The sequence below is a fragment of the Panthera onca genome, chromosome D3, assembly GCF_046562875.1.
Source record: "Panthera onca isolate mPanOnc1 chromosome D3, mPanOnc1 haplotype 2, whole genome shotgun sequence".
NCBI lineage: Eukaryota > Metazoa > Chordata > Mammalia > Carnivora > Felidae > Panthera > Panthera onca.
This window is the reverse complement of record NC_138350.1, coordinates 73,919,512-73,991,600: the sequence shown is the minus strand read 5'-3', so window position 1 is coordinate 73,991,600 and position 72,089 is coordinate 73,919,512. Positions and strand designations below refer to the sequence as shown.

Below are 72,089 nucleotides of genomic sequence, written 5' to 3'. Positions count from 1 at the left end.
TAAACAACAAGAAAGAAAAATAGATAAATTGAACTTTGTCAAAACTGCAATTTTTTTTTTTTTGCTTCAAAAGACACGAGTCAAGGAAGTGAAGAGATAACACACAGAATAAGGGGAAATATTTGCAAATCATGTGACTTCTAAGGGACCTGGGCCCAGAATATATAAACACTCAATGGTAAAAAGAAAACCTGATTTTAAAAAATAGGCCCAGGGTTTAGATTGATATTTCTCCAGAGGAGATACACAAATGGCTAATAAGCATATGAAAAGATGCTCCACATCTTTAGTCACCTGATTAAGAAAATGCATTTCAAAACCACAATGAGATACCACTTCAACCCTACTAGAATTTCTGCCACCAGAAAGACAGATGATTAGTGTTGGTGAGCATGTAGAGAAATTGGTACCCGGGGTGCCTGGGTGGCTCAGTCGGTTGAGCATCCGACTTCGCTCAGGTCATGACCTCACAGCTTTTGAGTTCGAGCCCCGCGTCAGGCTCTGTGCTGACAGCTCGGAGCCTGGAGCCTGCTTCAGATCCTGTGCCTCCCTCTCTCTCTGCCCCAACCCACTCGCATTCTGTCTCTGTCTCTCTCAAAAATAAATAAACATAAAAAAATGTTTTTAAAGAAATTGGTACCCTCATACAGTGCTGGTGGGAATGCAAAATGGAGCAGCCACTTTGGAAAATAACCTGGCAGTTTCTTGAAATGTTAAACATAGAATTACCACATGCCCCAGCAATTCCACTCCTAAGTATAAACCCAAGAGAACTGAAAACATATGTCCACACAAAAACCTGTACATGAATACTCACAGTAACATTATTCATAATAGCGAAAATTGGAAACAACCCAAATGTTCACCAATTGTGAGTGGATAAACAAAATGCTATACGTCTCTACAATGTAATATTACTTAACAATAAAAAGGAAGGAAAAACTGATACCTGCTACAAGGTGGATGGACCCTGAATGCATCATGCTAAGTGAAGGAAGCTGTCACATATTGAATGATTTGATTTCACGTATTTGGAATATTCAGACTAAATGAATCCATAGAAACAGAAAGAACATTAATGGTTTCCAGGAACTGGTGAGAAAGGATTTGGGGGAGAGACTGCTAAAGGGGCACGGGGTGCTGAACACATTTGGAAATTAGACAGTGATGATAAGTGCACAACTTATTAAAGATACTAAAAAGCAGTGAATGACAGACTTTAAAAGGGTAAATTTTATGGCATGTGAGTTACATTTCAGAAAAGCTGTTTTTTTAAAGACCCTCTTGAAATAAACAGTTCTTTCTGTATCATACATCATTGAGGGTGGTGGGTCCACAGTTTTACGCAGATAGCAGCTTTTTACAACATTGCCTCATAGGACAATAAATTGGTTAATGCAGGGCAGAGGGAAGGTGTTTAATCAGTCAAGCATGATGCATGGCATTAAAATCATCAACTCATGGACCAAATGTTCATCTTCTAATTGGTTGTCATTGCCCTGTAGAGACATCATCTTTATTTGAAAGTCTACAGAAAGCCTCTATTCTTAACATCTGTAGGACACTAGTGAATGCCTCTGGTACTGCGATTTCCAAGTAGCCCCCAGAGAAGCCAAATCAGATAAAGATCAACTACAATTAGACTGTACTGGATATAATTTACCCCCCTCTCAGCTTTAGTTCTCGTTACATCATTTTACCATGCAGAGAATTATACATGCAACCGCTGAATTAAAAAGTGAGACATACATTAAATCAGAGCAATACTTAAATAGTTTTAGGAAAAACTTTTGTAATTATAATCAGCCTTTGAAGAAAATGGCTATTTTTATTTTAGACACCAAATTAGACATTTCACAAAATATTTATGTTAAATATTTATGTTATAAATTTTCATAAAGAAAATGAAATTTCATCCAATCCTATCATTCTAATATTCTGTCATTTTATATATATTGTATCAAGAAGCTGCTCTATACTAGCCATGTGGAGTACACAGATGTATCTGGATATATGGCCTCTTTATTCAGATAACATAATACATATTTCCAAAAACATATTTCCAAAACATAGTTAAGACTACCTCATGTAAAACCATAGGACATTGTGTAACTAGATGAAATGACCAATTTTATCCAAACTTCTTTGCAAACATTAGCCAGTAATAGGTAATGGAATAAATCAAGTCCTTCATTATCCGTGAAGACATCATTCTTTGAATAAGTCTCTAGAATATGAAATTAGTGGGTGACTTTTCACTCACCAAAGTAGGTATGTGAGTGTAAAGAAAGCCAGGGGCACTCTTAGGTCATCTGTATGAGTCAGGAATGCAGATGGATAGTAAAATTGGTTGGGTTATTAACACAATGCACCTGCCTTTCTGCTTAATAACCTGTTGTTTGATCTCATGATGGCCTAATGATGACTATAGCCCCCAAAAAACCAACCATGTTTTCTAAGGCTCAACTGTGGAAATGGGAAGCATTAGGAAACATTGCTCAAAGAGAAGTGCCCAATAATGAGGAAGCCTACATTTTTCCCAGAAGCAACATGTTAAATCTCCCACTTCCTACTGATGATTACAGCTCAAATGTTTCCTTGAGGTAATTCCTTGAAAGTGTGCATATGTGGCCATTCTCCATGGCTAACACGTACACATGATTGGAACGGGAAGCATACGGAACAGATCTGAGGTCATTAGAAGCTAAAAATACTGAACCCTCATACTTGCCCTGGAGCAAGTGTTCTCTAGAAGTGTCAAAGGGATTATAATAACATGAACCAAACAGCCAGTTCTACTCATTAGTATCGTGTGCTTTATAGATACCAAGAAACAGAATGATTCCTTCATGCGCCAGGCTTTCATAAAGGAAGGGGCTTCATTTATTTGGTCTTTTGTTTATTCCACAACCATTTATCAAGTTTCTTCTGTGTGCCAGAATCTGTGCTAAGCAGTGGGGATGTAAAGGTGGAAGAGACAATTCTAGCCTCAGGAGGATGAGAGGTGAGCAAGGAAGACAGACATGGTACATTGTCATAAGGGCTCTAATAAAGATATGTTTAAGTGGTTCGGAGGACACAGTGTCTTACACTACTGGAGGTTAGGGCTGTTTTCCCAGAAGATAGTGCTCTGATGCAGTGTTGAAGGAGAATCTGGAGATTGCCAGGCTGAACAATGACAGGAGGGCACTCTACGAACAGGAAACTGCATGTACACGTACAAAAAGCAGTAGGCAAGAAAGGGCACGAATAGAAGCCAAAGGTGGCCCAGGGGAAATAATGCAGATTACAATGGGGAAGGCAAATGAGAGTCAGATTGAAAAGTGCCTTGACTTTGCCCAAAGAATTGAAACTTTGCTTTGAAATCAATGGAATACTATTCCAGGACTTTTGAGAGGGGAATGACATGATGAGGGATTTTCCTTTTCATTTAGCGTCATTTTGTTTTTAAAGTCAACCCAGATGACATGTGGTGTGAGTGAGGATAACAACAGAGGTGGGTGAAAAACGATGATAAGAGACATAATGAAGAGGGTTCTGGATATCAGGGGAAAGGCGGTAAGAACAATAATGAGGTCATGGGAAAAGGAAATAATTGGATATTTCAATAATTGGATATGTGCAAGAGATATTTAGAAGTAGGATCAACAAGGCCATAGAAGTAAAGGAGAGGGAGGAAACAAGTATAATTCCCATAGTTTCCCTAATGAAGAGGGTGAATAAAGGAAAATGTTTTGGGGAGAAAATAAGTTCTGTTTGATACATTTGAAGTATATGATAAGCAGTCAGAAACATGATTCTAGACTTATGAAAGGTATCTCACTAGAAATACGCATTTGACATGTGTTGGCATATTTAAGGTATTGGAGTAATTGAAGAATCCCAGGGACTGTTACAAATAGACAAGTACTGGGGAATATCAATGTGTAAGGAGAAGACAGGGAGAGAGGAGCCAGTGAAGGAGGTTGAATAGATACGGTCAGAGAGTTTCAACAGAAGCAGGAAAGAGCATTGAATAGAGGCAAGAGAGAGTAGTGCCCCCAAAGCCAAGAGACTAGAGTGACAAGTAATTGTCACCTACTCTTTTAAAACATAGGACACTAAGCCAGATAAGGAGCTAAAAAGATAAGGGAAAGATTTTGTTTGGTTTGTCATATGGAGTGAATTTCAAGTTTATACGCTAGGAGGAAGAGGCCAATGGAAATGGGGGAGGTTGACAACACTACACAGTTGAGAAGAAAGGGTACACAAATCACATGTCCTTGGAAAGCACTACAAAGTAGTCAATATAATGGGTACTCTATGAATTGCAGGTGAAGTAGAAGATTACAGTGTCCTGCAGTGGTCAGAAAAGGTTTAAGGAAAGACATGAAGCAGGGATGACCCTACTTAGAATGGACTCTGTCACCTCTCCAAATTAAGAGGCTTTGGAGGTAATCATGCTTTGTCGCCCATGGATTGGTCCTCCCTTCTTATTTACTATTATATTTACATGATAACAGTATTGCCTATGATGAAGGCTTATTGTTAAGATGAAATGATTGAAACCAAGTAGAAGTGTACCAGTTAGAATTTAAAGCCTGCTGTTTTTATTGCTGAGCCTCTCATCAACGTCCGTTTTGTAAACCAGTCAAGTTCACAGCAAGACTACCATCTACCTTACATCCTCTGTGAGAATTTCTATGATGTATTGTATGCGCTAGGAAATGCAGAGATGCTCTCCTCAAGCTATTTTAAGAATTGTTCTTATAACATGGTTCATCAGGTATTAAACTAGGTAGAATAAATATAAGGAATTTTTCTTGCATGGAGTTTCTCCTCCACTGGCTGTCAGCTTGGTGAGGAACATCATAAATCACCCTGACAGCTATAGTGGCTGGGCCAGAGTTGTTCTGCCAAAATGGAGAGTTAGAAATTTGTTTATAATTCACAAAAAAATTATCTCATTTCTACTCCTTATGGTAATTGTACCCAGATTTACTAATGACACATACATCCAAGGAATGGGGAAGTAAGGAAGAAGGAGGTTATATTGGCAAGGATATATAATCCTTTTCTAAATGTTGATGGGGCTAGGTAAGTTAATAGAATAGGAGGTGCCAATAAGATAAAAAAATAGCCCCCACTAAATAGTATTCATACTATAATTATTGATGGTAACTGACATTATGATACAGTTTTGATATTACATTATAGAACACTGTTGTACATGACAACTCTTACAATTCTCCTATCAAATGTATATTAGGTATTTTTGCCCTGTGACACAAAAAGAGATACTGAGAATAGCTAAATTCCCATAGCCAAGCAGTGGGCCTGGGCTTGGACCCTGGCCTTCTCTACCTTTTGGACCATGTCACAGCTATTGCTTCCTTGATCCGTGTGAAAAAACAAAAAAACAAAAAAACAAAAAACTTTTTTCTCTCATAGTTGCTGCCAGAGCATGTATGTTGTAGTTCTTACTGTGTCAAATACTAATAATAGCTTACAGTGACTGAGAACTTAAGATGTACCAGGCTCTGCTCTAAGCTCTTTATGTTAAATCCGTGTGGTAAAAACTATTAAAATCCCCATATTAGGGATGATAAATCTAGGCATTGAGAGGCTAAAGAACTTTCCAAAGGTCACATACCTAGTAAGTGGTGGGGGAAATGGATGCTAGGCTCTGTGCCAAATGCCTTTACATGGATTATTTCATTCATTTTTCAACATAATCCATATTAGTGCCCTATTAGGTATTAACATCCTCCATTTTTTCACATGTCAATGATGGAGTTTAAAGATAAATAACAGATCCAAAACCAAGTCAGTTTAAAAGAAGATTCTGTATACATGGAACTAATAAAAATACTTAAACAGGTAGCTTATACAGGTTAATTAGGACATTAGAGGCATTTCTACATAACAAATGCCTTAGCTCATTGAATCTTGCATAGTGAATCTCTCAAAGATTTCTTTGAAATTTAATTTATTTTGGAAGTGATCTTTCTGTGAAGTATGTGTAATTCCTTGATCGTTAACATACGATATGGATTATTCTTTATGTATGAATTAGTTGTATAAACTTTGGGTCTATTGTTAAAACACAAGGCCCTTAAGGATGTCGGGTCCTGGCTTTTTGCTGCTATATCCAGCAGATTCTTTTGTTTACTCTGTAACTTTCATATGCAGACTGCTAGTTATTCTTCATAGTCTGCTATGGAGTTTAAAATCATTCAAATAGTTCAGAATTGTGATTAGAGCATAAACAAATGCCTAATACAGCTTGCAAATAAACACATAAATAGAATTTTTTACAAAACTACAATTAACTACCAGTAAAATTATAAAAAATGTCTACAGAAGATATGAGCAAAGTTTAAAATGTTTATATTGAAAGAGAGAAAGTAGTGAAACCTGAATATCACTGTCACAAAAACTGTTCATCCACTTACCATATATTTGTTGAATGCCCCCCAAAGACACAGATATTCTGGGGCAAACATACAAATGAAGTCAACATTTGAAAATGGTTTGAATTTCCTTATTAAAGACATAATATTCATATTGTAATATTTAAAAATCCTATGATCTTCTCTCCATCAAAGACACATGCAAAGGAAAGCACCTTGGAAACTTTGAAAATTAAAGGAAGGCTGAGATATTCCAAGCAAGGGCTAAGAAAAAGGAAGTCAGGGAGAAATGTCAGTATTTGATGAAGTAGAATAGTCACTAAATAGGAATAACAGGGTAGCTTTATACTGGTAGCAATTATAATTTATATTGAGTTATAAACCATTATGTATCAGATAATACTGTATCAGGAAGCATGAGTGAAGTACAACTGTCTTCCACCTTCTTACCCCTTAGCACCATTTGTACATAGCAGTAAAAGGGAAATCTGCCTTGGGGCAAGATCAGCGAGTGTGGCAGCATGTGTTAGAAAATGAGGGCAGAGCCCCATGTGACTGGCAAAACCCAGGAAGACCTGCTACATCCATCCTCCCTTAACTCAGGCTTCCTGACTATTCTGATGTCACTTTAAACAAGCAGTAGTAGAAAGAGTCCTAGCCCATTGCCATATAGGCTGCATTAAAAGAGCAGTCTTTAGGAAATCCAATTGCAGATGAACACGCAACTAAGACTCGGCAAACATTTGAGAAAGGTAACACAAAGAAAGATGCACTAAACACAACGCATAGAAGAACTTACAAGGAGGATGCGAAATTAATAAGACAATCAGTGCCAGACTTTTACACGTATTATCTTCAGAAAGACAAAAAAAGTATTGCGCCTATAAGAATGAATCACCTAGGTATCATGGGGATTAAAAACTTGATTGTTGACATTTAAATTCAATTCATAGACAAAACAGAACAAGTTATACTGCTGAAGAAGTGGAGAGTTAGAAAATTGAAATGAAGATTTCACTAAACATAGTACAAGAGGGAAAAAAATAAAAGACAGAAAGAATAATTGAGAGACATGCATAATATATCTTCTACATATATAGAAGTTTAACATTTATCTAGTAGGAAATCCAGAGAGAGAGAATAGTCAGAATGAAAAGGAACATTATTAAGCAAATAAAAATAGATAACTTCCCAGAACATAAGAAAGATATGAGTTCTTAGATTGAAAATCTTTACCAAATGTTTAGCAGAATGAATTAAAAGCAAACAAAACTTCCAAACCTAGTCACAATGTAGTGAACTCAGAACAGTCAAGAGAAAGTCTGAAAAGCTTCCCAAAAGAGAAAAAAAAAACAGATATCCACAGTACAAAAAAAAAAAACAACAACAAACTGATTTTCATTTGCAATACCAGATGCCAAAAGGAAGTGGGGGGAAACTCTTCCAGAATGGCAGAGTAAAGATGTCTAAAACTCCACTTCTTTATAAAGGCAAGGAAAACACTGGAAAAACCAGTCAAAATCAACTTTTACAGAAACCTGGATATTAACCAAATGCTTACAACATGAGGAGTGTTAATTTTTTTTAATGGCTGAATCTCAGTAATAACAGTGTATTAGTTTTTCTGTGCCAATGTAACAAATTACCATAAATTTAGAGGCTTAAAACAGCAAAAATTTCTTATTTTACACTTTTGTAGATTAGAAGTCTAACACAGGTTTCAATGGGCTAAAATCAAGGTGTCAATGGGGCGACATTCCTTTCTGGAGGCTCTAAAGGAGTATCCATTTCTTTGCTTTTTCCAGCCCACATTCCTTGGCTGATAGCCCCCATTCGATCTTCAACACCAGCCACACTGCATCTTTCTGACCATTCTTTCATAGCTATCTCTCCCTCTGATGACAGGTGGGAAAAGCTCTGCTTTTAAGAACTCATGTAATTAGATTGGGCCCAACTAGATAACCCAGGATAATTTCCTCATCTCAAGGTCCATAATCTTAATCATGTCTGCAAATCCCTTTTGCCATACAAGGAAAATTATTCACAGGATTGTGAGTCTACTTAGCACAGACTGCATTTTGTGATATTTTAACTTGCCCTACTCTCATCTCCTTCTACTCGGATCCAAGGTAGATTTGAGAATGACCAACTGTGATAGCTGTCACGGCCAGCAGCCGAGCAGTCACTGAAGGTGGGCAGAACAGGTTTGGAGCTTCCCAAAAAGCTCATTCCCCATATTTGTCACTACGTGGCCTGTCTGGCAGCTCCCTAGAAAAACCCTGTTCTGAAGGCTTGTCTGCATTTGACCTAATTCTGATCTCCCTTAGTGAGAACAATACTATCCCCAGGGTATTTGTCAAAAACAAGCAGCTGCCTGAGGCAGCATAACAGCTGGGGAAAATAAGAGGCTGACCAAAAAAATGTGAAAGGAAAATATGGGGAATAAGATGTTCTTACAGAACCTTGAAAAGTTCCAATATATCCCTGAGAATCTAGAAAGGCCCACACAGGTGCAGGGCTCTGTGAATGCCCAAGGAAGACTTGAGATGACTCTAGTCTCTCATATTGGGTTAACCGTGAGGCTCTGAACAAGCAGGAAGTGAAGGCTAAGGCAGAGTTGTGAACTGCCAGAACACCAAAGGTGTGCCCCAACACACAGAGAATCCACTGGCAAAGGCTGGGAGAATTCTTTGTTGAAGACACTTAAAAAAAATTTTTGCCTAGGGATGCCTGGGTGGCTCAGTTGGTTCAGCGTCTGGCTTGGGCTCAGGTAATGATCTCACAGTTTGTGAGTTCGAGCACCATGTAGGGCCCTCTGCAGTCAGCACAGAGCATGCTTTGGATCCTTTGCCCCACCCCCCTTGCTCGGCCCCTCCCCCACTGGTTCTCACTCTCTCTCTCTCTCTCTCAAAATAAATACATAAACCTTAAAATAATGCTGTCTAATCATTAGCTGACCACTAAGCTAACCAAGCAGAGAATTCAGTGGCCCGACATAAAAAAAGAATACACACTTTACAGAATGAGCCCAGGGAATTTACTAAACAACAAAGAGCAGTTGCAACAACATCACACCTCAGTGGGGGTCAGGGAGAGATAAAGGTGGGGGGAGATTTTAAGAATACCCACTTTAAATTAATTAAAGTGTCCATTTTGCAACAACGACAACAACAACCCCACAAGGCACACACAAAAATAAGAAAGTATGGCCCTTACACAGAAAAACATTCAGTCAATAGAAGCTTGTGGGTATGTTCCCTGAGGAACTTATTAGACAAGAGTTTAAATCAGATATTATAAATATGTTCAAAGAACTAAAGGAAATCACGTCTAAAGAAAAGGAGTATGAGAATGATGTCTCACCATGTGGAGATTATGAACAATGAGAAACTATACAAAGAGAACCGAATGAAATCATGGAGTGAAAAAGCACAATAACTGAAATAAAAACTTCACTGAGGGGGCTCAATTGCAGAACAGAGCTGGCAGAGGACAACAGTCAGCAAACCTGAAGATAAGACAATGGAGATTCTTCAGTCCAAGGAACAGAAAGAAGAAAGAATGAAGAACAATAACCAGATTCTCAGAGACCAGCAGGCCATCATCCAGCATACCGATGTACACATCGAGGTAGTCTTAGAAGGACAAGAAAAAAAAAACAAAACAGGAGACAAAAATAATACTTGAGGAAATAATAGTCCCAGATTCCTGGCTGGAGGAAACACATTAATCTTCACATTTGAGAAGCACAACGAATGTAAAGTAAGATAAATCCAAAGAGTCACACCTGGACAACTCACAAACTGTTAAAAGAAAAAGAAAATGTCTTGGAAGAAACATGAGAAAAGCAATTCATCAGAAACAAGGGACCCTTAAAGGGAATCACAGTGGAGTCCTGAACAAAATTTTACATACTATTGGAAAAAAGTATTAATCCAACCCATACTATGTTAAAATGCGAATTGTAATCTCTGCGACAACCACTAAGAAAATAAGAAAAAATATATAGCAAAAGAAACAATAAGGTAATTAACTTATTGAAAATATCCATTTAACCAAAGGAAGGCAGTAATACAGGAATAGCTGAACAGAAAAGATGTAAAATACATAGAAAACAAATAGAAAGATGGTAGGTGTAGAACCTAACTTATCGAGAATTATAGTAAATGTAATTTATTTAAATGTTCATTACAATATCTATGAAGATAATCACATGACTAAACATTAAGGTTAAGTAGTCAATTCTTTTGAGAAGAATTCTCACTAGCCTAACAAGGCCTATGGACCTAAAACAACGAATGGTCAAAACATACTTTTTCTCCCGATGCAGAACAACCCATTCGGGAAGGAAGAGATTATGGTCTTTCTATAAGGTCCTTTCCCAAGTACAGACCCACAGGGTTTGTTCAAAGCAGAACCCAGGTTGCCATTCCCTTGCCAATGGACAGTGCTTTTTGAAGCCACCAAAATTTCTCCAATACTATCTTTTATGCTATATCCATATGAGGATTGCAGCTTTGAGTAGACAGTATAGCAGGAAGTAAAGGAGGACTGGCACATTGCGACATGACCTCATGGGAGGTGTGGCCCTAACATGTGAATGTCTGAGGTTTTAGCTGAAGATACGGTCAATGTAAGAACAGTGCACTCTGGGACTGTAATATGGTAGACAACTGTTGTTTTGGCAACACTACCCTTGTTTCCTTTTGGAGAATCACCTTTCCCCCATTATGTGGAATCTCTGACAGACAGTGGAAGTTCACTACCCTCCCTTTGGTCAAGGATGTCAGTCTCTCTCCAAGTTTACTCATTCCATTGGCAGTCAATGTAAGGCTGTCGTTGGAAACTGCTACTGCGGTCTCTATGTTTGCCTGGTTCCTGGCTTTTCCAGAGCCTGCCTCTACATACTAAGGCTATCTTTATTTAAATGTTTTGTATTTCGTTCACCATGGATTTAAATTCTTTTTAATTGCATGAAAATATTATTTGTCTTGATTACTTGATTACTGAAATTTTTAGCATCACCTTAAATTTGGCATCTAAGGAAACTGCTTCACTTACCTCAGCCTAGTCCTGACTTCATCTCCAACCTTCCCTTTGAGCCTGTGAATGAGTTTCTGCTTAAAATAACAGAATGTAGACACCAAAGAACCCTGGCTTGCCCAAGGAAATAGAAAGACAAAAAACTAATAAGATACATTAAAAAAAAAGTGCTGCTGCATACCTGGACATCCCAGAAGGAAAACTATAAAAACCAACAATTGTCATTGTCTTCAAATGTCTATCAAAAGTTTAGAATTAACTGTAAAACTATTTGAAGTTCCTCCCCAAATGTAATGAAAGGTCCATATGTAAGCATCTCTACATATGCAGTAAACAATTTTTATATGCAATGGAAAAATGAGATATAATGTGTTATCACAACAGAACTTTAAAATACCTAGAAATAAATCTAATAAGAAGTACGCAGAGCTATATAAAGAGAAGTATAAACCCTTATTGCAGGAACATGAAAATGGCCAGAGTGAAGGAACAGTCATCCTATGTGTCTTGACTAGAAGACACAGTATTATAAAGAGATCAATTTTCCTCACATTAACATGAAAGTCCAAAATAACCCAATCAAAATCGCCCCAAAAACTAGTTGTAAAGGAGTCCTACAATCTAATTTGGGAGAGAAAGTACAAGATTGGGTGTGAAATTTTCAAAAACTAACAGTTAAAAGAGGCATTTCTTATAAGTTATCAAAATATTATATACAGTAATTAATATTACCTTACAGTTTTAAATTACACTTATTTCTATTATAAGTAATTATTTTGATTATTATAAGTAACTATTTTAATGATTAACTTGATAATTAACACTATGTCACATTTATACAAGAATAGACAAAAAGATCTTGGAGAAAATAAAGTCTAAGAATATGTATGTGTTATACATACACGCACACACATGATTTTTAGCACGTGGTAATGGAGACACTTCCTAAGGGGGACACACTACTCACTTACTGGAACTGAGACAAATGGATACTCAGAAAGAATAAATAACCCTAGACTTCTTCCTCACACCACATATAAAAGCTATGTTTGGGGCGTCTGGGTGGCCCAGTCGGTTAAGCAGCTGACTTCAGCTCAGGTCATGATCTCGCAGTCCATGAGTTCAAGCCCCATGTCGGGCCCTGTGCTGACACTCGGAGCCCGGAGCCTGCTTTGGATTCTGTGTCTCCCTCTCTCTCTGCCCCTCCCCCCGCTCATGCTCTGTCTCTCTCACTCTCAAAAATGAATAAATGTTAAAAAAAATAAAAAATAAATAAATACATAAAATAAAAGTTGGGTTATACATAGATTAAATGTTAAAACATTTTTAACCTATAAAATTATGAAATAGAGAACTGGGCGGGGGGTGCACCTGGGTAGCTCAGTCGGTTAAGCCTCTAACTCTTGATTTTGGCTCAGGTCATGATCTCACAGTTCATGGATTTGAGCCCCAAGTTGGGCTCCATGCTTATAGCGTGGAGCCTGCTTGGGATTCTCTCTCTCCCTTTCTTTCTGCCCCTCCCTTACTTATGCTCTCTCTCTCTCTCAAAATAAATAAATAAACTTTAAAAAAAACAAAAAAAAGGAAAACCTGGAGGAAAATCAGAAAACAAAAATTAAAATTATGACAGATTTCACCATATGAAAATGAATAACTCCTCTACTGAGAAAGATGGTAAAACAATATTAAAAGACAAGGAAGAGATTAAGAGAAAATATCTGCAAAATATGTAACAGATGAAGGCTTAATATATGCAATATATAAAGAGATAAATAAAATAAGCACAACTTAAAATTAAAAATGAAGTTGAAGAGGCAATTCAAAAAAAAAAGTGCAAATGGTCACATACATCAGAAAATATGTTCCACTTCCCTAGTAATTAGGGAAATATGAATTAAAACAACACTGAGATTGTATTTTTCACCAGACTGGCAAATATTTTAAATTTCCGTAACATCCAGTGTGAGAAAACAGAATTTCTTATTCACTGTTAATAGGAGCATAAGTTGGCATAGTCTTATTCAAGGACAATTTGGCAGGAACTATCAAAATTAAAATTATGAATTCCATTTCACCAACACTCTAGGAGGTTATCCCAGAGAAATACTTGCAAATAAGTGCAAAGATATCATCACAGATTTATTTTGGCATCACGGTTTTTTATTATAGTAAAATTTTTAAACTGACCCAAATAACCTTCCAGAGAGGAAGGGACTGGCATGAAGTTTTCCCATTTCATTGCATTTAAAAAAAATGAGAATAGTCAACCACCTATGCATTTAAAAACAATAAGTAATCCAAGTTGATAATGTTTCTGAAAAAGGGAATATGTTCTGTGAGCCACCGTGTTTTTTGATGAGGAAATTAGTCCACATGAAACTCTTCAGTTGAATACAGCCATAATTAAAAAATAATTAAAATAATGATGAAAATCAGGAATTTTGGGAACAGGATAATTCCCAAGTTTACCTGGAATATAAACAGGTATAACAGTTAAGAACATTTTTAATGTTTATTTATTTATTTTGAGAGAGAGAGTGCGCAGGGAGGAGCAGAGAGAGAAGGAGAGAGAGAATCTCAAGCAGGCTCCATGCTATGCATGTGGAACTTGATCCCATAACACACGAGATCATGATCTGAGCCAAAATCAAGAGTTAGATGTTTAACTGACTGAGCCACCCAGGTGCCAGTTGAGAAATTTTTGACAAAGGTAAGAACTTACCGCCCCCCCCCCCCCAGAGTCTGAAGTATATTACAAAATTATGTAAGTATAAAACATAGCATTAAAAAAAATTACAAACACACTAACAAAACAAAATAGAAATTGGGTAAAAAAAAAAAAAAAACCTTGATAGAGCACTAGTTTCATAAGGATAATGGTGCATCCAGAGAAAAAGAGCCATACTAACTTGATAAGTAATGTGGAATTTGGTTAGATATTTTCAGGACAGGTAATGTGAGATCTAGTTTATTTATATTGTCCACCATCCATTAAAATACATTTCAGATAGATTAAGGAGATGAAAATTTTCAAAACATAGAAAATCTAAAACAAAATAGAGATGAATACTTATAAAATTTCTGGAGTGAGAAATTTCTAAGTATTTGATCAGCAGAAAAAAAATCACCAAGGAAAAGATCAATAATATGACTACTAAAATATTATATTTCTGCATCTCAAAACATAACTAAAATGGACAGAAAAGCAATAAAGTAGAAATATTATTTCCAGCAAACATGCCGAGCAAGAGGTTGGTATTTTATGTAAATAAAAAGAGCTCATATAAACTGATAAGAAAACAGATCCTAAAATAAAAATAGGCAAAGAACTAAAAGAGGTCATTTATAGGAACATCTGTGTGGCTCCGTTGGTTGAATGTCCTACTCTTGATTTCGCCTCAGGTCATGATTCCAGGGTCATGGCATTGAGCTCTGCATCTGGCTCTGGGCTGAGCATAGAGCCTGCTTGAGATTCTCTCTCTCTCTCTCTCTCTCCCTCTGCCCAGTTAGGTAAAAGTCAAGGGGTTATTTATTAATTAAAGCTCTATTTCATTCTAGATAGCAGAGTGCAAATTTTAGAAATCAATTTGGTATTTTGCATCAGAAGCTAATATATGAGTTCCCACATTAGAATTTCCTTCTGAGAATCCTTGTTAAGAAAATAATTCTTAATACAGATATCAAAGCTGTATACACAATGAATTCATGGCAGCATTTTTTAAAATTTTTTTAACGTTTTTATTTATTTTTGAGACAGAGCATGATCAGAGGAGGGGCAGAGAGAGAGGGAGACACAGAATCTGAAGCAGACTCCAGGCTCTGAGCTGTCAGCACAGAGCCCAACGCGGGGCTCGAACCCATGGACTATGAGATCATGACCTGAGCTGAAGTCAGACACCCAACTGACTGAGCCACCCAGGCGCCCCTGGCAGCATTTTTATGATAGCAAAATTTTTAGATAATTTTGGAAAATATGGAATCATTCAACAATAATGGAATAATCAATAAATTATAACACCTGTATTCAGCATACTATGCAGATATTAACAGTGATGTTTATGAAGTTTGTACTAAAGAATAAAATGCTTAATATAAAATATTAAATAAAAGGCCAGAACTTCTATAGATGATACAGTCTCCACCACGTATAAAATACAAAATGTAAAACATATATAAAGACTGAAAAAAAATACACCAAAGATTAGATGACTTGATATGAATGATGAGTTTTGGGGTTTTCAGCTCTTTAAAAATTTTTTCTGCATTTTCCAAACTTTCTGAAATAAATGTTTACAAAAGCAAAACTTTATTTTATGGAACTGTTTGGAAAAATTTGATGGCACATTCTGCAACATAAGCTGCCCATGCACAGGGCTCGGGGGATGCTAATTAGAAAATGATGAGTTAATTAAAGTTGTATGCTTAGTCTCCATGGCAAGGATTTCCTTTAATCCAACAGTGGTTTTCTCTCCATTTGCAGAATGTGGTTTCTGGATGAAAAACTGAGAACAGACTGACCCTCTGGCCACAGCTATTCACGTCAGAGACGTACAGTTGCAGGTGCGTGCTGTTTGGTTTGCTTTGCCAAGTCAAAATAGCTGTGCTTCCCACTGTGGTGAGAGTTTCCAACTTCAGACAGGGCAGGAGAAACTCTAAACTGTTTGCCCTTTGCAGATGTATTGAAATATTACCGAAATTTACTGATTTTCCCTGATGCTTTTTCCATCCTTTTATCACTACCCTGAAAACAAACAAGGAGGAGAAGGCTAGCATACCAAATGTGCTCTCGGTTATGAGGCAAAAGGATGTTTTCCTGAGGAGTGCTGGTGCTTCAGTGCTCCTGGCTTGACATGAGAGCAAATAGAGAGAAATATTAAAGCCATGTTTTTCCCCTCCAGAACTTGATTATAGACTTGAATGAGATAGTAGGACTTGTACCAAAGCTGCCATACAGGAAGTAGGAACAGTGGTTCACAGGGAGCAGCAGGAAGCCAGGGAAAACTTTGGACATAATCCCATTCCAACTCTTCCAGGGCCCAAGGCATGGGGAGGGGGCGGTTGACAACCATTTCATTGTCTAGTTCAGTTTCTTCTCTCCCAATACCCACCAAGGTGGTTGAGCATTAATTAGTTATTGCTAATTAGGGCCAGAAAACTGAAGAAGCACCACTGTCTTATAGTAGTGGAGAGAGAAATCCCTTCATGATCCCTTACAGACTTTTCCATGAAGATCACAGAACACATCCGGGGACCATCTCCTCATTGGCCCAGTTTTCTTCAAGTCAGCACCTCCCACACCCCAGTCATCCTCCGTGTACTGTGGCAGTTTTCACCCATAGAGAATTCAGAGTCTAGGACAAAAAGGTAAGCAAGAGTATCTCCAAAGCATTCCAAACACAATTTAAAGAGAGGAATTCTAAATGTGTACATCTTATGGTCTTGGGTTTTGCCCTTCAGAAAACTTTCTCATAAGCTGTCTGCTCTTGGGAGCAGGGACATTTCAGGACATTTTTGGAGTATAAATGGGCTGGGGAAGACCCCACCAGTAGTCAGTCTTAAGGACTCACCAAGACATTAAAGAACTATCACAAAATACCTGATCGTGGTATTTCCCAAGCATCCCTTTATGTTCTACAATAAACAGGAAATGGCATCTGACTTGAGTTTGATAATAAAATGAGCAAGAAGAGGCACCTGGGTGGCTCAGTCCGTTGAGCAACCAACTTCAGCTCAGGTCATGATCTCACAGTTGGTGAGTTCGAGCCCCACGTTGGGCTCAGCACTGCTGGCACAGAGCCTGCTTCGCATCTTCTGTCCCCCCCCCCCCCGCCCCTACCTTGCTCATACACACTCCCTCTCTCTCTCTCTCAAAAATAGATAAACACATTTTTAAATATTAAAAAAATAAAATGAGCAAGGAGAGAAAGATTAACAAGCACGATACCCTAACGAAGAAAACAGAGTTGAGGAAACCATCGGAGTCTCTTGGAATGCAATTAAAACCAAAAAGTTTTGTCTTTTAGAAAGTATTCACCAATCCTTTAAAGGCTGTCTTGATGTTTAAAGCCCATCTTGGCCAAGAGACTGAAAGAAGGACAGCTGTTGAACAGTTGAGTCTCCAGGATCGCCAGTTAGGGACCGCTCTGTGCACACATGCATGCGCATTTCTTGGTCTTGCTTGGACGTTTCTCCTGCGAGCCTTTTGCCCAACGCTGGGTTTGTTATTCTCCAGTTTACATTGTTGTTCCCAGCTGCGGGCCTTGGTGACACTGAAGAAACGTCAGCTCCCAAATAATAACTAATGTAGCCAGCTCCATGATCCACAGTCTCTAGGCACCATCAAGCAGCTCTTTAGACACAGAACAGTGTAGAAACTTCAGCTATAGCACCTTGGGGGCAGAAGTTAAGGTGTACTCCCAAGATGTGGCTACCAGGGTAATATAAATTCCTGTAATTCATTCCATAGTCAGATTAGCGGTCTTTTGGCGGTCTGTGGTGGGACTACACCTCATACCATAATACCAGTCCTAGGAGAAAGCAGCCAGTGACCCAGGCCCTGGGGAAACAGTAAGCCAAAACCTACGAAGGGCTGACCACGAGCTGGTGCTGGGCTGGATGCTGGGGAATGAAAAAACAAGTGGAAAGGATGAAGGATGGATGTAGGTTCTTACTTTCAAATGCTTCGTAACTAGGTTATATGGTACATAAATAAAATAAATATTTTATCTAATATTTAACTATTCAATGTATTTGTTACATGGTTCCTAAATAAAATTAACTATGTACCATCAATAATGTGTGATCAAGAAGCAAATGCTGACTGTGTAATCAAGGTTGCAAGCACTCTAGAAAATAGGTCACCACATAGTTTCCCTGGTGACATTCGAGATGACGGAGATAGATAAAACCGCACTATTCGTGTATTAGCTAACTTAATTGTCATGGTAACTCCGCCAGTCTGCTATGATTAGAATCTCCATTTTGCAGTCAAGGAAGCCAAACTACAAGGAAGTTAAGTATTTTGCTCACACAGCTGGCAGGTACCAGCTCCAGGGTTCGAACCCATGCAATCTGGCTTCCGAGATTATGTTCTTAACCTCAGTTAAGGTTCTTAACACCGTCGCATTGAGGGATGTGATTGGAGGATATAAGTCCCATGGTCAAGGGCTGTGCTTTGTTGTGGCTCACAGGCGTGTATGTTCCATGTAAATCTCTATCATGTGGGTGATATTTTTATCTTTTTTTCCACCAACTATTTAAAAATTGAGATATTATTCACCTACCACCAAATTTACCCTTTTGAAGTGCACAGCTCAGTAATTTTTAATATATTCACAAATTGTGCAACTGTCACCACACCACTGACATATACATCCCCTAAAAAGAAATCCTGGACCCACTGGTAGTCATTCCCCAACCCCTCCAGCCCCAGGCAACCACTAATCGACTGTCTATCTCTATAGTTTTGCCAATTCTGGATATGTCATATAAATGAAATGATACAGTATATGGCCTTTTGTGTCCAGCTTGTTGCACTTGGCATAATGTTTTCAAGGTTCATTCACGCTGAGCATTTATCAGTACTTTATTCTTTTTTATTACTGAATAGTAGTCTGTTGTATGGCCATATCACACTTTGTTTATCCATTCATCTGTTATGGACATTTGGGTTGCTTCCACTCTGGGGCTATTGTAAATAATGCTGCCATAACTATTTGTGTACGAGTTTTTGTGCGAACATCTGTTGTCACTCCTCTTGGGTACGTACCTTTGAGTGGAAATGCTAGGTTATATGGTAACTTAGCTTAACTTTTTGAGAGACAGAGAGAGTGATATTTTAAGCTTAACTTAGAATATGTGCAAATTCACTTTTTTCAAGTAAAATTATACACACCCTTTGATGCTTTCGAATTATGTTTTAGATGCCTTGCTAAACACTACAGAAGCACTCACAGGGCGCTGGTTCAAAGAAGAAACTGCCTACAGGAGAACAGAATAGTCAGGGAGAAGTGTTCATATGATGCCTGCTAATTTCTCAGCAGCAGAGTTAGCATGTAGATCCAACGGAATCAAGCAAAAACAGCGGCCTATTCTGGTCTTTCCTCGGCGAGGAATACCAAAGAGGCTGAAATGTCTGAACTCACCACCGGTTAGACAGCTTGTAAAGAGGTATTGCAGATTCTATACCACTCAAAGGAGTTGTGCTTTCCATCTTTTTACCTTTTTACCCTGATGTAAATTAAAGAAAACGGAGGGGCAAAAGGATTGCAGGGGCCTGGAGTTTTTCTATTGTCAGGAATGGTTTTCCCATTGTTTACATTCAAAGGTAATTTCCTTTGCTTAGGCTAGCTCGGATATTTTCTTGTTGGAAGTTTTATGAAGATGTAATAGTGGCCTGTCTACCCTCATACAGATGGTAGGAATGATCATCTATCTTTCCAAAACAATCTCAAATGATCCCATCAAGTGAACAATCCGAGCATGGAGGGAGAATTGTGGCATCTGATGAACTCACATGTTTCAGAAGAAGATAGTTCATTGTCTTCATGCCCCCCTCTGCAAGTTTTCCTTAAATAGGCTCAGTTCTCAAAAGGATAAACTCCTAAATCTTTTGGTATATTTATCTCACTGGGATGAGAGGGGCAGAATTTACCTATTGTCAGATTATTATTTGTTTTCAGCAAACTCTGCTGCTACCAGAAATCTGTACCATGTGATTTGAGAGAGGAGAAGATTCCTCCTGCAATATGTTTCCCTTATTAGCTGTCTGCCAGGGCTATTATAGGGAGAGAAAACGGAAAACTTCAATCTGTGACCATATGTCCAATGTATGTCCCTCTCTTTGGCTCCCAGGGAATATTCTCTGTTTAATTTCCAAACTGGGTGACTTTGGTAAATTTTATTTTCTTGACCATCAGTGCCATAGTTTATTAATTCACAAATTCTTACAAAGGACCTGCTTTGAAACTGAGAGACTGTGTGGCATAATGGGTAAGGTTTTGGCTCTGAAGTCAGGGAGAACTGGATTTGAAGCCTGATTGCCATTCAGTAGTAATGTGTATGCGCGTGTGGCACAATCATGCAAGCACGTGCACGCACTTCTTTTTATCTTTGGGAAAGTCACATAACCTCTCTGAGTCTGGATTGAATGAAATGATGTATGTTAAACCCCCATATTAGTGCCTGCACATGGTTAAATCTCAATAAATGAGATTCTTTTTATGACCTTATCATTGTGTGGTAGGGGCTAGAACAATACGGAAGGCCACTCGGCTCAGTCGGTTAAGCATCTGACTCCTGCTTTCGGCTCAGGGCATGATCCCGCCGTTCGAGAGTTCGAGCCCCGCGTCGGGCTCTGTGCTGACAGCTCAGACCCGGAGACTGCTTCGGATTCTGTGTCTCCCTCTCTCTCTACCCCTCCCCCGCTCACACTCTGTCTCTGTCTCTGTCTCTCTCAAAAATAAATCGACATGAAAAAACAACCACAACAACATGGACACATTGCTGAGGTCACACAGATGGGGGAACAGCCAACCAGCTACCTTCCTTCTCTCATGGCTTCTTTGCTTTCTTTCCACTTCTTCTGACATAAAGCTTTCGTGCAGCCCAACCACACGTGCGGGTCTAAGTGTTGTCACTCGTCTCCTGTAACAGGCCTGGTCTGATTTTAACAGCTCTCCAGCTCCACAATTAGCACCCCCAGCTCGCCCAGCGGTGAGGAGAGTGAAACCACAGCTGTTGAAGGCCCTATTCGCTCAGGGGCTATTTTCGGAGTTAAAGAAGAGCCCCTTTTGTCTCTCCCTCCTGGCATCAGGCAGCGGGCACTCGCTGGGCCGGCCTCACCGTCCCCCACTGCCGGCTCCAGTGCCCGTGGCGCTGGCTCGCCGGGGCAGGGCCCGCATTAGCTCACGGTCTGCAGCCGAGCGGCAGCCGCACTTCATCTGATTGATTTGCTCCCGAGCACTGGAAAGCTCAGCGAGCTCAGCAGCTCTTTATGACATCTGGCGCGCACAGCGAATTCCTTCCGGCTCGGCTCGTGGAGCGGGGCTCTGTCCTGCCTTAAAACCAGCCCCGGCTCCTCAATTACCTTCTGCCCTTCTTCATGCCCTGCCAACTCCTCTTTGCTGGAATCTGGATGAGGCTGCTGCATTTGCCAAGGCTGGGGATCGTCTGTGAGGACTTATGGGCCTTTGCCTCGTAAAGATGGCCCTCGGATCTTGGCAGATGGAAGCATCGTTCAGATACTGCCCATTGTCAGTAAGGGCAAGAGGATGGTAATCTTTGGAGGAAATCTGCTTGTGAGCCTGATGTGTCCGGAAAAGGGGGCAGCTCTGTCCACTCTCTGACTTCGGATGGGCCAGTGTCCAGAGGAAAAAGAACACAGGGCCCAGGTTTGAAGGCAGGCTGTGCTCACGGGGAGAAGGGGGGAAGTGAGCTCACCCTCCAGTGACTGAGGCCATCTCTTGCTTGCCTTCGGGCATCCTCTCACTCTGGAAGGGGCATTTTCTGTCTGTCATTCCTCAACTTAGAGAGCTGTGCTCCTTGGGAAAACCACTCCTACGGGACAATTTGCTTCCCTTTCTCTGTAGCCGCAAGTCGAATGCAGTGAAAAATAAACTGTGAAATTGCAGAAGGAGGAGGGTGGGTGGAGATGTTTACCTCAAGCTCGAGAGAAGTTCTGCAGACGACGTTTTTGAGTTTGCTCAGCTTTATTTCTTTAATCCCTTGTTTCTCTGTGGTTTTGCTGCATGCCTGCCCAGACATGTCACACACAGCAGCCTTATAACTAGAAAAGTCTCTGGCCTCACAGGAAGAGGGAGATCTCCCTGAAAATAATCTCCAAAGGGTTGGCCAGGAGCAGGAAATGGGAGCCAAAGGGCACATCTGTGGGAGTAATTCCTCTTGCTCACACTTAGACTGTCTTCTCCCTTGCCTCTTCTCTTTGATGGTAGGAAGTACACACACTGCGGGCTCCATTTTCCCACACTCTGAGGTGAAATTATCCCGATGAGTAGTATCCTTATAGAAGGGGATAAACTTGATCATTAAAGAACGGCATGGTTGTTCTGAAATTCCAAACAGTATTCAGCTCAAACAAGTCTCTGGACACCCTGAACTATAATAGAGCATGGGATTGGGAAGAAGAATGGAAAGAATAATATCCAAAGAATCAGCCATCACCACAAATCCTACAGGCTTGGACATCCCTCAATGGTGTGTCTCCATTGACTCCACCATTTTAAGTCACTCCACTGGAAAACAACCCACAGTTCACTCCCCTGTCCAAGTTCTGCTTTAGAAATCAAAACATCTTGAATTACATCATACGTGTTTTGGCCAGACCGTCAGCAGAAGTCCTTGTATCTTCATTAGCATTAGACACAGCATGGCCTGCTTAGTATTTTTGATGGGACCCAGGTTGAATACCATGACCAGAGACAGTTTGTTGGTCTCCTGGTCTAGGATAGCTGGGATCCCTAGTGTGCTACTCCATCAGTTTTCCTCAGGTGGTTGTAGATCCAAACAGATATCATGGGTGGATCTGAGGACAAAAGGAATCTCCACAAATGGGAAATTCAAGGGAAAGGCAGGGAACATTTGTGGAAATTCAGGCCAACCGATGTTCTAGGGATAGGAAACCCAAAGACAACTATGACACAGTCCTTGATCTTGAGGCTTGAACAATGTCGTAGATGGTGCAGACAGTTTAATAGACAATTACAATAAAGTGTGACACACAGGGGTCTAAACCAGGTAGATAGGTACTAAAATGAAGGAGAGGATAATTCTCTCCTTAGGTGACAGGGTTAGGGAAGACACCCTGGAGGAGACGACTTGTGAGGCAGAAATAATTCTCACTCTCACTTAAAGATGTGGAAATGGGGGTGCCTAGGTGGCTCAGTTGGTTAAGTGTCTGATTCTTGGTTTCGGCTCAGGTCATGATCTCTCAGTTCATGAGTTCAGGCTCCAAGTCAGGGTCGGTGATGACAGTGCAGAGCCTGCTTGGGATTCTCTCTCTCTCTCTCCCTCTCTCTCTGCCCCTCCCCTGCCCATGTTCCCTCTCTCTCTCTGTCTCAAAATAAATAAACTTAAATAAAAATGCAGAGGGGCGCCTGGGTGGCTCAGTCGGTTAAGTGGCCGACTTTGGCTCAGGTCATGATCTCGTGGTCTGTGAGTTCGAGCCCCGCTCGGGCTCTGTGCTGACAGCTCAGAGCCTGGAGCCTGTTTCAGATTCTGTGTCTCCCTCTCTCTGACCCTCCCCTGTTCATGCTCTGTCTCTGTCTCAAAAATAAATAAATGTTAAAAAAAAATGTTTTTAATAAAAAAAAAATAAAATAAAATAAAATAAAAATGCGGAAACCATGGCTCAGCAAGATAAAATGATTTCCTAAGGTAACCCAGCTATTAAAGAAAGACCAATGTCTTCTAACTCCTAGCCTGGGGGATTGGGTGGCGGTGGGAGGAAGAGTTAAATGGGGGTTCTCAGGGCAGTGGGCTGGGGCTAGTCAGAGAAGGAACAAACCAGCCTTTCTGTCCTGATCACGGCAGGAGACAGCTTAAAAATCTTAAACTGGGCAGCCTGCATGCAAGCAGTGGGGGGAGTCACCTATATGGCAGGAAGGCATGCACCACTCTCCCTTAAGATTGCTTTACAAGAGGACATGGTCTTTATTCTATTACCCATGGTAAACATTTAAAGAGGATGTAGTAAACATTCAATAACTGTTAGCTTTCAGCAGCAGCAGCATTATTATGATGACGATTGTCCAGATATCAGATTACTTCCTGAGAAACGAGGCACTGGGCATTCAGAAGATCAGAGATGGGGGGAAGACACATGCCACACTGTGGAATCAAAGAGCTCATGAGAAGAAGGAAGCTATAATTGGGAAAGCGACCGACACCAGTCTAACCGGTTTGCCTCCTTCAAGAGCTACAAATGGGCTGGAGGGTCAGAAGCATCTAACCCAAACTCCCTACGTTCATCTTAACTTTCACAAACTGGACATTTATCAACCACCAGAGAAGCCATCCAACAACAGAGACAAAGACGTGGGCTCCGGAATTCAAATCCTTGCTCTCTTATTTAGCGACTGTGTAACTTGGGAAACATTTTAAGCATTCTGTACCTCTATAACATATATACAATGAGAATAATAATAATAGTAACTCACCTTATCAGGTGGGTATGAAAGTTACATTTAAAATCTAAGAAGCAGCTATACAGCCATTACTTTCATGTTGTAAGTAATCTGACATCATTACAATCAGCGTTATTATTAGTGTGTACCAGGCAATAAAGCTTAATCCCTGCTCAAAATCTAGGAGGAGAAAAACACAACTATGCTGACAAGTGTAGCAGTGGCACGGAGGAGATGGAGGTGTGAAATGCATTCTAGAAAACGTAATATGCAAGTTGAGGTTTCTTTCTTATTATTTTTTAATTTTTAAAAATGTTTTTATTGTATTTTTGAGAGAAAGAGACAGAGTGCAAGGGAGGGGCAGGAAGAGGGAGAGAGAGGGAGAGAGAGAGAGAGAGAGAGAGACAGAATCAGAAGCAGGCTCCAGGCTCTGAGCTGTCAGCACAGAGCCCAATGCAGGGCTTGAACCCACAAACTGCGAGATCATGACCTGGGCCAAAGTTGGACGCTTAACCAAATGAGCCACTCAGGCACCCCTCCAAGTTGAGTTTTTAAACAGTTAGGGAAAGGAGTTGTGTGAAGCCATTCTAGAAAGAGAAAACTGTGCAAAGCAAGGAGAAGATGACACAACATGGTGCCTTTGGTAGCTGTTGTTAACTAAAGATGGCAGGAGGACAGAATGAGAAGATGCGTTGGAAGGGTTCAGAGTTCCTTCAAAGCCAAATGAGGATCCAGATCACATGCTGAGCACAGAGAAGGCTCAATTATGGATTTCAAGAAGGGAGAGACATGATAGGACCTGTATACTTATAAGAGTGCTGAAAGAAGTGTGGGAGGTGGGTTAGAGGGGGCTGAGATTATCAGCAGGGAGACCTGTTAGGACACTGTTCTAGGACTTCAGAAGAAAAAAAATGAGTGAATGAGATGAGGTATTGTGCATGTAGTAAAAAAAGAAAGAAAGAAAGAAAGAAAGAAAGAAAGAAAGAAAGAAAGAAAAAGGAAGGAAGGAAGGAAGGAAGGAAGGAAGGAAGGAAGGAAGAGAAAGAAAGAAAGAAAGAAAGAAAGAAAGAAAGAAAGAAAAAGAAAGGAAGGAAGGAAGGAAGGAAGAAAGAAAGAGAAAGAAAGAAAGAAAGAAAGAAAGAAAGAAAGAAAAGAAAGAAAGAAAAAGAAAGGAAGGAAGGAAGGAAGGAAGGAAGGGAGAAAGAAAGAAAGAAAGAAAGAAAGAAAGAAAGAAAAAGAAAGGAAGGAAGGAAGGAAGAAAGGAAGGGAGAAAGAAAGAAAGAAAGAAAGAAAGAAAGAAAGAAAGAAAGAAAAAGGAAGGAAGGAAGGAAGGAACGAAAGGAGAAAGAGAAAGAAAGAAAGAAAGAAAGAAAGAAAGAAAGAAAGAAAGAAAGAAAGAAAAATGGAATCTGATTAAATTGGAGATATAAAGACATAAAGGGGATACCAAGTTTCAGGTGTGGGCACCTAAATGGGTGGAGCATATTCACAAAGGTGGAATAAGGATCTAGGGTAGCAGCAGGGAGAGAATACGTTTGAAATTGAAGTTGTATTTTTCAGCCCGATTTACTTTAGGATCAGTAAAAAATAATACAGGGGTAATATTTTAAATTTAGCCAACTTAATTTAGCAAAAATCAAACACATATACCCCATCAATATATGTGTACACACACCTACGGATACTGCTGAGGTTGTCCACAACTTCAACTGAGGTTGCAGTGAAACTGATCAATCAACACACTGATGGTAGAAGAATGGGTACAACCCTTTGGACATTAATTGCACAGTATGACTGAATCCTTTTGGAAGTTTTTAGTCCCTCTTAGTAAAAAGTCTAACTGAATTGACTTTAACAAGAACCAACCAACCGACCAACCAACAACAAACAAACCCTGTAATTTCATATGACAAGACAGAGAAGTTAGTGCTGGTTTAGTCAGTGGTTCAAATAGACTGAGTTTCTTTCTGTCTTTCTGCTCTGCCATCTTTGTGTCAACTAGTTTTCTTCATCATCACATTATGATGGCTGTAGCTCCATACATCACATCTTCACTGACTAATAACCAGAAACTTAAAAAAAAAAAAAAAGACTACCTCTTCTTTGAGGCTGTTTTTAAAATCTAAGAACCATGACCTGAAATCACACCTCAGACTTCCCCTCACCTACATTGAAAAAGCTGATATTTCCACATTTGTTGGGTTAAAAAAATATCCTTACATTGGTGATTTTTAAAATTTGATTTCTACATGACCCTATCAGAGAAAAAGCTTTTTTTTTTTTCTGACTTTTACTAAGCCTTGTGATATCTTTGGCACATTTGTTTTCCTTGATTTCTTTGGGGAAAGGAGTCAACTAATCCAGCTTTTTATGCCTGAGGTCCAGAAGATATGCACCTGGGAAAGACCACTGAACTTTAATTAGTCTTTCCTGTTTCTGAGTCTTTCTGCACAACGGTCTCCCTCCTGTGCACGACCTTGTTGTCAACTGTCATCCTGAAATGTTTATAAATAAAATGTGGAAAAAAGTATGAGGTCACAGCCCAGGATAAGCCTTAAGCCATGTCTTTAGGACTGTTGCCATAGCAGAAATGTATCCAGGATCAAAAAACACTCTTGAATCACAGGACTCCTATATGGGCCATAAGCTGCAGAACAGCTGGGGTGTGGAATGCATACATCACAGTGCATGGAGTCCATGCTCAGTCAGGGGTCCCTGAGAAGCAGGACAGCTTCTTTTTTGAGTGATGGCCCTATTTACTATGTCACTCACTTTGTCCTCAGGAAAGAACCAGGGGCATAGAGGGGAGATGGATTTGGTAAAGAGCCAAAGATACAGCAGAAATGTAAAGGTATAATACTCATAAGTTGTTTTTTTAAATGGTAGGAAGTTAATGCCTCAGTGTAGGACAGAATCGGGCTGTTGATATTCTTTCTTCTTTTCACCCCTGCTTTGCAGACAATGTCTAAAGACATCTAGAAGAGTTGGACTGGCTTTTGGGGGAACGAGGGGCATTTCAGGGAAGAGGGAATGGGCCTTGGGCTTTTGTGCCTTTTTGTGCACGTCCTTATCCTCTTTTATCTGGATCAGAGTGTATGCTGTCTGAAGTTTCATTGGCTCCAGAGCAATGGTCCTTACTTTTGGAAGACAGAGTTCTAATAATCTAGTGAGAGGGTGGGACTTCTCTCCAGATAAATGCCCATATTTATATGAACACACAATTCTGTATGTGTTTTTAAGATAATTGATAGGGCCACCTACACCTATAAATTGGGGTGCCCATGGAACCAACAGGTTGAGAGTTCCATCCCCTAGAAAAGGAGCAGAGGGTGAGACCTCCAGTTGAGGAAGCAGTGAATATGCTGGTTAGAATTTGCTCCTGGCTCAAGGAATAAAGTAAACTTGAGGTTCTTTTCTATCCTTCCAACCGCCAAAAAAACCCAATTCAACCCTAGACATTCCAGCATTTTTCCATTCTAGCCACTGCCCAGAATGTATACAAATTCTTTTATTATTCTATTGGGCTTAACAATGTACACACTATTCATATGTCCAGATGTGTGATATTACACCATATTTCATTGATTCTAAGTCACATATTTTTTCACATCCCTGAAATTGGAATGAATCTTAAAATAGAAATAAACTAATCCATAAATACAGTGGAAAATTTTAGTATGTAACTCTCCCAGTAACATAAAACAAGCAGAAAAGATAATGAGTAAGTACACAGAAGATGAAAACTGTAAAGATTGTGACCCAGAAGGCTGGAGGGCTTAGGGACAGTTTGCAGTAATACCTCATTTTTAATTGTTTATTTTTGCTTCATGTATCAATTTCATTTTTGTATGTAGATTTTTAGCTCCTAAGGGAGGACCAGATTTGCCATATACATACACATAGATATATGTACATACCTTTATAGATACATATGCACATATATGCATATATGTGCGTGCATGTTATCTGTATATACACATGTATATGTACATATACACACATACATGTAAACACACACACATATATCTATCTATCTATATCTTTTGAGGGTTCCATTCCTAATTAATGCATCTTGCACATGGAACGCCCTCTCTGATATCTTGCTAAATAGCTCAGAAAGGGAAGATTCAGCAATCACTACTTTTGTGCCTCTTTCATTTCACCTTACTTCTTTGTTGTTGAGAGGCAGATCTTGTCAGTTTTTGTAGCCAGTCTTTGCTATGTTACGGTTTTTAAATGGAGAGCTCCAATCACTATGATTGTACCCCACAGCTTATATTTTATGTGTAATTTCTCTTTAAGTACATACATAGATTTCCTTTAAAATGTGGTGTTTGGGGCGCCTGGGTGGCGCAGTCGGTTAAGCCTCCGACTTCAGCCAGGTCACGATCTCGCGGTCCGTGAGTTCGAGCCCCGCGTCGGGCTCTGGGCTGATGGCTCAGAGCCTGGAGCCTGTTTCCGATTCTGTGTCTCCCTCTCTCTCTGCCCCTCCCCCTTTCATGCTCTGTCTCTCTCTGTCCCAAAAATAAATAAAAAACATTGAAAAAAAAATTTAAAAAAAAAAAAAATAAATAAAATGTGGTGTTTATGTAGTTTTTAAATAGGTGTGGTATACTTCGTAGTTTAAAATAATGCTGGTTGTGTGTGTGTGTGTGTGTGTGTGTGTGTGTGTGTGTGTGTGTTTGGCGAGCAGATTGAGAGCTATTCTGTCAGCATTTCCACAGCAACGTGGTTTTCGTGTTCACAATTGAGATAATGTGTATGTCAAATAAGAGTTTGATGCTTCATCAAAACTGGCATTCATGTAAATATCTAGGTTACCCCGATAATTAATGTCACCTCTAACCTCCATTCAATGTCACCATAATTGTCAACTTCCAAAGCAAAGTGAAAAAAGTTATTATATCAAAATACAGTAAAAAGTACTGTTTGCCAAATATAATCAACTGTTATTTACTTCCAAAAAACTATGTAAAGACAAAAGAATAATAAGTACAAAGATTCTTGGACTTCAGTGACAAGACAGAAAGAAAAGACTGTTAGTCCCAAAGACCAGGAACTAAAAATGTAAGGGGCTCTTCTACTGCCCTGATGAATAGGTTTGAATAAGGCACTTCATTTTTCTATGCCTCAATTTTAAGTTTTTGTCATAATAACAAGGCAGCTTTTCTGATATCTTCCAGGAAGTCCCCCCGATCACTAATGAACTCCTGGCAGTTACTTTCTATCTTAGTGTTCCTTACACTTGAGTAATGTTTAGAGACCTTTTAAAGAAAAAAATTGGGAACCTCAGTGCTATCCTAAATGCAATGTACTAATAATTTTCCATAAGTATGTACTAAAATAAATTTCCACAAAATAATAATAGCTAACCTTTACTCAATGCTTTTCATATGCCAGGGACTGTACCAAGCCCTTCAGGTGCATTAACATATTTATACTTGTGTTTTCAGTATTAAGGAAATTGTATCACTGAAACTACATAGCCAATAAGATACAATTTGACAATATGAATTCAATGTGATGGATTATGTTGTTTTGCTGAACTAGACCTCTGATTTTGAGTTTATCGTGGGGAAAAATTAGTCTTAGTTTTAACTTAAACCTGCTTTTTGTGTTCTAACTTTAGTAATATCAATGCAGAGAATGCCCACTGAACTCCGTACAACTAAACTGGCATCATTAACATCAAGACTTAATTTGATAATTGAGGATAATCAAGCCTCATACTTAACCAAAACTCTGATGATGAATAATCTTCAAACATCAATTTTAATGGAATGTCACTTGATCCGTCTATAAAGCTGACTTGTTCACTTGGAAAAAAGGTTAAGATGATGGTGTTGTGGAAATCTGCATTAAACGGGTGTCTAATCCAATGATTACCGAAGTCACAAATGGAAAAAAAAAATCCTCCTTATGTGCTTACGGCTCAATGAAGATGAAATCATGCTATGGTTCAAAGTCTTTTAGAGTCTTCATGATGATATGATACATTTCATGACTCAATTCTGCCATTAGTTTTCTCTATATGGACTTCTACGAAATGTGTACTTATGCAGTGAGCTGTGCCATCAATTGACCCTCATCTGGAAGAAATGCATTTGCAGACACAGAAGTAAATTCAAGTACTGTGATTACTAAATTAAATTCTAAGTTTCTCAAAGAAATTGTGGATGCTCAAGGTTTCTTGGACATCTGCTTGAGAAACATGGTCTACACCATTCACTTGGTATTCTGTGATGTTCTGTCTGGTGCTGTGATTTAACCCTTTAGGTATATTTCCATCTCTTATTTTATGTGGAGTTAATTTACACACTTAAAAAAATAATGCAGAAAGGCATTTGAAAGCTTTTAAAATACATTTATACTTATTTTGGAATAACTTGGCTTATAGTAGTCTGCCAACTTTTAAAGATCTTGTGTTAAAATATTTTTCAGAATGTTATGGTAGAAAGAGGGGCAGCTAATTGCTTTCAGCAAGACCACTAGGTGGTTTCCAAGTCAGCATCCCTGTGCCAATACTGATGATTAGAGGAACTTTTGATGCCATATAGGTCCCATAAAATCATGTTCTTGGTCTCAAGTTATATGCCTATAATGGTTTTTAAAATATATCTATAGTGAAACCACACTGATAAAAAGTTAATTTTGTGATGGCCATCAGTTAAGGAAATAGGGAAGATCTATCCAATTGAGTCATATATTTTACATTATTTTGTCATTTTTCTCATGACCTTTTACACTTTATTTTTTATCATCTAATCTCTACTAAAAAAAACAGGCCATTTTGTTCTCATTATCTTGAGGTAGAATGAGATACATGAGAAGGCAAAGAAAAAAGGATGTACATTCTGCCTTCATGTTTGAGAGCAGTGGGAAACAGTGAGGCACAGAAAAAACATTTGAGAACAAATATACTATGCCTCAACACATGCACAGTACACACATGTGTGCATGCACACACACACACACACACACACACACGCACGCATGCACAAATTTCCTTGTCTCTCTCACCCTCTCAAAAGAAAAAAAAATCCCCAGGTAAGAAATGACTTCTAGAAGATAAAGAGAAGAGTATGATAATTATGGGTGAGCACTGTTTGGGTGGCTTCCCATGAAGAACCTTGGAGACAGGTATGATTTCTGGGAGCTGGGGGACTTGCTCTCTGCTTCCATGACAGGCACCAAGTCATAGGAGGAAATGATTACATGGTGGGTTTAAATCAACAGGGCACAGGGTCATAGACAAACCCATTTTTGTCCAACTTCTTGCTTCAGAGTGCTGTAATTCCTGTGCCCCTAAGAATGGCACAGAAGTGGTGCCAAGAAATCCTTTGTTAAGGAAAATAAGAAAGTGGGATCCTCCCCTCAAAAGCAACCTGCATGGACAGAGCACCAGGCAACATATAAGGTATAGGTTCCTAGATGGATAGATAATATGGAAGGTTAGCAGCCCTAAACCCAGTACCAGTACTTACTGGTACTCTATAAGTGCTGACAACTTAGATACAATACCAGGAAACAAGAGATCTCAGATTAACAGAGATGACTCTGTCACATAATATAAGGAGTGCTATGCCTTCTTGAAGGATTGGCTCTTTTATTACAATGAATCAGCCATATTTATTCCTTGTTTTGAAATCTGCTTTGTCTTTTCATAAGTAAATTCCAGACTTTTTTGATAAATCATAGAGGGGTATATCATTCTCTATCCTTTTACTATTATCTTAGTTGTGATTTCACACTTAAGGTGCCATCTTCAATGCAATCCCTATCAAAATACCAATAGCATTTTTTTTTTAAAGAAAAAGAGAAAATAATACTAAAATGTGTATGGAACCACAAAAGACCTCAAATAGCTGAATCAATCTGAGAAAGAAGAACACAAGAATTACAATTCCAGATTTCAAAATATACTACAAAACTGTAATAATCAAAACAGTTTACTGTGTGGTACTGGTATGAAAATGGGCATAGAGATGAATAGAACAGAACAGAGAGACCACAAAGAAACCCACACTTATATGGTCAATTAATCTATGATGAAGGGGGCCACAATATACAATGGGGAAAAGACCATCTCTTTAATAAATGGTGCTGGGAAAACCAGACAGCTATATTTAAAGAATGAAACTGGACCACTTTCTTACCCCATACACAAAAATACACAGAATGGACTGAAGACCTAAATATGAGACTTGAAACTGTAAAAATCCTAGAACAAAATACAGGCAGTAATCTCTTTAAAATTGGCTGTAACAACCCTTTTTTAGATATGTCTCCTGAGGCAAGGGAAACAAAAGCAAAAATAAATTATTGAGACTACATCAAAATAAAAAGCTTATGCACAGCAAAGGAAACTATCAACAAAACAAAAAGGTAATGTACTAAATGGGAGAAGATATTTGCAAATGATATATCTGATTTGTGGTTAATATCCAAATAAATAAAGAACTTCTACAACTCAACACCAAAAAACCCCCCAAATAATCCAATTTTTAATTGGATTAAATGGTCAGATGACTTGAATAGACACTTCCCCCAGGAAGACATACAGATAACCAACAGACACATGAAAAGATGCTCAACATCACTAATAATCAGGGAAATGCAAATATAAACCACAATAAGATACCATCTTACACATTTCAAAATGACTAAAATAAAAAAGGCAAGAAATAGGAAGTGTTGGCAAGGATGTGCTAAAAAAAGGAACTGACATACACTGTTAGTGGGAATGTAAATTGGTACAACCACTAGGAAAACAGTATGGAGGTTCCTCAAAAATTAAAATAGAAATACATATGATTCAATAACTCCACTACTGGGTATTTACCCAAAGAAAACAAAAACACTAATTCGAAAAGATATATGCACCCTGTGTTTACTGCAGAATTATTTACAATAACCAAGATATGGAAGCAACCTAAGTGTCTATCTATAGCTGTATGGATAAGAAATATTATATACATATATGTATATATATGTAAAATAGAACACAACGTACCATAAAAAAGGATGAGATCTTGCCATTTGAGTAATGCAGATGGACCCAGAGGGTATTATCCTAAGTGAAATAAGTCATATTGAGAAAGACAAATACCATATGATTTCACTCATATGTGGAATCAAAAAAAAAAAGAATAAACAAAAAGCAGAATCAGACCTATAAATACAGAGACTGAACTAATGGCTGCCAGAGGGAAAGGGGGTAAGGGGATGAGCAAAAGGTAAAAAGGAGTGGGAGATACAGGCTTCCAGTCATGGAATGAATGAGTCACAGGAACAAAGGGCACAACATAGGAAATATAGCCGATATAAGAGCATTGTATGGTGACAGCTGGTAGCTATACTTGTGGTGAGCACAGCATAACCTATAGACTTGTTGAGTTACTATTTTGTACATCTGAAACTAGTGCAACATTGTGTGTCAATGATACTCAAAAAAAATTTTAAATAAATATCAATCAAGCAATCAATAAACAAAATAAAGTGCTGTCTTTATAGGCACTTATAAAATTGGGTCATGATTTTCTAATCTAATTATACAATGTCTGTGTTTTAACTGAGGCATTTAGACCATTTAAATTTAATATGAGTATTTACCTGGTTAGGTTTAAATCTATCAACTTGTCATTTGTTTTCAGTTTATCCTACTGGTCTTTTGTTCCCTTTTTCTCCCTCTTTTTTTAATTTTACTTCCTATGGATTAACAATATTTTTAATAATTTCATTGTTATATCCTTTGCTGACTTATTAGGTAAAATTCATTGTTTTGCTATTTTAGTGATTGTTTTACAGTTATAGTACACATTTGAAAAATTTTTTAAACATTTATTTATTTTTGAGAGACAGAGAGAGACAAAGCATGAATGGGGAGGGGCAGAGAGAGAGGGAGACACAGGCTCCAGGCTCTGAGCTGTCAGTACAGAGTCCAATGTGGGGCTTGAACTCACGGACCACGAGATCATGACCTGAACTGAAGTCGGACTCTTAACCAACTGAGCCACCCAGGTGGCCCTATAGTACACATTTTTAACTTATTAAGTAATGTTATGCTATTTTGTGTATTGAAAGGATAGTATACTACCCACGTATAATACTATAACTTTGCAGTGGTATCTTACCTTTTTTCCTCTGTCAAACTTTGTGCCGCTGACCTCAAACATTTTACTTTTAGATATAACACCCACGCTGTAAATATTTCTTACTTTTCTTTAAACAGTTAGTTAACATTTTAATGTAATTCAAATATTAATTAACACATTTATATATTTACCATTGTAGATACCATTTCCAGTCTTCTTCTCTTCATTCCTTTGTTTAAATTTGTATTTCCATCTGGTATCATTTTTCATCTAACATTTCTTTTAGTGCAAGTCTGATGGTGATAAATTATTTTACCTTTTATATTTTGAAAATGTGTTTAGTTTGCCTTTGATTCTTGAAAGACATTTTTACTGGGTATAAAAATCTAGGTTGACCATTTTTTTTTCTTCCAGTACTTTAAAATTATGCTTCATGATCTTTTCGCTTACACTGTTTTAGATGAGAAATGTACTGTCATTCTTATCTTTGTTCCTCAGCATGTAACATGTTTTTCTCCCCCTCTGGCTATATTGAAGATTTTCTCATTATCACTGTTTTTGAGCAATCTTATTATGAGGTGCTTTGGTGTGGTTTTCTCTGTATTTTTTATGCTTATCTCAATGAGATTCATTGAGGCTCTTAGATCTTTATAGTTTTCATCAAATTTGGAAAAATATCCACCATTATGTCTTCAAATATCCCTCCCAACTTTTGGGAACTCCATTTAAACCTATATTAGACCACTTAAAATTGTTCCACAGTTCACTGATGCTCTCTTCATTTTTAAAAATTCTCCTTTCTGGGGCGCCTGGTTGGCTCAGTTGGTTAAGCGTCCAACTTCAGCTCAGGTCATGATGTTGCGATTCATGGGTTCGAGGCCCACATCAGGTTCTGTGCTGACAGCTTGGAGCCTGGAGCTTGCTTCAGATTCTGTGTCTCCCTCTCTCTCTGCCCCTCCCCAGCTTGTGCTCTGTCTGTCTTTCTCTCTCTCTCTCTCCCTCAAAAATATATGAACATTTAAAAAATTAAAAAAAATTCTTTCTTTGTGTTTCACTTAAATGGTCTTTATCATTATGTCTCCAAGTTCACTAATCTTTTTTTTCCTGCAATGTCTAATCTAGCATATTTTTCACCTCACACATTGTAGTGTGTATGTCTGAATCCATGTCACTAGTGTATTTTTTTTCTACTTAACTTAGTAAACTCATGGAATACAGTTATAATAACTATTTCACTGTCCTTGCCAGCCTAATTCTTTTGTTTAGGTCAGTTTTGGTCCTTTTTCAACTAATTGATTTTTCCTCATTAGTGGATATGTTTTCCTTCCTTTTGTCATGCCCAGTAATTTTTAATTGGATACCAGATTAATTTTACATTTTTGGGTACTGAATATTTTGTATTCCTATAAATATTCTTCATTTTTGTTCTGCAACAGGAGTTACTTATAAACAATTTCATCCTTTCCAGTCTTACTTTTAAGATTTATTAGACAAAATTATAGCAGTGCTTATGGGAGGGTTAATTATTCTCCACGATTGAGGCAAGATCCTCCTGTATATTCTTCCCAATACCCTGTGAATCATGGGATTCTCCAATCTTGCTAATGGAAACAGGTGATACTTTCAATTCTGTGTGAATGTAAAGCACTGGTATCCCTAATCATTTGAAGTGATCCTTTTCCTGGCCTGGAATAATTTCATCACATACATGATCTGATCAGCACTAAGCTAAATATCTGGGGAAGCCCTCTGTAAATGTCCACAGTCCTTCCCTGTGCAACTCTTTCTTCACCCATATTCTGCCCTATATAATCTAGTTTCTTCTCTGTGCAGCTCTCAACTGTCCCATACTCTGCTCTGTATAATCCAGCCCTCTTGATCTTTCTTACTTCTGCCTTAATTCAGGGATTCAACTAGCTTCCATCTGGGTTCTCCTCCTTGTACTGCAACCTAGAAATTCTCTCAGAGTGGTAATCTTGGGACAATTGTATAGCTGGCTTACTTAATTTGTTTTAAAAACTTTATTTAATAGCTTGTTGGCCACTGTCTTGAAATCCACTGTGTCACATATTTTGGTTTTGGTTTGTTATTGTTTGTTGTTGTTGTTGTTGTTGTTGTTGTTGTTTTATTGTTTCAGGCAGGAAGGTAAATCTGATCCGTGTTATTTCACCTTGGCCAGAAGCAGCAGTGTTGTTATTATTTTAAAATTTGCTTCTTTCCCTGGCAGCACTTATAACTGATTTCCTGTGTGATAACAGAGAGTTCTGGTCCTTAGCACATCTCCAAAATAATGGCTTGGACATTCCAATTCATCATTGGGTCTCCAAGGTTACCCAAGTGAATGGCAGTGCTGTAAAAATATAAGCATTTTCTATGTCTAACTGACAGAGGGAAATATAAAGTTTCAGGGGAGTTTCCATATAATGTCACATTTCTAGGTGTCCTGGAGTAGAACAACCTTCTACTTGATAAAAGAAATCACACAAATGATAATAGACTATTATCATTACTCAGTTGATTCTGTCTTCATTTAAAAAAGGCAAAACAAAACAAAACAAAAAACTATACAGTGTAAAGGATAGTAAAAAGAAAAGATTTAACGTATTTAAAAGAAAACTTCTTTAAAATTTTTTAATGCTTATTCGTTTTTGAGAGAGAGAGAGAGAGTTTGTGTGTGAGTGGGAAGGGGCAGAGAAACAGGAAAACACAGAATCTGAAGTAGGCTCCAGGCTCTGAGCCGCTAGCACAGAACCCGGGTGTGGGGCTCAAACCCATGGACTGTGAGATCATGACCTGAGCTGAACCACCCAGGTGCTTCTTTTAACATAAGCAGATAATTATGTACAAAAGTTTGGACCATTTAAAAACAAAGCACTGTCTATTTATTTAAATAAGTTACTTAAGATCTCTATGAAATAGTTAAATGAATGAGATTTTTTAAAACCTATTTGAGTTATTCTGTCTCATCACTAGTTTTTCACAAATTCTTTTAGTTACCGCATCAAACACAGATAAGAACTGCTGTCTGTGGCAGATGGCCCTGTTCTCTTTCATACCTTGAAGTGACAATTTTCTCTGTTAAATATATTCTCCAATTCATCCTGCTTTTTTCTTCCTTAAGTCTAAATTATATATTGATAAGTGTGCAGCATTTAAAAAAATTAAGCCTTTTTGTGTGCAGACACCAGTACACTTTCATTTGGGAAATATAAGTTTTCAGAAAAGAAGATCTTCACTGAGCCCAGAGCGGCAGGGCTCATTTGCCAAAACAGTATGGTCTGACTTGCATTTCAGTCTTTCAGCAGAAAGAATGAGAAGACTATAAACTGAGTAAAATTACCGCCCAATAAAGTCTTACCTATCTTAAAAAAGAGAGATGGCTTTCACAAACATATATTTGCTTTATTTTATTAAGCTCTGATGAGAAAATTTCATAAACTCTTATTACCTCTACACTGTGACAGAGAAGTCCTACATTTTTCTGCCTTTCAGGGATACATGAGGATTTATCCTATCTTTTGTTAGGAGTCTAGAAGAAAGAAGAACAGGGGCTGGGATCAGGAAGGGCTTCACTGGGTATGAAGTACTGAAGACAGGACTTAAACCATGGATAGCATTTCAGGTGTAGTTCCAAAGAAGACAGGGCACAAGTTGAGAGACGGCAAAGATGTCACACCTTCAGAAAGGAGTGGTTGGGTGATTTTGTTAAAGCGGCAGGTTTGTGTGGAAGGATGGTGCCAGCTAATACTGGAAAGAGAGGTTAGCTTTGTCGTGAAGGGGTTTAAAACCTAAGCTAGGATCCTTGTTCTTTAGTTAGCCACTGGTGGTTGTTAGATATTTCTGAGTAAAGGATATAAAAATAGATGTGCTTAAGGAGGGTGAACATGGAAACGGTGGTTAGACTAGATGGTGGACAGCATGAGGAGCATGTGACCTTAGGGATCAGGAGAGAAGTAATGGTTCCCTAAATCAACATGGCCTTTGTCAGATTAAATGTTCTTTCACAAACAGGATCTTATCCTTCTAATAATCAGGTAAGGTAAGTAGAAATACAAGAAAATCAAGGTTCAGTTCAGATCCTTTGATTCATGCCAAGGTTCTCTTCACCATACCATCCTGCATTTTTGGCAACTTGGAAATCAACTCTACAACTAGAGATCAACTCTAAAACTTGGAGATCAACTCTTCAACTTGGAAATCAAGTTTACAACTAGAGATCAACTCTACAACTTGGAGATCAACTCTACAACTGTGAGACTTCAAATAGTGCTCAGCCTCAGAGGTTCTGGGAGTTCCTTCAAGGGCTGCAAATGTAGGCTCAAGGCTGTCAGTCCAGCCTCTTCTTACCATCACTGCCTTTCTTACATATTGGAATTTCTTTTTTTTTTTTATTTTTTTTATTTTTTATTTTTTTAAACATTTTTTTTTCAACGTTTTTTATTTATTTTTGGGACAGAGAGAGACAGAGCATGAACGGGGGAGGGGCAGAGAGAGAGGGAGACACAGAATCGGAAACAGGCTCCAGGCTCCGAGCCATCAGCCCAGAGCCTGACGCGGGGCTCGAACTCACAGACCGCGAGATCGTGACCTGGCTGAAGTCGGACGCTTAACCGACTGCGCCACCCAGGCGCCCCTGGAATTTCTTATACAACTTCCGTTGACAAAGATGTTGTGGAGGCAAACAAATAAATCTAATTAAAAATTTAAAAATTGCCAATCTACAGAACTTTGTGACTCATTAGCTATGGGGTATGAGGGAGATAGGGAAATCAAGACTTCTTTCATAAGATTAGGGCCTGAGTACTTGGAACAATCATAGCAACAGCAATAGTAACAAGGAAAGCAGTCACAATTGCACCAAGAATCATAAAATACCTAGGAATAAACCTAACCAAAGATGTAAAAGATCTGTATGCTGAAAAGTATAGAAAGCTTATGAAGGAAATTGAAGAAGATACAAAGAAATGGAAAAACATCCCATGCTCATGGATTGGGAGAATAAATATTGTTAAAATGTCAATAATTCCCAAAGCAATCTACACATTCAAAGCAATCTCAATCAAAATTGCACCACCATTCTTCTCAAAGCTAGAATAAGCAATCTTAAAATTTTTATGGAACCACAAAAGACCATGAATAGCCAAGTAATATTGAAGAAGAAGACCAAAGCAGGAGGCATCACAATCCCAGACTTTAGCCTCTACTACAAAACTATCATCATCAAGACAGCATGGTATGGGCACAAAAACAGACACATAGACCAATGGAATAGAAGAGAGACTCCAGAATTGAACCCACAAAAGTATGGCCAACTAATCTTTGACAAAGCAGGAAAGAATATCCAATGGAAAAAAGACAGTCTCTTTAACAAATGGTGCTGGAGAACTGGACAGCAATATGCAGAAGAAAGAAACTAGACCACTTTCTTACACCATTCACAAAAATAAACTCAAAATGGATGAAGGACCTAAATGTGAGACAGGAAACCATCAAAACCCTAGAGGAGAAAGCAGGAAAGAAACCTCTCTGACCTCTGCCGCAGCAATTTCTTACTGGACACATCTCCAGAGGCAAAGGAATTAAAAGCAAAAAATGAACTATTGGGACCTCATCAAGATAAAACCTTCTGCACTACAAAGGAAACAATCAACAAAACTAAAAGGCAACTGATGGAATGGGAAAAGATATTTGCAAATGACATATTGGATAAAGGGCTAGTATCCAAAATCTGTAAAGACCTCACCAAACTCCACACCCAAAAAAACAAATAATCCAGTGAAGAAATGGGCAGAAGATATGAATAGACACTTTTTTAAAGAAGACATCCAGATGGCCAACATGCACATGAAAAGATGCTCAACTTCACTCCTCATCAGGGAAATACAAATCAAAACCACACTCAGATATCACCTCACACCAGTCAGAGTGGCCAAAATGAACAAATCAGGAGACTATAGATGCTGGAGAGGATGTGGACAAATGGGAACCCTCTTGCACTGTTGGTGGGAATGCAAACTCATGCAACCACTCTGGAAAACAGTGTGGAGGTTCCTCAAAACATTAAAAATAGATCTACCCTATGACCCAGCAATAGCACTGCTAGGAATTTACCCAAGGGATACAGGAGTGCTGATGCATAGGGGCACTTGTACCCCAATGTTTATAGCAGCACTTTCAACAATAGCCAAATTATGGAAAGAGCCTAAATGTCCATCAACTGACGAATGGATAAAGAAGATGTGGCTTATATATACAATGGAATACTACTTGGCAATGAGAAGGAATGAAATCTGGTCATTTGTAGCAACGTGGATGGAACTGGAGAGTGTTATGCTAAGTGAAATAAGTCATACAGAGAAAGACAGATACCATATGATTTCATTCATATGTGGATTCTGAGAAACTCAACCGAAGACCAGTGGGGAGAGGAAAGGGGAGAAAAAGTTACAGAGGGAAGGAGGCAAACCATAAGAGACTCTTAAATACTGAGAACTGAGGGTTGATGGGGCTGGGGTGGAGGGGAAAGTGGGTGATGGGCATTGAGGAGGGCACCTGTTGGGATGAGCACTGGATGTTGAATGGAAACCAATTTGACAATAAATTTCATTAAATAAATAAATAAATAAATAAATAAATAAATAAATAAATAAGGAAAGCAGCAAGGCTGGTGTGGAAAGACAAATATACTAGGTTTGGTTTTTGATGAAGCTGAAGATATTGTTTAAACATTCTGCAGGATCTAAAGGATAGTTAATACCTAATTTCTACTCACAAAGATTTGAAATTTTTACCAAAAAATCCTAGTCATTAATTCCTAACAGTTAAAGTTAAATGAATAACTCAATCAATAAGTACTTCAAAGAGAAGAACTATTGTGGACTAAAGTCATCAGAGAACTCTTCATCAAAAGCTTAGAATTGATCTGCACTGTAAATACTGTCTAGATGGTTGACAGAGGATTTGGGCCAGAACAGAGCTGGGTGCTTACATAACTCGTCAACTCTGAATTGCATTAATTTGGTAAAAGCCAGTGGTTTATAATTTTGCAAATGTGTTAGGATGAGTTCATTTTCTGGCATTACCATAGGAAAACATAGAGAGAGATTGTTCCAAACCCCAGAGACCCTCCCATGGACCCAGAGAAATCAGACAATGACAGCTTGATGTGAGATGCTACTGTTATCCGCATTCAAGCGTTGGTCCCTTGCTTTTCCATCATGTCTAGTGATGAGGTTGACTCTAGGTCAAACCAGACAGCAGGATGTGAGCATTCAGCTTCATGAATGTTTCCACAATATCAGTAAAGGGATCAGATAGAAGAGAAGAGGTAGCCAGGAAAGTAACAGCAGGTTCCACAAGAGAGAAAGGACATAACAAAACCAGAAGCCTAAAGAATTATGATGATTTTCTGTCTCTTCTCACTTCTATGTGGCAAATGAAAAATGGCTTCATCCATAGGCTCTGTATCTACTGGACATGGCTGGGACTTCTCAAGCCAGTCCTCTATGTGGGATTTCAAATGTCCTCTTACTCAAACAATACCATTTAAAAGGCCCTGGAGAAAACAGCAAAAATACAGATATGCCCACCAAGCCTCCTGAAAACTCTTCAGCCTAGAATTCGGCCTGAACAAAGAACGTTACAACATTCTCTTTTCCATCATTCTGAAAGATTGTAAAAGTTTCTAAATGTAATTTTTATCACCTTTCTTTCCTTTCCTTTCCTTTTTTTTTTTTTACCATTTATGAACATATGTGTTTTTTATGATATTCACAACATGCTTGTGTCACAAGATTCAAATTTAATTTCCTGCAATTACTGCACAATATGCATGGCAAAAAATGATATAAAAATGACAGAAAATAATAAACAGTTACTCCATTTCTGCTAAGTTACCTTTTGGAAATAAAACTGAAGCATAACCCAGCCAAGGCTTTTGATTGGCTGTCTCCAACCCATGTTGTTTAGAGGCATCGGTAATAATCGTTAGAAAATTTCAAATCTTCCGATAGTAACAGGATTTAGTTTATTGGGAAATTATCATCCTGCATGTCTAGAGATTTAAGAGAGGTTGTAACTTCCTTCTTACTACTCAGGAAATGTGGAATTAGGGTGGTTAGCTAGTAGTTTATCAACAATGCTTTGCACCTTCTAATTTGGAGTCAAATGCACTTGAGTTAATTTATTCATATCATCAGGTCTCTCATTTCTTACAGGTAGCAATGACAAACTTACCAGACAAAAGCTTATTTATGAGAGAGGTGGAAGACACATCCTTCCTCCTACTATATCCGCGGAGGCATAAAGCACATCGATTAAGAGCTCTGAATCTGAGGAAAGCAGACTGGTTTAAAATCCTGCTCCACCACTTGGTAACAGAGACATTGGGACAAGACTTTTAACCATTATAAGCTTCAATGTCCCCTTCACTAAAATAGTCATTTGAAAGGTTTCTACTTTATACATTTGTTAGGGATTAAGTGAGGTAATACATATAACATGCCTGGTAAAATGTAAGCATTTAATACATGTTAGCTATTGTTATAATGATAACGCCACCCACAACAATGGTGAGTGTCCAAGGCCTTTTTCAACATAGAGAATAGCTACGGTACCTTGAAGTAGAGGTAAGTGTACAGTAATTTCTGTTGCATGAGTGACACCTCCCACCTGTGTTTATTTGCTGAGTTCTAATTCAAGCATCCAAAAAAGGGACAAAATATGTTTTGCTTACTAGGTGTAATATTCATGAAATGTCATCCCTGAATTGGCTTAACTTCTCCCAAATGTTCATGAGTGGGAGAAAATTCTCAAGTAAATAGGAAAAGAAAGGAAGAAAGGAGGAAGGAAGGGAGGGGGGAGGGAGGAAAGGATTGCAAGCCAGCAAGAATTGCAAAAGATAACTGATTTTAAAGATAAAATTGTTTGAAAAAAATAAAAAGAACAGAAAAGAAACACTAATTGACATCATCTCCCGCTAATTAAGGTGTATTGATACCATTATGTTGGCATTTGTTAGGCTACAGTTCTTCAAGGATGAGCCGTACTTTAGTTGTTTTTACTCCACTAAAACATAGAAAAGACCTTTCCTGAATGATAGTAGGTCTACTGTTCCAACTATTTCCTTTCTTTAGCTCACTCACTAACAAACAAATGACCCAGCTACTATGAAATAAAATGACATAACGGAGAATATTGGGGGATTATTTAAGACTCCCTCAAGTTGCCTCATTCCCTGGCTGTTCATTGTTTCTTGATATTTCAAGTCTTCCAGCCCTTGGATTGGGGTCAACAGGAATGCACTAGTCCAGGATGAATAAACATTCCTGAGACATCTTTACTTGAAGAACACAAAGGTGGAGGATGGAGACCACTAGAAGGGAATGGACTCCTTGAATGAGATTGAAAGACAATGGCAAATTCTTAGACCAATTGTGTCTCTTGGCTGCCGAGAATCCTATGTTAAGAGTGAGTATGATCTTGTATCCAGGATAAGTGGGAATAAGTACCAGTCAAGAATGATTACTGAGCTCTGCATGGGCCCAGTATAAGAGCCACATGTTTATGTCATCCTTGGTCCAGAAGGTAGGGGCTCACATTGGATTATAAAGGAATCCAGCGTACAGGGCAGTGGTAATAAAGGAAATAAGGAAACTGGGGCCATAGAATCCTATTTTTCACAGAGAGATCATGCCAGTAGGTGACTGATCTATGGGCATCAATGAGTATCATGTCTCTTCTCTGCCACAGACACAGTCGAACAACAAAACCAGGACTGTTTAAACAACTGTGGATTGTCTACTATTTCCTACCACTACCACACTCACCCCCTGTATACACACACCTTCTCCTTTTATTGAATTGAACTAAACATCATTTGACATGAAAATTTTTTAAGTTTTTTTGTCATGGAAGCCAAGGTCATCAATCTGTGTACATGTTTATCAATCAAAAATCTGTGTACATGTTTATCACTCAGGTATTTTTCATGTTTTTAATTTCATGAGTTTCACATGGGTTATTGAAACATTTTAATGAAAAGACAGCCATAATAATTTTTAAGTGATGCAACACACGTAGGTCTTGCCTAGCGTGGAGTACATTTTAAAATGTGAGTAATAAGCCAGTGGCATGGAAACAGCAGGTTTCCACCAAAAACCATCTTGAAATCACATTTTGCACAGACCAAGTTCACGTGAACAGAAGTCTCTCGTCACCAGAATTTCCACTTCAGTTAACAACATTGAAACAATCCACTGGTATCTGCTTGAGTCCAAGGTCTTTCCATGGGCAAGTGCCCCCAAGCTAGTTCCCCTCAATGAAATAAGGGTCCGTGTACGGGAAACATGTACAGCTCCATTGTAATGTACATGTAAACATTCACGGAGTTGATTTATTGTGACCCCCATTTTCTTTTGAATTAATACCAAATGGAAAAGAAAATGCTTTAAAATTAAATGTTTCATAACAGTCACTCATGGAAAACAGTGCTAGCAGATGTGGACTGAGCATTATAATGTTGGCTCAAAACTGTCAAAAGTAAATCAGTGACCTTTTTTGCACGAGCAGAGGCTTAAGACTCAAAGAACTTTTTCCTTAGGCTGCATTAATGCAAGTAGAGTCTCCATATCCTGCACAGTGCTCTTTGGAACACATTTATTAAATTTGTTTTCAGTGCTGGTTCCCTAAAGGTAAGAGGGACAGTGACATATGAGGATAGAATTGTTCAGAAGAGGACAAATGTAAGGGACAGGGGAGCTCGAGAATCATGTGTTATAAGAAGCAAAGGAAGTGGATATGAGTTTTAAAAAGTGTAAGTTGTCTTCACGTAATTACCAGGATAATCTGAGGAATAGAAGCAATCTATTCTTTGTTGTTTCCCAGAGTAGAATGAAGATGAGGTTGAGATATTAGAAAAGCAAATTTTACCAAGATATGAATGTTTCCAAAGATCAGAGATTTGGCTTCCCCATTATGACTTGTTCCAGTCTTTACTGGTTGGTGTGCTTTAACCTCACTAAGGGTTTCCATGCTCTGGGAGGAAGGGGGTACTGCCTTCAAAAAACTCTGTTCATCTAATTTCCTATCACGCTTTGGTGTCTGCATTTGATTCCAGTCAGTCTTCATCTATCTATCTGTCTAACATTTATCTCACAACAACCAACAAATGGACCCATTTGCTAATTTTGTCAATCAAATATTTTCATAGATAAAATCATGTTATAAATGCACTCAACTAACTCGCTATTTAGAGGAAACAGAATACAAATCTTTTGTTAAGAATCCTTTTGCAGTGCAAATGATTCCTTCCAAAATGAAACTTTCCCCCCTTGAATTGGTATTTCTTACACAGAGACATCTGTATATCCCAACAGCGCAGGATAGCCCACAAATCACGAAATAGAAGAAATTCTGAATCTTACAACACCGAGGATCAACTCTACTCCTCCTCTCACTGAATAAACACTTCATTAGAATGCTTCACACTGGAAATATTAACACCAAATTAATGAAGTTCAATGCCATCAGGGAGCTACGACATTAACTTCTTGTGCTCTGTGAGGGAATTAAAGTCCTTTTTATAGAGTTCCTTCCCAAGTGTAGCACTAACTAGCTATGAGTTTTGCCTCAGCTACTTGAACTTCAATTTCCTCATCTATAGAATGGTGGTAACAGCACTATATGTCCTTGACCGTGAGAACTGCGTCCAAATATACGGCCACATGTAAAACATGCAGCTTCAGGGTGCCTTGAAGGAGCAGCCTCTGTTCTGCCTGGGGTGGCCACATCAGGAATATTTGAAGACAGAAGGAATCTTTAAAGGAATCTTTAATCCAATGCCAGGCAGCACCGCAGCTATCAAAGTACTTTTAATATAACCTTTTCCTTCTAGTTTCTCTAGCAAGATTAGTAATTAGAGAACCATCCCATCTAAAGCAGTGAATGACAATAATGTTATCTAAAGTTGTAACCAAGAGTAGACAGTTAACAACATGCTTAGGAGTTAGTATTTAGAGGGCTTTATATGAGATTAAAGCAATTATTACAGAAAAACACTGGAAAATTTATGAAATCTTATTTTCAGGGGGGCAAATGTGGGAGTTTTCTTAGGGGCAGAATCACATTTTGTATGTTCTTGGCACCGTTTTAAAAAAAATATATATCTTTCTTTCTGCTAAAAGGTTCACATGGTCTCCAAGCTACTATGTTGGTGAGGTTTCTAGTGAGTAGCAGATAGCAGTATTTTTACAAGCATGAATATTTACCCCATCAGGTCAATGCCCAACTGGTCTCTGGAATATCTACAATCACAAAGATATGCTATGATGTACCATTATGTTCTCCAATCCAACAATTTATGTTTTCAACAATCCAACATCTAGCACTATCCTCTACTGATGAAATTTTTCTCCCTCCCTCCCCTTCCTTCCTTCCTTCCTTCCTTCCTTCCTTCCTTCCTTCCTCCTTCCTTTCTTTTTCCTCAAAATTAAATGAAAACAGCAAGTCTGGTCGGGAGGACAAAAATGGCTGTGACACTTGCTGTGTGACTTCAGGCAAATCATTTCCCCTCTTGGTCTCTGTTCTGTATTTGTATATAAGCAGGTGGGATGTGACTAGGAGTTGGCAAACCCCTGTCTATGAGCAACTCTGGCCTGCTGCTTGCTTCTGTATGATTTGAAAATAGCTTTTACATTTCTAAGTCATTGATAAAAGATCAAAAGAAGAAGAATATGTTGTGACATGTGGAAATTATAAGAAATTCAAATTTCAGGGCCATAAATAAAGTTTCATTGGAATACAGCCACACCCATTCATTTATGTATTCTCTATGGCTGCTGTTGTGCTAACATGGCAGAGCTGAGCAATTATGACTGAGATCATAGGGCCTGAAAAGCCAGAAATATTTACCATCTGGCTCTTTGAAGAAAAAGTTTGCTGACCCCTATACAATTACTAAGGTCCTTGCCAACTCAAATCGTTCATAATTTCTTCCCACTAACTTAATTTTAACTGCCTTTCTTTCCCTGATCTTTAGGCTTGTAAGAATTATGGAAACAGAATCTAAAATAAGTGAAGCAATATCAACAAAGTGATATGGCAAAGCTGGGGATGGAATGCAGGCCTTACTTTCGTGTCCTCCACAGTTGTCTGCCTTTCTTATCTCTATGGGGTCATCTTTTCCTGTGAACCTCTGCACCTCCCCTTTGACCTTTCTTGCTTGGGCTCACTAAGGTTACTTCTTGTACACACCACCCCTGTCCTACTGTATTGTAATAATAATAATAGGCCCTTAGATTTCTATAAACATGCCAAACTAAAGAAGGGGGTATGACTTTATTTTACAAAATAATAAACAAAAATTCCAATGGAATGGAGGTAGAATTAAAACCCTAATCTTATGATTCCCCATCTGGAGCTATTACTCTTGTGTCCTTTGTCAGTGGTTCCTTCCAGAAATTCAAATGATTTATTGCTAACATTTATTGAGCATTCGTGATTAAGTGTAGACAGAGTCTTGAACTTGGGAAGCAGTCATTTTGTATGTCCTCAGAGCCACGGTCAGACAGCCTTCCTCTCTTCCATCACCTTCAATCCCTTTGCTGTTTGCATTGTCTAGGTACAGTTGCCTTGAAAAGAATAGGTGCTCTCTTGTAAACTGTATAATCAAATAAAAACTGTTACCTGAAATCTTCTCTTTTTTATTACACACAGAATATGTATAACATTCTCACATAGATAGGCTTTATCCCCTGAACATAAGATTTCATAAAATATCAAGAGGTTGTAGGTAAATTTCTCTAAATGTCAACTCCGACCAAGACTTTGTAAAACATCTACTCCTGATCACAGCTTTAGAGAGCACCTTTGTCATTCTAGGGCATGGATCCTCTCCTCTACTAACCTCCTTAAGTGGACAATCAGATATTTTTGCAGATGTACCAGGGTGACAAGTATAATAACAAATCTCAGTGAAACTCAAATTTGGGTATTTTTTTAGTAATGAAAAAAAAGAAGAATATATGTAATCTTTTAAAGGCCCTAAGAGTAAACTTGTTCAGTGATTTGAATTTAGTAAGTCATTGATAAATTCAGCAAATATTTACTTTTGCCTTCTGGGTTCAGGATCCTCTGCCAAATATTATAGAGTATAGACAATAGTACAACTAGGAAGGGCAAGACAACTAAGACACAGAAGAGTATCACAACATGACTGTAAGGGGGCCCACAAATAAATGCCTATGGAAGTTTACAGGTCCATGTTCCGGGTTGAACATGGATAGTTTCTTGGAGAATGTAGCTTGTGACCTGTTCCTTGAAAGCTTGGGAGGATTTCACTGGAAAATATAAAAGAGATATTTTTGACCTGGATGAAGACATATGGCCTGAACAGAGGCCAACTGAAATGTGTCCCTGAAAATTCCTCTAGCAGATTTTTTTTTCTGGGTTTATTACTAAAAATAGAAAAAGAAAAAGGATAAAGTGTAGTTTTGAAGTCGGGATTTTTCTTCATTGCTTTTTCTCACTTCATATCTTTAGAGTTCAAGTGCCCTTTGAAGACATCTCTCTAAAGCTTTTACAAACTAATCTGAGGACATTTGTACCTAATTTATCCAGAGATGATAGGCCCTTGTACCGCACACATGGTCTGCATATTCTCGATTGCTACAGCCATTCTGATGATCCTTTTTATTGGTTTTATGATGGTGATAAAAAGGAAGTGTGTTGCATTTGCAAAGATTTTTAAAACATTATTTATACTTAGGATATCTGGTTGCATGCCCCTAAGTGCTGAAAATGAGTGGATTTGACTAAATAATGTGAAATAATACGGGAGTAATAGAAATGCGTTTGTCTGTCATCATGAGGAGTGTTAGGGCAGGAGGATTAGGGAAAAAGACTTTGAAAATCAGAGTTCTTGTTAGTGCCTCTTAATGGACTAACAATTTAGATCTAATTGATCACAGCTTTAATTGTCCATAATCTCTATATACTAGGGTAGCCTTGTGGGATATTACTAATCAAATTAAAACTAATTCAAAGCAATCTCCAATTACAGAATGTTTTGTCTCTCCTTTCAGGCTTGGGGAGTCAGGGGCAATGTTGTGTTGATGACAGGCTGAGCCACGTGCCACACAGGAGTAAACGGTTTCGAAGGCTCATTTTCACAGTATTGTGCTGCATAGTGGCCTTACGCAATTGTATCTAACAAAAAAAAGACTTCATTTTTTTTTTAACTAAGAGAAAATGATGACACAATTATGCTTCCAGTTCAAACATATGAATCTGCCAAGCCCTTCACATCAGGCTTCATGGTGGCCTCATTCATTAGCAACACACAGAGTCAAATAAAGTGTTATAGACTGAATGTTTGTGTCTCCCCCAGATTCATATGTCAAAGCCCTATTTCTCCCCCTGACTCCATGTAGTGATATTAGGAGATGGAGATCTTGGAAGGTAATGAAAATTGGATGTGGTCTTGAGGGTGGAGCCTTTGTGAATGGGATTAGTGACCTTGTAAGGGTCCCACAGGAGCTTGCTTCTTTCTCTTCTCCCCATGGAAGGATGCAATGAGAAGACAGACTTCTACAAGCTAGGAAGTGGGCCCTCTATGGATATCTGATCTGTACTGCCCAGACCCCAGAACTGTGAGAAACAAATGTCTGTTGTTTCAGCCACCCGGTCCATGGAAATTTGTTACAGCAGCTCAAACTGATTAAGATGGGAAGTGATAGAAATCCTGGTGAACCTGAGGAGTAGGTATTTTTGTTACAGGTCAGTGTTGAATCATGTGATTTTATCGTGTTGGGTTGTCGACCTGGGAGATGAGTGAACTTTCACGACTCTACTTTAACAGGGCAAACCTTAGCCCAAAATCCCTGTAGTCACCACCACAAGAAAACATGGGAAGACAAACCAGACTTTCCCATCCCTAACTCACGGCCGAATCCATCCACATACACTTTTTCTTGGTACATGAAAAATGCTTCTCCATTAAAAACATTTTTAACTAACAAGGAGAGGGACATCATTTTGAAAATCTACTCAGTGGTTGCTAAAGGCTGCTAAAAATGTCACAAAAGACCGCAGATTTGTGCCACATATTAGGTAGGCCTTGTTTGGGGGCTGGTGGCAATTCTCATATCTATCCCTAGCTGTTCTCCAAGATGAAATGTTTCCAGCCTCAGTCCCCATAGCTGCCATCAACTTCTTAGCCTTCGGAATCTTCCCACGTAGCCATATAGAGCATCTCCTACCTTCTCACTGTAAGTCACATTTCCTGAATTTATCTGTTACTAGGAGAGTGGCACCCTCCATAGATGTTTTCAAGTACCCCATATTTACCTACCTCTTAACTCTTCCCATGCTGTATTAAAGTTGTCTATTCATATGCCCATGTTGCTCATATGACTGTGAAATTCTTGGGGACAGAAACAATATCTTATTCATATAGTATCCCCAGTATCTAGCACAGATCATGGTACAGAGTAAGCGCTTTATTAATATGTTGAATGAATCTGTAATTTCTGTGTGTATGGCCAAGTCCGAGCAACTTCTGTTCTTATCCTGTACTCGGTTTGAAGCAGAATTCAGCTCATGAGTGCATTTTAGAGCTCCAGTTCCATAGGGCATTGGACAAAATGGTTTTTAACGTCTCATGCAGAGATGGGAAGATAATTCACATCAAACCCTATCCAGAACACAAAATTCTTATTCCTCATTAAACAATCTCTGGTCTTCCCATCAAAATTAGTTTTCTCAGTCAGTTTCTCATCTCTTACCACCTCACTTACACCATGTTCCTCTAAAAGGTCCCCCTCTGTTGTCTCTGCAATTCATGTCCTCCCCTCTTCTTGCAAACCCCATTGAAAACAAGTTGGCAAATTAGCTAAACAAGGATGATCTCATTTTCCTCAGTACGCTAGAATGTTATAGGCTACAGGAGAAGGAATGGGGAGGGGTCTGAGTTAACCACAGATAATGGATTAATTAATGACCAATAGCAGGCTAAAAGCTAATTAGAGAACACATTGTTTATTCAAACTACTTCATCTTTTCTTTTCAATTTCTTGCCTGTTCTCTGCCTTCCTATTGCACATTTTTCTGAAGCTCAGCAAATATTTTGAGAAATCTGTCAACAATCCCTCTAGTTGAGTCCTCTAACAATTTTAATTTTTTTTTTAATGTTTATTTATTTTTGAGAGAGAGAGGGAGACACAGAATCCGAAGTAGGCTCCAGGCTCTGAGCTGTCAGCACAGAGCCCGACGCAGGGCTCAAACCCAGGAACCGCGAGAGCATGACCTGAGCTGAAGTTGAAGTAAGATGCTTAACGGACTGAGCCACTGAGGTGCCCCGAGTCTTTTAAAGAAGGTACTACTTCTTTAAAATTACTGAAAGTTGTTGCCTTTGAGGAATAACTTCTAAACTTGGGACCAGTCTCTTACCAAAAGCTTTTTGTTCCTTAATGAAGATGATAAGATATTTCTGCAACTAACACTAGGTATTCAAGTGGAATTCCTGGCCACAATAACACAGAGGCATAATAACACCATCTACCTCATAGGGCCACTAGGAGTACAAAGAGAGGTACTACAGTTTCTAGCACATTGTGAATAAATCTTAGTTTTTATTGATGATAATATTAATTAATGCCAATATTGATTAATGACTATTATAATCTTGAGGAATTGCCTCAAGAATTTGGGCAAAGGGACTTAAAAAGATAGTATACAAAGGATCCTTACTAATTATTAGCATACTGCACTTGCAACTGAATTTAAACTAATAGCCATTTTTAGTACAATTATTAATTACTACTGCTACAACCTGAGGCATTTTGCCCTAGACCTTCCGAACATACTTGATTACAAAGGACGCTGGGCTCCAAATTCTCTAACAAGAAAGTCAGCTGTCATTTTTCTATTAAGTAGCAAAATCACATGGTTTTCTATGTCCTTCCTCCTCTTAGGGTATTTTCTTGTAGACACAAAAGCAAGCATGGAAGTTTTAGAAGAAACTAATATATCAATGGGCAATCATGTTGACTATGGACATGAGTAGCTTTTTTTCAGGAAACTTTTGAAATAAAATTAGAAAGAATGGGGAATAAATAAAAATTTGATTTCCAGGACAAGATGTCTTGTGGTTAAATCTACAAAGGCAAGGAAGCCTAGATTTCACAGAAACTGTCTGCATCCACAGCAAAAATGACAATAGTCTAAAGGTAGATTGAGTTCCACTTTTGTGATGTTCTACTAGATATTCTAGTGTAACAGAAGGGAAGCCAAGGAAAAATTGGCCTTTACAGGACCATCTGGGAGACGTTCCCTGGGAAATTCAAGATTAGGGATCCTGCATTTGAGTCATTTGTGGCTTAATTCAGTGGAGAACCTTATGAGATGAGACTCCTTAGTTCAAGGAAAGAAGGGCTTTAAAATCCTATAAACAAAGGCTTCTAGGAAATCAAATAGCTCTTACCAAACATCTGATGAATTAAGTGCAAATGATTTAGAAACATGTGGATTAAATTTCCTTTAAAGTGCACATGGGTTTAAAAGTTAAAAGGGAAAAATTTGCTTTATGAAAGTCATTTTGGGTTTTGTTAAACCCAATAAAAGGAGGCAGGTCTGTGTTTCCTCCCATGAATGTATCAGTGTATTAAATGTTCCAGTAATAATCACTTATTGTTCAAATTCTACAAGATTCCTTGGGGTAAGGCTGAGAATGAAATTCTGTATTCTGTATAAGGCAAGACTTAAGGAGTATCTAAACCGACCACAGGAAGATTTGGGTTTCGCTTACGTATGTCAAGAAATTACAATATATAAAATTTTAGGACAAGTTCTGAACTAGATAAAGCCATATATTCTCTAATCTTATAAAGAGTGATTGTAATGAAAAGAAAACAAAGTGTGGAATCCAAATTAGGTTTGGGCCTCTCCACTTACAAGCTGTGTAATCTTGGGAAAATAACTGGCCATCTCTCAATCATACTTTAATAACATCTGCTTAAAAAGACTGGTGTGAGGATCCTAATGAAGAGTGTACATACAGATACTAGGTGAGTTGTTAACATTTTATAAAGGTACTCTTTCCCTTAGGTTTCAGCGATACAGAAAACATAAATATATACCTACTTTCTAATCCATTGGGAACATTAAGAAGCTAACTGAAAATCAAAGAAAGGTAGTTTTCCTTTAGGTTATCAGACTCACAGGTTAATGATCTATTAAGATCTCAGAAATTCCCCTTTAAGCTGTTAAGTATTTATCACCTGTAAGAATATTTGCCAAAATCTATTCCTTGAATCAACATTTATACAACATGATATGGTTTCAAAATAACATTGAATGATCAGAGAAGTTTGCGAACCACCGCATATTCTAATAGGGAGTCAAGATGATCTGTAGCATATTAAAATCACTGAAAAAAAGACATGAGTGAATCAGGTAACCCCTCCCCTCTTTTTTTAGCCTTGTTAATATCATGGAACACACTTTTACAAATCCTTTAAGAAAATGAGTTTTTTTCTGTATAGATTGGCTTGTGTAAATAAGGATTTCCTTTAATTTTCCCTACACCCTCAAAAAATTTCTTCAAGCTTCTAGAAACAAGAGGAGAAAGTTAGTTTCCTATTCCAGGATGTAACATGAAAACTGATCTTCCATTATCCATATCTTAAAGATTTTATTTTAGCACAAGGCCTGCATGTAACAAGTACTTTATAAATACTGACATATAAACTTTGGCCTTTTAACTTTTTTCCACTCTAAATAGTTTCTTTATTCATGCCTCATGTAAAGTTGCTCTATACTCTTGACAATTTTAATTACCTTATTCTCAGTCTTCTCCAGCTTTTTATTTCTCTCTTGAAGTAGACAGATCAGAACAGCCTTGAAGTATTTCAACTGTGGACACCCTACATGTAAGACAAGATTTGCTGTTTTGTTTCTGATGATGCCCAGCACCTTGTAGACCTTCCTGGTGTAAACTCAGGAGGGAAGTAGATTTCCACCTTGGACTCTAGTCTGTAACATATAGTCTGCATGTCACTTTTGTTTTATTGAAATCTTGTATTAAAAATGAGGTATATTGGGTACCAGAGTGGCTCAGTTGGTTGAGCATCCAAATTCGGCTCAGGTCATGATCTCATGGTTTGTGGGTTCAAGCTCCATGTCAGGCTCTGTGGTGACAGCTCAGAGCCTGGAGCCTGCTTCGGATTCTATATCCCTCTCTGCCCCTCCCCTGCTCTCTCTCTCTCTCTTTCAAAAGTACATAAACATTAAAAAAAATTTTAATAAAAAATGAGATATATTAAGATCTCAATATGCTATGATTTAAGAATACTGTATAAAATTTCTTTTTGAGGAGTTTTCACTACATATTGCATGTGATGGTAATTTGAAGCCAACATTTAAAAAAAATTTGACCTTACTAATCTGCCTTCTCAGAGTTCAGCTCATTGCCATGGCCTTCTCCCTTCTGCTCTTTCCCCATGCCTTTTAAAAATCCTACTGCCTTTATCAAACTTCCTTCCTTTTCTTTCATTCATAGCTCCTATTATTATCCCTGCATTCCCTTATATGTTTATTTACATATTATTCATACAAAAGAATCCTCAAAAAAAGTTCCACATCATATACATTTCATATGAAATTCCTATATATTATCTCTTTCTTTTTTAAGATTCACAGGGCACATTAGTACAAAAAGGCTCTGAGAAGTCCTGCAGAAAAAGAAACCTGGTGAACAAAGTTTTGTCCAGTGTGTCCAAAGTATTGATCACTGTACACTATTTCTTAATTAATATCCAGTTTAGAAATAGACTGATTGGAAAGGCTCATGTTAAGAAGTTTATTATCTCCTGTGTACAGCACAGTGCCCAGCACTTGATAAACACATGAAGAGTTTTTACAAGTCCTTCTGGAGTTCAGTGAACACACAGAACAATTAAAGTGGGAATTAGAGAACCTGAACTATGCTTTCAGGATGCCGAGTGGCAAACAATAGAAACCAGCCTTGTTAAATTTAAGAGGAAAATAAATTTTTTTAAGGATAATAAGTAGCTTCCAGTATCTCTGGGTCAAAAGTTTAGAGACTACTCAGCCAGGGACATCTAGAATGACAATAATGTTCTCTAAAGCTGTGATTAGAAACATTTATTTTTAGAGAAAGAGAGCGTGAGGATGAGGGCCAGAGGGAGGGAGGGAGAGAGAGAGAGAGAGAGAGAGAGAGAGAAGAAGAAGAAGAAGAAGAAGAAGAAGAAGAAGAAGAAGGAGGAGGAGGAGGAGGAGGGGGAGGAGGAGGAGGAGGAGGAGGAGAGAGAATCTCAAGCAGGCTCCACACTCAGTGCAGAGCCTGATGTGGGGCTTGATCCCCCAACTCTGAGACCATGACGCGAGCCAAAATCAAGATTCAGATGCTCAACTGACTGAGCTACCCAGGCCCTCCTAATTAAAAACATTTTTAAGTTTATTATTGTTCTCTTTTCATTGTTTTTAGCAGTGGAAGTATGGTATTGTGGCAAAGAGACATGGGTTTGCATCCCAGCTTTTTCTGAGCCTTGACCTAGAAAAGTCAGCCATTCAATCTGAGTTGTGCAGAATAATGATCATAGAACATACTTTGGAGGGCTCTTAGGAGGCTGAAATAAGAAAACACATGTTAAGCTCTTGGTACACAGTAGATGATTCATAAAGGGTAGCTATGCTATATTTTAAAGAGAAATGTGTTTCTAATTCAGGGAATAATCCTTTCATCACTTGGAAACATTGAAGGTCCAAGGAAGAGGGGGCAGGTGATCAGGACACAGGCTTTTACTGGGAATCTGCACTTGTCCAGTCTGATTTTGGCCCATCATGTCTTGATGGCAGAGGTCTCACCTTAAACCCAAACCTCAGGGACTCTTCTGGCATATGCCTCCTTTTAGGGAGAAGGCTAAACGTTTGGACCAGATGACTTTAACTTCAATTTTTTTTAATGATTTATTGATTCTAATTAAAAATTTTTTTAATGTATAGCAGAAACTAGTTAGCTTTAATTTAGGACTGACATTTACATCCTGCCTGGGAAGTAAGAATCCAAGGTGGACAGTTCATTTTCATTTTGGTGAAAAGCATCATTTAAATGTCAGAAAACTGCATATTTAACATTTGCAGTAATTAAGGGACTTTAATTTAATAATAAATCTCTCTGTCTTTATCTATTTACACACTTTCCTCTGTCCTGGTCTGGCACTTTCCTTAGTGAATCAACTATCACTAATTGCTTCTTTTTGAAGTGTAAATATGTTTTAATTCTTCTTACAGGCCAAGTAGCACGTTTACTATTTAATTGGTAATTACTTCTTCCATGAATTACTTCCTTTTGGGGGCTTCTCCCAGGGGAGCAAAGAATTTTGTTTACACTTTGCCACCGTGGAAATCAATCTCTCTCTAATTCTGAGGGAGCCTGCTTCATGACATTCACCTCCAACAGGCCTTCCTCTGAGAGCCACACTCATCACAACTGCCAATGGGGACAGTACAGTGTCTCACAGGGACAGACTGGATGAGGATGGAAAGAGCATGGAAATACTTTGTGATTTTAATTTGCCTCACATTGCAGAGTACATGTTTAATATCACAAATTTGTAGCTGAATGATGGTTGACTTACATTTAAGGGTTCGGGTTGTCAAGGTCTACCCTAAGGTCTATTAGCCAAAGTGCTGGTTTCCATATCCCACTATAAGCAGCTTCAGTAAGGTTGAAGTCATGGGAGACTGCAGGAGTTCAGATGCCCTTTGGAGAAGCGAAGGTCAATCTATGCATCCCGGATAGAGCATGAGATAATAATTTATACTGAAAACCAATCAATACAACAGCAACACATAGTTTTCTGATATTCTGGGGCACACAATAAACGAGGAGCAATATAATTTAGCCTAATGTAAACATTACTCTTTAGCCTATGAATTGAAACAATGATTTTCTTTCATTTACCTAGAAAATGCATACATATGGACATGACGTTGAGAAGCACACAAGTGTTCGGTGATAAGTTAATATCTGGCTGAAGTCCATCAGCCACTGTAACAACTATTCTCTCTTTTCTTCTATACTCTTCCGGGGATAATCTGCACACATGTAAGTATGTAAGCATACATATTCTTTTGTGTTTCACAAATGACAGCATACCATACATGCTGCCTGTGCCTTATTTTATTTTCACTTGACAATGTTTCTTAACTATAGCATACACATGGGATACGCTCATTTAAAAAAAATTTTTTTAACGTTTATTCATTTTTGAGAGATGGAGAGAGACAGAGTGTGAGCGGGGGAGGGGCAGAGAGAGAGGGAGACACAGAGTCCGAAGCAGGCTCCAGGCTCTGAGCTGTCAGCACAGAACCCAATGCGTGGCTCAAACTCACGATGTAAGATCATAACTTGAGCCAAAGTAGGACACCCAACCGACTGAGGCGCCCCTAAACTCATTTTTAGTAGCTGTTTAGATAGAGTTCCATTGCATGGAATTACCATAATTTATTTAATCAATTAAATTAATTAAACAAAGAGACCCTTACACTGAAGTTGCTCTAATGCCGTGGTGGTTTACCTAAGCAAACCAAAATCTAAGCCTGTAGATGCCTCAAGATTACAAAATTGAAACTAAGTACAACTGATCACAAACAGCCAACTAGGCTTTAAGCTATGGCCAATCAAGAATTTCCTTACTCTGGGGTGCCTGGGTGGCTCAGTCGGTTAAGTATCTGACTCTTGGATTTCGGCTCAGGCTCACGTGATGATCTCATAGTTTCATGAGTTTGAACCCCATATGGGCTCTGCGCGGACAGCCTGAGCCTATTTGAGATTCTCCCTCATTCTCTGCCCCTCCCCACCCTTCTCAAAGTAAATAAATAAACTTAAAAAAATTTTTCTTACTTTGCTTCTGTCTTTTCTTTATAAAATCTTCCCCAGCTCCTGTTGTTAGAGGGCTTATAACCACTTTTGGTTTGGCATTGCCCTATTCGAATTGAGTTTTGTTCAGATACACTCCTCAATTTTTAAATATGTCTTAGTTTATCTTTTAACACCTGTTCCCCATCATTGTAATTCACACTGCTTCTAACTAATCCCTATAAAAAATACTATAGTGAATATTCTTGATTATAAATTATTTCATAGCTGTGGAAGTAAACCTATAAAATAAACCTCTAAAAGTAGAGTTGCTTGATCACTGGGTACATGCTTTTAAACTGTTGACTGATTTTTGCTATATTGCCATCCATGAAAGCTGAAGGCATTTATACTCCCACCAGCAGTTTAAGATGTTTCTTTTCCCACAAGAGAGCTTCACTGTTATTCATGTGCCAGTATCACACCGGTTTAATTGTAATTCATTATTGTACATTGTACCTACTTTTCCTGAATTACTCTTTTTTTTTCCCCCAAAACTTTCCTGGCTATTCTCGACAATTCATTTTTTCATATAAATTTGAGTTTGCTACCTATAGTTCTAAAATAAATCCTGCTTATATATTTATTGAGATTGAGGTAAATATACAGAATAACCTATGAAAATTAGTGTATTTTTGACATCGAGTTTTTCTATAAGAAAAAAATGTTTTGTTTAAAAAAAAAACTCTTCTTTTAATGTTTCTTGGTAGTGTTCAACAAAATCCAGTATCCATTCCTCATTAAACCTCTCAGCAAATTAGCAGTAGTAGTGAATTTTGTCAACCTAATATAGGGTATCTACAAAAAAACTATGGCTAAAAATATGGTTAATGTTGAATGGTTGAATGCTTTCCGCAAAGATCAGGAATATATCAAAGATCTATTACCACTTCTAGTCAACATTATACTGTGTTGAGGCCTACTCAGCACAATGAGGTAAGGAAAAGAAATGAGAAATTGTTTGCAAAGAGAGAAATAAAACTATCTTTATTCACAGATGATATGACCACTGTACAGAAACTCCTATAGAATCTACAAGAAAACTACTAGATTTGGGGCACCTGGGTAGCTCAGGCAGTTAGGTTTCCGACTTCAGCTCAGGTCATGATCTTGCAGTTTGTGAGTCTGACCCCTTGTGGGGCTCTGTGCTGACAGCTCAGAGCCTGGAGCCTGCTTCAGATTCTGTGTCTCCCTCCCTCTCTGCTCCTCACCCGCTCACGCTGTCTCTCTCTCTCTCTCTCTCTCTCTCAAAAATGAATAAACATTAAAAAAAAAAAGAGGGGCTCCAGGGTGGCTCAGTCGGTTGAGTGTCCAACTTCAGCTCAGGTCATGATCTCACAGTTCATGGGCTCGAGCCCTGCGTTGGGCTCTGTGCTGACAACTCAGAGCTTGGAGCCTGCTTCACATTCTGTGTCTACCTCGCTCTCTGCCCTTCCCCCATGCATGCTCTGTCTCTCTGTCTCTCAAAAATAAGTAAATGTTAAAAAAAGAAAAAAAAAGGGCACTTGGGTGGCTCAGTTGGTTAAGCGTTCGACTTCAGCTCAGGTCATGATCTCACAATCTGTGAGTTTGAGCCCCATGTCGGGCTCTGTGCTGACAGCTCAAAGCCTGGAGCCTGCTTGAGATTCTGTGTCTCCTTCTCTCTCTGCTCCTCCCCCACTTGTGCTCTGTCTCTATCAAAAATAAATAAATGTAAAAACAAATTTTTTAATTAAAAAAAAGAAAAAGAAAACTACTAGATTTAATACATGAGTCTAGCAAGGTTGCAGACAAGACACATATACAAAATTAACTGCATCTCTGTATACTAGCAATGAAAAATCAGAAATTGAAATTTAAAAAATTTACAATGGAATCAAAAAACCTGAAATACTTAGGGGTAAATCTGACAAGTGATGTGTAAGATTTGTACACTAAAACTACCAAACAATTTGAGAGAAATAAAAGAAAATCTAAATAAGTGGAGACAGATACTATTGCCGTGGATCTAAAGACTTAATATTGTGTTGATTTCAATTCTCCCTAAGTCGATATATAGATTCAATACAATCCAAAAAAAATTCAAATCCAGACTTTTTTTTGTAGGAATTGAAAAAGCTGATTCTATAATCTATATGGAAATGTAAAAGGCCTAAAATAGGCAAAATGACTTTTAAAAAGGAGAACAAATTTGGAGGACTTACACTATCTCATCTCAAGACATATTTATAAACCTACTGTTTTCAAGACAGGGTAGAATTGGCATAATTATACATAAGTTGATCAGTGAAACAGAATAGAGAGTCCAGAAATAGACCCACATATTTGCTGGCAATTAATTTTTGGCAAAGGTGCAAAGATACTTCAATTTTTATATACACACACCAAAATTTCAATACATAAAAGCAAAAAATGATAAATTGGACTTTATCAAAACTAAGAACACCTGTTCTTTGAATGATACTGTTAATAGAATGAAAAGACAAGCCACATACTGGGGAAAATATTTGCAAATCTCATATCTGATAGTAGACATTTATCTAGAATCTATGAAGAAGTCTCAGAACTCCATAATAATAAAACAATTTTACAAAATTAAAAAGCAAGTTTTTAGGAAGCTAAATCTAGAAGCTAGCAAAAGGTAAGCCTGGCTGAGACAGACAATGGAAGCTAAGCAATCAATTATGACAAATCCTTAGTTGTTTTTTATTTTTATATTTTAATTTTGTCTATAAGCATTCTAGTATATGTCATTAAATAATAAGGACTCTTAATAACATGTAACCATTATACCATTATCATGTTAAGGAGCAATTTCAATCAATAATTCAAGCATAACAGTTGTAACATATTACATACCAACTATATGGCACAAATTTTAAAGATATTATTGAATGTCTCATATAGGAGCCCTATAAGATAGATACTAAAATTCCCTCTTCAAAAATAAAGAATTAAGGCTTAAGAACACCAAATAACATGTTCAAGACCATTCAGCTCAAAAAGTTGTAGAACTTGGATTCAAACCCATATGTGTCTAACTTTAATATGTCATGATCTTTCCACTGTTGTATCCAGTCTTTCAGTAATTGTAGAAGTAGTGGAATGTAAGCAAAGAATGTTTTTCAAATCCCCTGCCATATTAATTAGGCTATACACTAAGCTCCTATAACTAATTCAAACATGACAGAAAACTTTAAAAATATAAGTAAGATAGACATTCATTTCTCTCTCTCTGAGTAGTAAAGAAAAAGGTGGCCTAAGACTGCTATGGCAGCTCTGCTCCATGAAGTCATCAGGCACCTAGACCACTTCTATCTAGTTGCTTTACTGTCTAGACTGATGTCTACATGTGTATGAGTCAAGCCAGCTCATTAGTACCCTTTCTTGTTCATGGCAAGAGGAAAGAGAGAGCAAGCTGATTCCTTTTATCAATTCAACCCAGAAGCTGGACAACTCTCTTGCACTCATACCCAATGATTTTAGTCTCATGAACACACATAGCTGCAAAGATGCTGAGATAGGTCTTCTCCAGCTAGGCTCCCAAAGAACTCAACTTCTAAAAAGAAGTACAGTTGGCAATTGGGGCGAAATTAATTATCAGCTTGCTGTTCTTTCTCTAGTCATGTGTTCTTGACACAACAGATCTGACTTCTACTACGGGGTGACTTTGGGAGACTTGTAGCTATCAGCTCTCCAACCTTGCAAAATCATTGGCTAAACTAAGTGGTTGCTCCGTAATTCATATACTCTTATTTCTTGTGCTCTGCTTCCTTTCTAGCCCATAAGCAGAAAAATGGTAACCTTTTGAGCTTGGAAATCTAAAGTAGTAACTTGAGTAATAGGTATTATTAGCCACATATGTAGCTATATATAATATACATATGGCTATAGTAATAGCTATAATTATTTGTATATTTCCTATGTTGTACATAGCCAGCAATTCTCTTGGGGAAGGGAGTGAGTATAACAGGATGTTCTTGGCCTCTTATCAAGAGGAAGACACCAAGATTAAGGGACAGACTCCAAAACTTTTAACTAATAATTTATTAATGGGTGAAAAAAAATCAGACCAAGGGGCGGTATGCATTGAAAGCTGAAGAAGTGTCGCAGTCTAAGCTAATCCCAATTGCCATTGCCACAATAATTCATAATAATTTATAGATCATCCTTTCTCCCCATTTGAATTTTGAATTTTGAATAGAATAAAATACCATGGGCTAGAGAAAAGTCAAAGTGTATCCAGAAATACCTTCAAAAGCAATCCACCATTAGAGTTATTCAGTGGTTCTAATATGTATTTTGTCTTAAGGCCAAGGAACTTCATAATGATGACATCAGGCTCTCCTTTCAAAATCCATTGACTTCCTAAACATGAGAGTAATGTCTGAAACACAGAGGAAGCCTTCAATTCTGAAAGACAGACAACTCTCAATTTCCTCCTGGGTAAACATAGGACTAACTCAACCACAAGATGGGAAGCTCAACTTATCATACCAGAATAATTAAATTATAGTCTCAAAAATGTTTTAGTAATATAATGTAAACAAGTACAAGATGGCAACACACTTATTTCCTGGCAGTAATTTTATAGTGTAGAAATTATAAATATGGAGACAACTTACATTTACTGGGCAATAACTTCAAAAGAGGATCTCTTAAAAAGGACTTGGTTTCTAGAAGGGTATTCAGGATTCCTATGGAGCAAGGGTGGGGCTCAAAACTCAACTGGTGAAAGTCAAGGAGAGATGGAAGAAAGGATATGTCATTGAATATGAGAGGGATGTTTTGAGTCTAAGAGTTTATTAACTCCATCTTTGATTTCTGCCCAAGCAAAACTCTTCTAAGATATAACCAACATCTTTTAGAAATTTTAGTTATTATTCCATTCATCTTCAAGTACAGTATTGTTATACGACTACATAACACGTATATGACAAGTTATGATGTTGTATATGATGCTGCTGGAAGATCTGAGTAGATTAAAAATGACTTTAGCCACTGGTGGGTCATAGAGTGAGCACAGAGTGAGCATTGAGCTGTGGGAGTCTATTTTCTGCCTTTCTGTTCTGAAGGGCAGACTGGCTGTCTCAATCATTTTTCCTTATTTTAATAGTATCACTCTACTTTTATATATGTAGTGAAATATCCTACTAGACCAGAGGCCAAAAACTAGTGACTGACAAGCAAATTCACACTAAATCATGTTTTGATGGCCAGCATAGTGTTTATCTTTTAAAATTTTAATTGATTGTTTTAGTGGAAATTCATCATGCATTTTGGTCACCTATTTCTTTTGAATACTCCTATTGTTGTTCACTCCTTCTTTCTCCTTCTCTTTCTTTCTCTCTTTCCCTCTTTCCCTCTTTCCTTTCCTTTCCTTTCCTTTTCCTTCCCTTTCCTTTCTTTCCCTTCCTTCTATCCTTCCTCCCCTCTCTACCCCCCCTCCCTCCCTTCCTTCCTTTCCTTTCCTTCCTTTTCTTCCTTTCCTTCCTTCTTTCTCTTTCTCTTTCTCCTTTCCTTTCCTTTCAATCCCTTCCCTTTCTTTTCCTTTCTTTCCCTTCCTTCCATCCTTCCCCCCCCCACTAGCCCCCTCCCTCCCTCCCTTCCTTCCTTCCTTTCCTTTCCTTCCTTTTCTTCCTTTCCTTCCTTCCTTCTCTTTCTCCTTTCCTTCCCTTCTCTTCCCTTTCTTTCCCTTCCTTCCTTCCTTCCATCCTCCCCCCCCCCCCCACCTAGCTTGCCTGTCTTCCTTCCTTCCTTCATTCCTTTCCTTCATTTTCTTCCTTTCCTTCTTTCTTTATTCCTGCCTTGTAAGTCCTTTTCTCTCTAAGGGAAAAAACTGATACTCTTTTCCCCAGGCTTCCTTAAAGCAACCGTATGGGTTCTCCCAGTCAGCCAAACTAAAGTGTAACTTCACTTCTGCAGTAGGCACTAAAAGGAATCCTGTCTGACTGGGGTGACAACAGCAGTGGCAGAAGTTTCTGTCTAGTAGTTAGCATGGGTGGTGTGAGTTTGAGTGTGTATGTCCAATTGTGGCTACTGTAGGCTCTTTGCTAGGCTAGCTCTGCAGTATATTTTGGGTATTGTTGTTAGCTGCATAATCTCTAAGACTGACTGTTTTAATCTGTTCAGGCTGCTGTAACAAAACATCATAGATTAGGCATCTTATAAACAACAGAAATTTATTTCTCACAGTTCTGAAAACAGGAAGTTCAAGATCAGGGGGCCCACATGGCCAGGATCTGGTGAAGACCCTTTTCTGGCTTGAGACCACTGACTTATTGCTGTGTTTGCTCAATGGTGGAAGGAGCAAGTGAGCCTGTCCCTGGCCCCTTTTATGAAGGCAGTTATCCCATAATGAGGTCTCTGTCCCGAAGACCTACCCAAAGGCCCCACCTCCTAATAACATCACCTTAGGGGTTAGGATTTCAGTGTATGAATTGAGGGTGGCAGGGCACAAACATTCAGATCATAGCACTGATTCTCTGGTCTTCTGGAGCCTATCTAAGTCATAAATTTTTCAGCCTTAAAAAATTGAAACAATTGACCAAAATGCCCAAATTTCTGGTTTATTTCAGAAGAGCATATTTGGCAACCTTGAGCTTACATTCCTACAGGTCAACATTCAGCAGCACCACTCATACTAGGCTGTGATATTTTTATTTATTATAAGAAATAATATATATACTTGGTCTTCATCCCCATTTTTGGCATAGAGTTCCTACAGCTCATGAAATTTTCTGAGTGATAAGAGCAACGGGAGAGTCTTTTGCTGTAATTTGGCCTCTGGTGCTGAGTTCCTTAAATCTCTTCAAAGCTATAATGGTAAAATGGGTGTCTTGCTATTCATAACAAGTCTCCTTCCATCGCAACTAGGGTTAGGTTAATGAGGTGACTCTTTGGAAACACCTAAGAATAGAGACTCGTTGCCACAGAAACATCACATGAATAGATGGTTGAAACTTTCCATCCCACCCTCTGATTTCCTGGTAGGGGAGAGGGCCAAAGGCTGGTTCAATCACCAATGACCAAAGTCAATTAATCATGCCTGTGAAATGAAGCTTCCATAAAAAAAAGAGGGGGTTGAGAGAGCTTCCTGGTTGGAGAAGCAGAATACTTCCATATACCACCATGCCAGGCCCCAAACTCCATGGAATAACAGCTCCTTTGCTCAGGACCTATGTATCTCTTCATCTGGCTATTGATTTGTACTTTAGTATCCTTTGTAACAAACTAATCATCTAGTGAGTAAATCAGTTTCCTAATTTCTGCAATCCTCCCTCTGGCAAATTAATCAAACACAAGGAGGGTGTTACGGGAACCTCTAATTTATAACCATTGAATCAGAAGCACAGGTAACAACCTGGACTTGAGATCTGCATCTGAAGAAGAGGACAGTCTTGTGGGACTGAGCCTTAACCTGTGGAATCTGACGCTGAGTAGATAGGGTCACATTGAGTTGAATTGTAACACACCCAGCTGGGATTGGAAAAATTGCTTGGTGGTGTGAGGAAATCACCCTCACCACACACACATAGTCCCATACGTTGAAATTGGTTTGCCAAAGTCTTCCTTACAGGCACATGTCATGTACTTTATACGTATTTACCCTTGGTAAGTATTTCAATGTTTGATCCTGTGATAGTTTCCCACAGGCTCCACCATTCTCTATTTTCATAATATCTTCTCAGCTGATGTATTTATAGCAGCTGATGCCTTGACTAACTCAAAATATAGTATTTTTATTCACTTGTTTTTAATTAATATATACATTTATCACTGGGGTCAATAAGTAATCTTTAAGAAGTGAAGATATTTGAGAAAAGATAGGGATGTAATAAAATAAACCACCATGTAGATTATTCACATTCCACAGAAGCTATAGGTCATGTTGTGTGCATCATGAAGTGTGCCAATGAATATAAAATTACCCATTCACTTACTCATTCACTCAGAAAATGTGTATTTGCAATCTAGGCACAGAATTTATGGTTAAGTTCTTACAATGACCCAAATGTTTCTGAATTATTTGCTCCTACTTGTCTCTACTGACCACAGTTCTTGAGGAATTATCAAATAAAAAGAGGGGGTGTGGGGTGTATGGAAAAGGCAGGAGAGAGAACAGGGGATAAGAGGAAAGGGGTGAGTATAAAGACCGTATGAAAAATGTGAGTATCCAAAGATTACTGGTTATCTTCATGAAGAAGTATGGGCTGGAAGTGGTTCCCTGAACTAGTTTGAACCATACTTCTCTATCAAACTGCCACATGACTCCATCAGATATATCTAATTGTTAATTATGTAGATTGATTATGGAGCCCTGCCACAGTAATTAGATCATATTTAAGTGTCCCTACTTTCTATAATGTATGGTTGTTTTGGTATTCAAGAAGGCAAAATTTATTGCTATAAAAATCTTAGTACCCGTGGTGGGAATCTAATAGATGGTAGAAAGGGGAGTCTAACTATAAACAGTGACAATGACACTTCACAAATCAGTGATACTTCACAAATTAGATACAACTAATTTATTATTAATAGACACACTTGTTGTCTTCTTAAATCGTTAATCGTTAACCATAAATACAGTTTATATTATGCATTTGCTTTGGAGTCAGATATTGACCTTGCCACTTGACAATAATTTTGCGGTCTTGAATTAGTGACATATTAACTCTGAGTTTCAGCGTCCCTATCTGTGACACAGAGATATAATATCTACTGTGAAGGTTTTAATAAGAAAGAAATATAAAGAATAAGTATGCCAAACTGGATTGATACACCCTAACCTCCTCCCAGCACACATACATACTCACACAAACACCATCCTCCCCAACTCATAGAAATTACGACTAAGTCTTTAGCAACAATAAAAGTAAACTGTTGGGGTGCCTGGGTGGCTCAGTTGGTTAAGAGTCCGACTCTTGATTTCTTAGGTCATGATCTCATGATTTGTGGGATCAAGCCCTGGGTCAGGTTCCATGCTGACAGCATGGAGTCCGCTTGGGGCTTTCTCTCTCTCAAAATAATTAAATAAACTTTTTTTTAAAAGTAAATTTTAAAACATAGGCAAGTGATTAATGAACATGGGCATTTAGTGTCAGTCATTCCCAAAATTTCTTCAAAATAAAGTATATAAACCCTTAAAGGCAAGTTGAACAGGAGAAGATTCAAAAGAGAATAAGATGTGTCACCAAATGTTAGAAGACAGAAAGCAGCTAATATGGTGATAATGGACAGCACAGAGGAGAAAATGACAATATAAATGCAAAAGTGTGTGATAATACACAAAACGAGTGCATTTGTTGGATAGAAACCTAGAAGGTGTCAAGAAACATAAATACCTGATTTGGTGGAATGTGGTAGAAAAGGAATGTGGAAAGGCCTAAAAATAGGTGGATTGGATAAAAATTTGTATATCCAACACTCCCTTCCCCAAGCCAGACAATGACTCCATTGCCACATTATGGATTTATTCATTTGGGGGGATGGGGAAACTAAGTTGGAAGACTTTAGGCTTAGAGACCCAAGGCTCAGTAGAGGGCAGTGAATCATTGAGTGAACTGAAAGGCAAGGTGCCCACACCTCGCTCCTCCTGCCTGCCCACCCCCCCTTTCTCCTGAAACTTAGCTACCAGGTAGGAGACTGGAAGATTCTTCTGAGAAGCTGAAAAACCTCAGAGGGGAAAAATACCTCTGTTGGTTATCCTCCAACAAAAAAGCTAGTCTACCCTCAAATCACACTACCATGAAATCTATCACTTACACGAAATGATAGCCAAACACCACTGGAACTGTGAAGATGGCTGGCAACATGAAAGGACCCAAAACAAAGAGGAAAGAGGAACTTGGAGGAAAACAGTAGAGGAAGCAGAAGAAAACACCAACAAGCTATTGCTCACATATTTGATAAAAAGAAGACAATGTAGACATGAAACAATAATAGGATATATTTCAAAAAGGAAGAGAAAACATGGAAAAGCTTTGAAAATTTAAATGGGATAGTGAAGACATAAACTATCAATAAAATGGATAAAGTCCAAGGATAGAATAAAAAGGCAATGACATGTGCCAAGATACTTCACAATACTAATATCTTCTAAAAAGATGTTGAATACAAAGAATTAGGAGTCAGATGGCATCTGATTTTCAGGAATAATACCGGAAGCTAGAGATAGTGGAACAATTCAAACTTCCAAGGGAAAATGATGTCTATACCCAACCAATCAATCCAACATGAAGTCAAAATAAAGGTATTCCCAAATCTATAAAGTATCAAATAGTTTACCCCTTACATGACTGTTGTAAGAAGCTACTAGAAGAGACAGGTCCACAAAACAAGGGAATAAATTTAGAAGTAAATATGGCATACAACAATAAATAGCAAAAAAAGAGAACTCTCTAGACAATATCTGTCTAAAGAGAACTAAACACAGATTAGAGAAGGAAAATAGGTATGTAAAATATGGGGGTTACCAGGAAAAAATGAGACTGATGAATTGCTGTGTTTATGAGTTTGAATTAAAATATAAAACAAACAAAAATAGCTGTGTGTTGTTTAAAAGAAATACTTTTACAAATAAAACAACACAAAATTTAAATATAAAATATGATTAAGAGATATTTCACACAACTCAAAAGACAACTGCTCTAAAAATATTGATATCAGACAAGACGTAATTATGGCACAAAAAGCACCAACACTGAGGCACTCCTAAAAATAAAAGGTACATTTTGCTGATTAGCTACAACAATCATGTTTGTCTTCACTTAAAACCTAAGCCTAAAAAATTAATGCAAAAATTCTGATAGAATTCCAAAGAGAGTATCTCTACAATCATAATAGGATATTTCAACACCTATCCTTCAGAAACTGAGTTCTCAAACAGACCAAAAATTATTAACACTGTAAAAAGTTTCAATAACGATTAACAAGCTAATAGCAGTCATGGAATTTTTTTTTCTCACTCACTTTTGCATCCCTGTTGCCTAGAAGATTTCTTGATATGTGATAGATACTAAATACTTTCAGAATGAATGAATGAATGAATGAATGAATGAAATTGATGAATATGTGGAAATCTGCAGTCAACAAATAGAAAATCAACATTTTTTAAAGTATGTGTAACACATTTATAAAATTGACCAGGTACTAAGCCATAAAGAAATTTCTAGAAAAAATTGCCAGTGATGGAATCTGTGTCCTATGTCAATGACTGACAAGTAGTTGGTGGTTTTTGTTTTGTTGTTGTTTGTAGTTGGTGTTTATAAGCACCATCTCATTTCTTTACAGAGAATGTAAATCAACCCCTTTGGATTTTTTTTTTTTAAAGAAATCTGTATTTCTAGAGCGTGAATTATGGAGAGGAAATATGCTGAAGTTCTCAGTTGCTACCTCCTGCTCTGTCCATAACTAGAATTCCCACTGGGCCCAACTGAAGCAAGTCACTAAATTCAGAGTTTCAGTGCCCCTTTTGTAGAATCTGGAGGTTGAGTCATTTGTATCTAGGGGCCCTTCCAATTCTAAGACTTATGTACTGCTTATCGATATAAAAGCCCTACCTATCTTTCCTTCCTTATCTCCCTAAATTTCCTAATCAAAGAATGTAAATGTGGCTTATTTTTAATAATAAAAAGCATCCTGACCCACCCCAAACTAGGTTGAAAAGACATTGTCAAAAAGTTTTCACATTGAGCACACAGGAATGTTGCCAAGTATAGAGTGGAGCTTAAATAAAATATACCAAGGGTGAGGAGCTGTCAACCCAAACAGACTCAATAACACATACATTGTGTAAATGGAACACATACTGAAAGAAGGTAATTTCTGAAATGCCACTCAGTCATTAAAGATGGCCTCTGGGGGTCAGCAATTTTTCCAGAAGGGAAAGAAGCAGCCTACCTTGATCTGGAATGGTCTTGGCATTCTCCTGTGCTTCCTCCCCCAGTTTAAAGCCTTGATATCCATTCAAATTGCCACAGTACTCCAATTATCTCTGGTACAAAATATACCACAGTTCAGTACTGTAAGACATTGTGTGGCTTATAAATGACTAAGTTTTGCCCTGACTGATAACATTTTCCCGAAGTCAAACAGACTCTGCTTTTGTCTCTCTGCTTTTCTCAATATAGCTGCACTTTATTTCAATACTTCTCTTGTAATTGAGCAATTCCATAAAATCAAATAAAATGATTTATAATGGAGTGATTACTCCAGGGTAACATTTCAAGTGAAATTAAGATTGAAATCTAATTTAAAAGCTTTAATGTAAATGGGTCATTAGAGGAGGCTCTCCAGGGAATTTGCAATTAAACTAAAGTGACAAGGGTTTTGTAGGGGTGATAGACCTAAAGGTGTTACAATACTGATACATGCTCATTTTGGATGCAGCTAGCCTTATCACAACTGCTCAATGAGATCAGAGTCGCTGAGTGAAAGCTGCAATCAAAGTCCAACAAGATCATCCCAACCCATTGCAAGAATTTCTCATGAAAAGGAAAGTTCTGATTTATGTAAGGGCTTTAATGAATTCAGGATGCTTAATTGACATTAATTAATCTAGTGAACTATTGTTAACCATCTCCGTATTATTTTCACATCCATATCTTACTTTGATTAACTACAACTATCCATTTAATAATAACTAAATTTTCTCTTGATGCAATCTTTAATATATAAATTGCTACTGCATAATCTCTAAACATAATAATGAAACACTTCTTCTTTCCTCCTGGCCTTTTTGGATACAGCACATCTTCACTTTCAGAGGTTTCCTTTTGCCTGTGTGCTTCTTTGACAATTAATCATTTACCTTATTTCCAAATTCCACTTATTTTTGTTCTTGGAGCTTCTGTTGATAGTTAACCTTCCATGTGGATAGGTCCCGGTTCTCCAGAAAGAAATCATATTCAATTCTTTCTTGAGTCCCTACAGTGCTCAGAATACTGCATCACACATAATAAGGGTAATAAATACTTGATCTTATTAGCAATAACAATTATGTTAATAGTTAACTTGTATTGATCATTAAAAATGGGCAAAGTGTTGTTCAACTCTTAATGCAAATTACCTCGTGTAGGCTTCGCAGTCCTTCAATAGCAGAAATATTGTGATCTCCATTTTGAAGATCTATAAACTGAAGATTAGAAATGTTTCAGTAAATTGTCCAAGGTCGCAGGGCTAACAGGTGGCAGATCCAGAACTTAAAACCACAACTACATATCTCCAAAGCCCCTGGTCGAAACTATTATGCTACACAGTTGAAGGCTGATATCGAATATGACCAACAGGAGAACCAAGGTTACGATGGTCTCTTCCTATTGTGTATATCTATACATCTGATTGATTTTGTATAGTACCAGATTTAATTGGTTGCAGCTCTTCAAAGCTGGACTCATTCAAAAATGATAAAAATAAAATTCCTGAGCCATCCAGCAGATGTTTCCAAATGTTTAGATTTATTTTTATGAAGGTTTTATAAAAATCAATTTCAATTTATATG

General features: G+C 38.1%; 2 long non-coding RNA genes across 2 annotated transcripts in view; both read right to left on the bottom strand.

Annotated features, from left to right (window-relative positions):
- Positions 1-47,990: 47,990 nt before the first annotated feature.
- LOC132665124 (uncharacterized) lies at positions 47,991-57,448 on the bottom strand. The gene is made up of 3 exons (XR_009603985.3): positions 57,327-57,448; positions 54,505-54,590; positions 47,991-48,328 (listed from the first exon to the last, which is right to left on the bottom strand). It is a non-coding gene; the product is annotated as an uncharacterized LOC132665124 (long non-coding RNA).
- A 13,977-nt stretch (positions 57,449-71,425) lies between these two features.
- The window catches only part of LOC132666024 (uncharacterized), a 3,368-nt gene continuing 2,704 nt past the window's right edge, over positions 71,426-72,089 (bottom strand). Inside the window, exons 2-3 of the long non-coding RNA XR_013551442.1 lie at positions 71,658-71,723; positions 71,426-71,532 (exon numbers count right to left, since the gene is read on the bottom strand). This is a non-coding gene — a long non-coding RNA (uncharacterized LOC132666024). The remainder of the gene's footprint in view (positions 71,533-71,657; positions 71,724-72,089) is intronic.